Source organism: Jaculus jaculus, chromosome 2, assembly GCF_020740685.1.
Source record: "Jaculus jaculus isolate mJacJac1 chromosome 2, mJacJac1.mat.Y.cur, whole genome shotgun sequence".
Lineage (NCBI taxonomy): Eukaryota > Metazoa > Chordata > Mammalia > Rodentia > Dipodidae > Jaculus > Jaculus jaculus.
In genome coordinates, this window is record NC_059103.1 from 92,587,264 (window position 1) to 92,652,748 (window position 65,485).

The 65,485-nt window shown below is 44.1% G+C and overlaps 1 protein-coding gene and 3 long non-coding RNA genes across 4 annotated transcripts; 2 read left to right on the forward strand and 2 right to left on the reverse strand.

The window, feature by feature from the left end:
- Positions 1 to 27,252: 27,252 nt before the first annotated feature.
- On the reverse strand, positions 27,253 to 29,207 carry LOC123458514. The gene is made up of 3 exons (XR_006635701.1): positions 29,125 to 29,207; positions 28,334 to 28,471; positions 27,253 to 27,978 (listed from the first exon to the last, which is right to left on the reverse strand). It is a non-coding gene; the product is annotated as an uncharacterized LOC123458514 (long non-coding RNA).
- Positions 29,208 to 34,919: 5,712 nt separating this feature from the next.
- Pitx2 (paired like homeodomain 2) lies at positions 34,920 to 39,954 on the forward strand. The gene is made up of 3 exons (XM_004658517.2): positions 34,920 to 35,177; positions 36,044 to 36,249; positions 38,686 to 39,954. Exons 1-3 carry the CDS (start codon positions 34,970 to 34,972, stop codon positions 39,247 to 39,249), a joined length of 978 nt encoding a protein of 325 aa, XP_004658574.1. The 5' UTR covers positions 34,920 to 34,969; the 3' UTR covers positions 39,250 to 39,954.
- A 237-nt stretch (positions 39,955 to 40,191) lies between these two features.
- Positions 40,192 to 45,622, reverse strand: LOC123458482. Its single transcript, XR_006635676.1, has 4 exons — positions 45,583 to 45,622; positions 44,615 to 44,774; positions 43,268 to 43,393; positions 40,192 to 41,609 (listed from the first exon to the last, which is right to left on the reverse strand). It is a non-coding gene; the product is annotated as an uncharacterized LOC123458482 (long non-coding RNA).
- LOC123458483 lies at positions 41,442 to 47,332 on the forward strand. The gene is made up of 3 exons (XR_006635677.1): positions 41,442 to 41,560; positions 44,026 to 44,302; positions 44,779 to 47,332. It is a non-coding gene; the product is annotated as an uncharacterized LOC123458483 (long non-coding RNA).
- Positions 47,333 to 65,485: the final 18,153 nt, after the last annotated feature.

Genomic DNA, 65,485 nt, shown 5'->3' on the forward strand with positions numbered 1-65,485 from the left:
AGAAAAAGAACAACAGCCTCCTTTCCAAACCACCAGACAGACATGTGATGTTGGATGATTCATTTATCCCTTCAGAGCTTTAGTCTTATCTGTGAACAAGGGGTTTCTCACACAATCTTTTAGCTCTTCTAACTTCAGCATCATGATTATACAGAAAATTCCAAGCATATTTTCAAGCCCAGCATCGGCAGTTAGAAAACAGAAAATAATAATAATAATAATGTTATCATGCCCAGTCTTCCACTCTGCAAACATTGTTGAATGCCAACTTTTCATCAAGAATGGAGGATGCCTCAGCACATCAATAAATAAGTCATTGCACTAACCCAAACAGTTATCCCCAGAATCTTTCACTGATGCTCAAGCATGAGAATTAAACCCTTTATTTGTGTGTGTGTGTGTGTGTGTGTGTGTGTGTGTGTGTGTGTGTGTACAAAGAAGCCTATCAAAAAAAAAAAGAAAAAGGAGGAAGGAAAGAAAATACCCTAGCATAACTAATCTGAAACAGAGCTGACTAGTGGTGGCTCATAGCTGCTAGATACTAGATTTTGTACTCTGCTATGTATATAGCATGGTGGAAAGAAAAGCTTATAAGCTCTGGATTCAATTCTATTTGAGTTCAATCCCAGCTTTATGAGATCTTGGCTGAGGATGTAGCTCAGTGGTAGAGTACTTGCCTAGAATGTGCTGATGCCTGTTATTTGATCTCCAGCAGACCAGGAGAAATAAAGAGAGAGAGAGAAAGAACTCTACCTAGAACATGTTGGTTAACTTTCTAGAACCTGTATATCCATGTGGGAAAACGACAACAATGTATAATCCATGGGGAAATGGTGAAGCTCCAACTCCAGAAGGCTTCGAAGGCATAGAGCTGCAGCTGTGAGGCATGTGTTCTTTCCTTCTGTTTGCCCTGCCCAGCATAAAGTAAACATGATCTGGCTTTAAACACAGTTATAAAATGTTTGAAGTTCACTTTTCACCTGTTTTCCTGTTCTTTTCCGTCTTGATAGAAACCCTTCCAGGCAAAGAACTTGTCATTATGAGTTGATTAAACTGAAACTATTCATCCCCAGATGTTACCTGAGCTAGCCTTCCAATCATGTACTGTCTAATGTAAAATGCATGTCACAGTGTACTTAGATATGATTACAAAGATGCAGAGAGGGTGGAGGTAGGAGCAGAGAGTTCACTTTCAGTTTCCTTGAAATAAAATGGAGTTCCTCAGCTGACTCTGAAGGAGAACCTAATTCAGACACTTCAGAAATGCAGCAGAGAGATGAATGTTGAATCCACTGCCCTGTTTCTAATGAAAGCTAGAACCTCACTTAAATGTTCTCCTAGATTTGGTTTAAGTGCAACTATGATAGGAAATATATGTCCTCAAGAAGGACACACCTGCTCCATTGTTGCATTCACCTTCTCCATAGTTTTATCATAGGAATCACTTATTCAGCCTCTAAAATATAAACATGACTGAGCATGGTGGTTCACGCCTTTAAACCCAGCACTCAGGAGGCAGAAGTAGGAGGATTGCCTTGAGTTTGAGGCCACCCTAAGACTATATAGTGAATTACAGGTAAGCATGGGCTAGAGTGAGACCCTACCTCAAAATATATATGTATGTGTATGTGTGTGTGTGTGTGTATATGGAATAGTTTCTGAAGAGAATTTCTGTTTCAATACTTAATGGGTCTTTTTGTTTGTTTGTTTTTCAAGGTAGGGTCTCACTCTAGCTCAGGCTGACCTGGAATTTACTATGTAGCCTCAGGGTGGCCTCAAACTCGTGGCAATCCTCCTACCTCTGGATAGCAGAGAGCTTCAGGTTTGCTGAGATAAACTTCCAGACCAGGCCCATTTATGGAAGAGGTGATTTATTGAAGCTTATAGATCCAGTGGAAGTTCTATAGTAGCAGAAACTAGCCTGCTTTCACAAGACCAAACACAGAGAGAGAGAGAAGCAGAAGCCTAAAGCCAAAAACCACAGCACAGCACACTTCAGGAACTCCAGCTAGGCACACTTTGCATATCTTTTGACTGAAATCTCAAACCTACCACCACACCTTAAGATCTGTACAGTGACACTGCCTCCAGCCAGGTAGCTGCGATGCAAACTGCAAACTAATAAAACAGTGAATATATTGGGGTGCCATCTATTCAAACTACCACACTGTGCCTCTCAAGTGCTGGAATTAAAGGTGTGTGCCACCACACCAAGCTTCTTAATGGGTTGTTTTTATTTCTTATACATGTCATCCCAATAGCTATTATCCATAAAAACAACCTTGTGGCTCCCAACTATAATTCTGAAGGTGCCCAAACATCCACATGCTAGCACTATATTCTTAAGTTGTTAACAGAGGCATTAAAGTTTGTAGGAAAGTTTGATTCTAGAATCTGACAGATCTGAATTTGCATCTGAACTTGTAGCTTCATTTTTCTGTGATGCCTTGGAAAAAGTTACTGTGCCTCTCTAGGTTTTCAAGTTTTCTTATTTATAACCCAGGGCACTAGTAGTACCTATGTAGTATATTGCTTAAATGACCATGGTCATCATCCCAATCATCTCTGTATGAAACTGCTGCAGTCTGGAAAATGGGAGTGAATTTCTTTTGCCTCTGTTTCAAAAACAGTGGTTTATTTTGATATAAGCATGAGTTTTTAGAGATATTATCAAGAGGAAATGCATCTCCTTGATTTTTTTGTACAATAAAGAGGTACGATTATTAAACATAAATGCTTATTTTATATACCCACATATATACCAAAAAAAAAAAAAAAGTAGACAGGACTGGAGAGATGGCTTAGCTGTTAACATGCTATCTAGCAAAGCCAAAGGACCCAGGTTCAATTCTCTAGTACCATGCAGAAGGTGGCACATGTTTCTGGAATTCATTTTCAGTATGGCTAGAGAAACTAGTGTGCCCATTTTCTCTCTCCTGTCTCTCTCTTTCTCTTTCCTTCTCTCTCTCTCTCCATATGTGTGTTTGTATGTATGTGTGTGCATATATATATATACATATACATATATATCTTTGTCTCTCTTTCTCAAATAAATAAATAAATACTTTCTTTTTTAAAAAAAAAAAGAGAAAACTTGGGAATGTAACTCAGTTAGCTAACATGCACAAAACCCTGGGTTCAATTCTCAGCATTTCATTAACTATGTGTAGTGGTGCACACCTACAATTCCAACACTTGGGAGATAGAAGCAGGAAGATTAGAAGTTCAAGGTTACTCTAAGTTGTATAATGAGTTCAAGGCTAGACTGAGCTACATGAGATTCTGTCTCAATAAAAAGGGTTAGCAAAATTATATAATTTAGAAATAATACTTTTAAGTTTGGCTAAACAGCATCTAGAGGTATAAGTTGACTTTTATTTTGGCATTGCATTATTTTGAAAAACTTTAAAACATAGACAATTGGAAGGTTTGACTAGTTCCCATGAGTCCTCAGAGTTACTAAATTAATGTAATTTTCTCTAGCTCTTCTTTATTTTAAAAATGATGCTGAAGTAGCATAAACAGTTCATGTAGGCAGCACATACAGCTTTAGCAAGATTGTTATATTGTGTTTGAAAGAAAATAGACCTGCCTTTCTCTTCAAATATTCTGTGTATTTAGGCTTCCGCTACTGTATCCTCACATTCCTGCAGAGGTGCTACTGCCTTGTTTTATAAGACAAGCTGTTTGACAACCTTCCACCACATTGCTCACAAGTATTTGCTTATGTGTGACTGTGCTCAACAATTCAAATTCCTAGGCAGGAACTCACACTAGTATAGGCTGACCTTGAACTCCCTCTGTAGCATAGGCTGGCCTTAAACATACAGTGATCCTTCTACCTCAACCTCCCAACTCCTGGGATCCTAGCTTCTTTTAATATAATTAAAGTATAAAATCTATTACCAAAATATCCTGAGCAGGTTCCAGAATACCTAATGTTCTCATTGAGCCTCATACTCATAATAATTTTTTAAAATATTTTATTTGTATTTGACAGAGAAAGAGGGATGGAGAGAGAGAGAGAATGAATAGGCCCTCCACAGCCTCCACTCACTGCAAATGAACTCCAGATGCCTCATTGTACATCTGGCAAACATGGGTCCTGGGGAATCAAACCTGGGTCCTTTGGCTTTGCAGATAAATGCCTTAACCATTAAGCCTTCCCTCCAGCCCAAGAAATAAGATTTTTTTCAAATATATTTTATTTATTTATTTGAAAGAAAGCAGGAGAGAGAGAATGGGTGCACCAGGGCCTCTAGCCATTGCAAATAAATACCAGACATATGCGCCACTTTGTGCATCTGGCTTACCGGGTACTGGGAAAATCGAACATGAGTCCTGAGGCTTCCCAGGCAATCATCTTAACCACTAAGCCATCACTCCAGCCCAAGAAATAAATCTGTTTGTTTGTTTGTTTTTTGAGGTAGAGTCTCACGCTAGCCCAGGCTGACCTGGAATTCACTGTGTAGTCTCAGGGTGGCCTTGAATTTATGGCAATCCTCCTACTTCTGTCTCCTGAGTGCTGGAATTAAAGGCAAGTACCACCACACCCAGCCCAAGAAATAAAAATTTTAATAAATGCTGTTTGTTGTGTTTTTTGATATGGAGTCACCAGCTCTTTGGACATGGAATATAAGTATGAATGAAAGAAGGTTTTTAAAAAGAAGAGAAGAGGGGCGTGTGAGTGCAGTGGTTAAAGATGCTTCCTTGCAAAACCTACAAGCCTAGGGTTCTATTCCCTCGTACCCTCATGAAGCCAGATGCACAAAATGGTGCATGCATTGACAAGGTTTGTTTGTGGGTTTTTTTGTTTTTTTGTTTTTTTTTTTTTGCCACAATAAGAGATCCTGGATGCCCACCTACCCTCTCTCTCCCATTAAAAATATTTAAAACGAAGAAGAGATTTTTACCTTCCCAGGTTAAAACAATCTAGCAATGATTGTAATTGATATACTATATGTTTTCTAAAACTATTTCTACCTCAAGACCATGTACTTGGTGTTTTGGGGTTTTTTTTGTTGGTTTTTTTTTTCTTTTTCTTTTTTTTTTTTTTTTTTTTGTAAATAGGCCTAAAGCAGGAGGTTTTCATTAACTTTCCCCAACATTACTCCCAAGAAGCACCAGCTCCTTTAATTATGTGTAACCATACCATGGTGTTCTTGGGGTTGAGAAATAAGAAGTTCCTTCATAACCGTTACTAAGAATCTTACCATGTGGACATTGCTCTTATTTAAATCAAGAGTCAATCCTTTATTAAATATATTCTAACTAGCTATTACAATTATAGGAAAACCACCTCTATGAATGAAGGGATTAGGGATAGGAGATGTAGGAAGTGTCTAAGTTAGATGCCCATTCCTCTACAACTCACCACCAATTCAGAGAATGTTCTGTAACTAGAAAGTGTTGTTTGCACACTACAGCTTTATTTCATACTGCATCCTATACATTTGGGTTTTATCCCATATTTTAAACAACGACTATATAAACTCACCAGGAAATGAGACATCTTTGATTGTTTTTTTAAAGTGGGAATGTTTAGAGCATTTATATGAATTTTCTTAATGAGTCAAAGGATTTTCCCATTTTGATTATTATTTATACTGTTCCTTGCTTTTGTTGTTAAAATTCTAAGCATATAGGACTTATAGGAAATGTTGATTATATAATGTATGTATGTTTGTATATGTAAATATTTACACACACATTTGTACAGGGTGGCCTATTTAAAATCATAATGCTTTACATAAACCTCCTATTGTGAGTATTTAAACATAGAATCTATCCTTGGTATAGAGAATATAGGGCATTTGCAGAGACACTATACTCATAATAATGTGACAAAAATGGTCTTTTTGTTGAAAAACATCTAAAAGTTAAATGAAACAAAATGCCACCATGAAATCTAATCATTTTACTTCCAAGTATAATCAAGAAATCAGATTACCATTTCTGAAATATCTCATGACAGCTCTGTGCTTGTACATATGTGTGTGTAAGTTTTTGTTTGTTTGTTTGTTTATTTTTGCTTTGCAGTACTGGGGATCAAATTCATGGTACATGTAGCAATCAAAGGCTTTACTACAGAACTACATTGCTAGCCTCATTTGTGTGTTTTTAGTTATATGAACTCAAATATTTGAAAACTCAAATAAAAATAATTGCCTTAAATATTGCTCAAAATTACAAGGAAAACAAGTCAGTCATTTCAAAAACACTCAGATTTAAAAAAAAAAAAAAAAAACATGTGGAGAGATGGCTTACCGGTTAAGTGCTTGCCTGTGAAGCCTAAGGACCCCGGTTCGAGGCTCGGTTCCCCAGGTCCCACGTTAGCCAGATGCACAAGGGGGCGCATGCGTCTGGAGTTCGTTTGCAGAGGCTGGAAGCCCTGGCGCACCCATTCTCTCTCTCTCCCTCTATCTGTCTTTCTCTCTGTGTCTGTCGCTCTCAAATAAATAAATAAACAAATAAATTTTTTAAAAAAAACATGTTTTTTATCAATAGTAATGTTTATGAACTAAAACCTAATACTAAGAAAGAACTTGTGGCTGTTGTGTCAGAGTGCCCTTTGTCATCAGTTGATAGAATCCTCTTTCCTTTAAAAGTTTAGGTTTATATCGAGTTCACAGTTTTCAGATATTTGCTTATAAGCTGGTAAAGGAAATCAGATATGATAAATAATTAAATTAATGAACTTTGTCCAGATCAGTAATCAGTAATTCATCATCTTTTACTGTTAAATTCTTATTGCTTATAACACACACGCACAAATGTTGATTTTTATTTTCTCCTCACCCTTCAATACCACTCTTTTTTATACACTGCATTAGTTGCAGTTACTTCATGTTACTTGGACAAAACATTCTACCAAACGCAGTTGATGGGAGGAAAGGGCTTATTTTTGGCTTACCGTTTCAAAGGGAAGTTCCATGGAGGCAGTGCTTAGAATGGCATGAGCAGAGGCTGGACATCATCTCTGTCACAGCAGGTAAAACCAGCAGCAGGACAGTGAGCCAAGTTCTGGCAAGAGACAGCTGACTATAGCATACCTAAGCCTGCCCTCAACCACACACCTCCTCCAGCAAGGCTCCACCTCCCAAATTACCATCATCTGGGATCAAGCATTGTAAACACATGAATTTCTTCTCTTTTCTCACTAGTGGCTGTGCCACACTTATCTTCACTATCTGTAGGCTATACCCAGGCAAGCACAGGCCAATGCTTACTATTCACAAGCAGGTCCACTGTGCAACAGCAATATTCCTACACAGGGCACCTGGGAGGATATTAAAGACTGCATGATATCTACCTCAGTCCACAGCTGAAGCCCCTAAAATCCTGCTATCCTGGAAGACTTAAACCCTCATTGGCTTTCTGACTGCCAGACATGGCATTTCCATAGCATACCTCTTTTGAGCAAATCTCACAAATATGTCTACCTTACAGAAGTGTGGTTGTGTGATCTGCTAGTGTGATAGAAAGTACTGTAAAAGCCTTCTGGAAGTTGGTCCTCATCCTTGCCTTTTCTAAATTTCAGACTATCTCCCAGGCCTGGTCTAAGTTGCTAAATTAGTTACAGTTTTCCAATCCAATAATCTTAGGAAGGGGCTAAAAATAATGTACTTTCCTACTTATTCCAACCCTATAAAAGATATGCTTTAAAAAAAAAAAAAAGGTAAGCTAGAAACACTTCAATTGAATCACTACATTCTCCACAGCACATAAGAATTTTGTAACAAAATTGTTAGTGAGATCCAAAATTAGAATAACCTGTAATTCAGAGTGAACTTTAAGTGTTATAGTGCAGAGCTATTTCAACTCAAGCTGGAGGACCAAAGACTTGGACAACATCTTCTGAAGTCAAACTGTAAGTCAACCTTTCCTCTCACTGTGCTGCTCTTCCCTTCCCTGAATCCTGACTGCCACTATACCCACCTATCTTCTCTTTCTTTCCCTATGACCATTTGCATATCTCTAAAATAATCCATCCAGAACTGGAAAGATGGCTTGGCAGTTAAGTAGCTTGCCTATTAAGCCTGACTGCCTAGGTTTGATTCCCCAGTACTTATGTAAAGCCACATACACAAAGTGGCATATGCATCTAGAGTTTGTTTGCAGTTGTTGGAGGCCCTGGCATGCCCATTCTCCCTGCCTATCTGTCTTCTCTCTGTGTCTCTATCTGAAAATAAATAAATATTGTTTTCAATAATCCATCTGTCTTTCTTTTTTAGCCAATTAAAGACCTACAGTTATTATTTATGCCATGAAGAAGTGTTTAACAAATATCCATAAATGAACGTACCAGATTAATTGAATACTCTTGTTGACCCACAATCCTAGAATTCTCATGGACTTGGAAAGGGGAGGTTATGAAAAAAGGCAATATGATATGCATACTTTCTGAAGTATAAGAAAACAATGAACTAAAATTTTAAGATGAAAAGTATCATTTTCATTTAATTGGCTTCTGTAGATCTTGCTTGACTTCTATCATTGAGAAAACAGTAGAATGACCTCTATGCTTGGGGAAAAGAGGGATAAAGCTATCAATGGTGACAAAAAGAATAATGATTTGTGAGGGTACACTTTTAACTCACATCTTCTACTCTTCTGGTAGAGTGGAAATAACATAAAATGTTCCTGGAGAATGTATCCTTAAGACAAAAAAAAAAAAAAAAATAGGAGATACAGCATAAGAAATCAAGTATCAGAAAGAAAAAACTGAATGCAAGTGGCACATTGTTGCAGTCCGGTTCGCATTGCTGTTAGAACTCACCCAACCAAGAGCAACTTCTGGGAAAAAGAGATTTATTTTAGCTTACAGGCTCAAGGGGAAGCTCCACGATGGCAGGGGAAAACGATGGCATGAGCAGAGGGTGGACATCACCCCCTGGCCAACGTAAGGTGGAACACAGCAACAGGAGGGTGTGCCAAACACTGGCATGGGGAAACTAGCTATAAAGCCCATAAGCCCACCCCCAACAATACACTCCCTCCAGGAGGCATTAATTCCCAAATATCCATCATCTGGGAACCTAGCATTCAGAACACCTAAGTTTATGGGACACCTGAATCAAACCACCACACACATCAATTTGGATTTGGGTTGCAGTGGCCAAAGGGGCCCTGGTGTTCTCTCTCTCCCTCTCTCTCTCTCTCTCTCTCTCTCTCTCTCTCTCTCTCTCTCTCTCTCTCTCTCTCTTTCTTTGTTTGCAAATAAATGAATCTTTTTTAATCTTATTTTAAAATTACAGCATATACTCATTCACTGTAGTGGCCATTCTGTACAGTTAAGTCTAGAGACCTTACTCTTCCTATCTCACTGAGATTATGCACTCTTTAACCAGTATCTCCCTAATTCCCCTCAGCCCTATCATCCCTACCAAGGTGTAGCAGACAGCTTCAGGTTCACTGGGATAAACTTCAAAACCAGTCACAGTTATGGAGGAAGGGCTATTTATTGATGCTTACAGATCCAGGGGAAGTTCCATAATGGCAGAAGAAGTCGGTCCCCTCTTAAAGCACCAAGCAGAGAGAGAAAAAGACAGAGACAGAGAAACCACAAGCCAAAAGCCATACCACACAGCACACTTCAGGAACTCCAAGAGGAACTCAGGAACTTTGCCTGTCTTTAGAATGGAATTTCAAACCCATCACTACACCTTAGGAGAGGCCCCTATGATCCACCCAGTGACACTGCCTCCAGCCAGGTGGCTGCAGATGCAAACTACAAACAAATGAAACACTGAATATATTGGGGGACATCTATTCAAACTACCATACAGGTTAACCCTCATTCTACTCTTTCTCTAGTATCAACTCTTTCCAGATTATCCATATGAGTGGGATGATATTTTTAAAAGTACTATTTTTTTTTTGTCTTTGTTTTGTGTCATTTGTTTGGGTACTTCTGCTTTGATTTGTTAGTCCAGGATATCCTTAAATTCATAGCAACTGCACTGGAAAGATGGCTTAGCAGCTAAGACACTTCCCTGCAAAGCCAAATGACCCAGGTTTGATTCCTCAGGACCCACATAAACCAAATACACAAGGTGCTTCATGCATCTGGAGTTGATTTGCAGTAGCTGAAGGCCCTGGCACATCCTCCCAACCCCTGCTCATAACTAAATTAATTAGTTTAATTTTTTTTTTAATTTACAGCAATCCTTTTCACTCACATTCTCAAGAGCTGAGATTACATGCACAAGCTACCATGTCTGATGAGAATACTATTGTTTTTGTTCACAAATTATATTCGGGTAAAAAAAAAAAAAAACTCTATCAGGAATCTTTGAAATATATGACTTTCAAAGAAAGATAATTCGTACTCAGAAAAAGACAGGACTTGGGAAAACATTTGTTTCAAAATCACTACAACCTTTTTCTCTCAAGAAATTTAAATATTTATCACTGAACCAGCAGTTTCATGAAGTAAGAAAAAGAAAGCAAGTTAAATGCACCTGCTGAAATGACCCATCTAAACATCAAGAGAGTTGTTACAACCCCATAGTGGTCCCAGAAAAATGATCAACCTCTTCCCAGGGGAAGGAAAAAGGATGAAAATCCCTAAGTGGGAGTGGTTGTCTCCTAGCAGAAGGTGTGGTATGTGTACAGTTTCCAGATAAGAACAAAAGCACGGCAGTTCAACAGTAGCGGCAGTGTTCCTTACATGTGACATTTGAAAACTATGACAACCATCTCGATCTGCTCAAGTAGCACTCATGGTAAGGATGAAATTTTATCAACATTGGCTAACTTATGGTGCATTAGGAAACTACCAAGGAGATAAATTGATGGATTAAAAGATAAGCTACTCACAGGCAGACAAACAGAAGGACAGATAGAGTTACAACCAAACGTGTGCTTTACTCGGGCAAGAAGAAGTGATGTGTCAGCTAGGAAAGCTCTGAATCTAAAATTTTTTTCACTTTGTACTTAATTTAGTTCTCCCAGTGTCACACTGCATAAGCAGGGATAGCTTTCTAAAAATCTCCATGACACAGTTTTCCATCTGTTAAATGCTAAATGAGGCTAATAGTATTTTCATGTAGCTGGGGTGGGGGAATGCTTACGTTTGGAGGACCCTGAAAAGCATGCCTTCTATTAATTAAGCCATTTTATATAATATTGTTTTCTTCAGTAATTGGAGGTTGGTCACCAGACAGATAAACAGTGCAAATGTGAAATTCTGAAGAAACAAGACATATTAGCAAAGAAACTTAGGAAGCTCTTTGCTGAAAATGGAGCTGACACTCTTTGTATAAATAGTTTAAATGTAGGTTGAGGTAGAGGGGCCTTTCTATGTCCTTTCTAGATCTTCCTGTCTATGGATACTAAATTCTCTTTCCCATCTGAAAATACTATGAAAGCCCCAGGGTAGAGACAGAAAATAACATTCTAGCCCTCAAATCTTGCATTTAAAAATAATATAGCATTTTGGAGGAGACAGTCTTTTATTCCTGTGATATCACATGTTAGTATCTTTCTTGAAATGATTTTCCTTTCCTTTCTCTTGATATAATCCCACTTTTCCATGTCATGGTATACTATACATGGGATAAAGGAATAAAAATTTTTGCCAGAGAGCAGGATATTGGATTTGTCCTTCTACTCTCCTTCTCCTCGGCTCCCTAAAACTGAGAAGCCATTCACATACTTATATTTAATCTATCCTTTCTGGAAAATAAAAAGACAGAAGGATCTAGTTCAGACTCATTTTCAGTAATGGGACACACTTGAATTGGGGATTACCTTTGAGATTACTCACCTATCTTCTGTAATGAGATGAACTTTGTAGAAGACTACTTGATGTCCCTGATTAACACTCTACTAAGAAAAACTAGGGTATGCTTAACCAGCTCCCCACAGACTGTGCCCTTATGACCACTAGACTACCATCTTTCTTCTGTATTTGTCTCCTGCCACCCTGCAACCCAAGATTTCTTCTTTAGCACACAAAACCATTTCACTTAGCATTTCAAATGGCCTTCTACATTAATAGAGATGCAAAGCAGACAGAGGTAGGTAAACATTTCATTTCTCCTTTGAGCTTGGCATGGTTTAATACAATAGCCAGAGTCCTAACAGGTTTTTCTAGATTTCACTCCCCCACTCAACTTACATGTTCCTGCAAATATAAATGTTCTTATTACTCAGTTCTTCTTTCTGTCTTTCTTTGGATCTAAGATAAAAGTACTCAAACCTGATCCAGTGACTTTATTCTCCTTTGGAACCTTTGAGGCAGAGTCCTTATAAACTAGATTCCTGAAATGTGATATTAATTTCATGTCCACCTGACAATCTGAGCATTAATTTTCCTATGACTCAGAATTATTCCTGAACTCTGTGGGAATTAACTGTCCAGGACAAATATTGGAGATTGGCTTTCTCTGCCCTCTTTCATCTGATTATTTTTTCTTTTCTCCTCTTTAGCACTTATATTTCTTACTTTATCCATCCCCCAGGTGATGTGTGTGTGTGTGTGTGTGTGTGTGTGTGTGTGTGTGTGTGTGTGAGAGAGAGAGAGAGAGAGAGAGAGAGAGAGGAGGGGAGGTAGAGAGACAGGAGAGAGAGAAAAAGTGAGAGAGGTTGCACATGTGTGTCTTTGGGTTGTTTTTGCTTTCCTTGTCTGCCTTTTCCTTTGCCTTTTGGATATATTCTAATTAAAATTCTCTATTTATTGCCTTCATGGGAGCTTCCATGTCTGGCTACTATCAGTTCAGTGTGCTAGTTAACTTTTAGGATGCCAAAGTTAGACAAACTGAGATTAAATATCCACTGTGCCACTTACCAACTCTGTGACATGAATAATTTCTTACCCACTCTGTGCTCTGGCAGTTAAACTTGTGCAAGTGGCATAATCTCCCCAGACCTCACTGTCCTCATTTGTAAAATAATGCCCTGATATAAGGAAGAAATGTGAGAAACAATGAAGAGCTGCTTAACACACATTTAAACATACTAAGCACTCCCTATAGTGGTTAGTATCACTAGTACTAACTCACCTTTCCAGGACCATTTTTGTCCATATGAAGTTTTCGAACTCACTTTGCTCTCTTTTCTGAGTACTGCCTTAAAACTTTTCCTCAAGAGTCTATTTCAATTCACCCCAGATAGGGAAGGCAACCTCCAGCCAAATAAATGATTCCATTAAATTCGAGCTTATGGGCCAATGAGTTTATTGAGGTAACTCAGGCAGCTGCCTCACTAAAAACCCCTCCCACTCCCTCATGGGTAACCACTCACAATCTGCAGGGCTGAGCTCCCTGTGCCGCTTACAATCAGCCACACCATGGAGGAGCCTTGTATCTCTTCTTAACCCCAGCAATTTGTTTACTGCTTACAGAACTCCAGGGAGGGACCTTGTGAGTCTTACCAATTTCTTATGGGTTTTATGACTCTTTACTCTTCCTTTAAGGAAGGAATGTTTCTAACTTAGGAAACAGATGGACAACAAATACTCAGACTGCATCCTTCTCCTTCAGCCAGAGGTTTTCTCTCATGGTCCACATGAAGTTCAGCATAGAAACCTGGGACAGGGGGAAACAATGCCACACTGTACAGTCACAGTCATGCAAAAATGTCTTAATATAAGTTCCCTTGAGCCCTTCCATGTCCCTATCTATCTTGTATGACCCAGCTTACTAAAAGCATCTTTTACCTAAATAACTCAAACATTGAGATAGTGCTATGTATTAGAACTATGGCTGCAAAACAAAATTGAATCAGTCCTTCTGTGACCACAAGGTGATGAACACTAGAGGTCCATTGGTATATACCAATGGCTTCAGCATCTCACAATGGGGAAATCAGTGATGCTAATAAAAGAATCTCAGAACGGGGCACCTAACCATTACATCCGTCACCTTGCTTAGCCAGGCTTACTCTAGCTGAGGTGTCTGCTAACTTTCAATGCCCCCTTAACTCATGTATCACTCTTACACCAGCCTACCAAAACCAAAAGCCTATCACCAAGGCTGTCTTTCAGAGAGAAGTTGTTCCATTTGCTACAGACTCTTGCTGGGCATTCCAAGAAAGAGCACAGCACACGTTTGTTTGTAAAATGATGTGAAGCAAGTCAGAAACATTCCAAGAACCAAATATTACACAAGAAAGAACTCATGTTTAGAGTCTCTTGCTTGTGGGGATAGTGATAAGACCCTCTCTAGAGGAAGTGACACCCATTCTCCAAAAATGTAGTAAGAATACAAAATTATTTTGCATATATTTATATGCAAAGTATTATTGCTTACAATAGTTAAATGGAAATTATGAAAGAGGTAAAAGTAACCAAGGACTCTATATGAAAACAAAGACGTTTTCTTATTTGAAATTCAGTATTATGATGACAAAAATATCACCATAGTAATGGGATGCCCACATAATGAATGTGGACCCAAACAATGATGTCAGAGCTTGTGAGGACTTTTAAGCTTAAAAGTACTCCAAAATACCAACCGAGAACAACATCCCCTTCCTAAACTGATAGGAATGGTGAAGTCATCAGATTTACCTGTTCAGATGGTTGTTTTGGCATTATTTTGTGAACTTGGTATCTCAAGCTGAAAGAAATCTATATATCCATTTCTGAGGGGAACTTGGATCAGCAGATATTAATAAAACACATACAGCAGTCTGGGTCTTATTCATCCCAACAATTGTAAATGAATACAACAATGTTACAGACTTTGAGGGTGTCTTCATTGATGGGCTCAAGGAATTTGTCCTCCCTGATACCAATCGTGTTGATATTCTTCCCATCTAATCCTGCATCTGGAACTCAGTGATTGCAAACAAAATCCTGTTATCTAACGTGCATTCTAATGAAATGATCCTGAAATTATCCTGCATCTTACTGTGGCTTCTCCTGCTGTCCTTCAGTTCAGGTTCCAGAGATCCTCCTGCTGCTTAGACTGCCTCTCCTTGTAGACAGATAGAGCTCAGTAAAGAACCCTGAAGTAAGGACTGATTCTTGATGCCACCTAAATACTCATGTGCTGCATTCGCCCCCATTGCCAGTGTGTCAAAGAATGCGTTTGCAAGGACACACTTCCACTCCTGTCCAAACTGCTTTGCAAAGAAAGAGCAGGAGAGTGGTAAATGCGTTGAAATTAGGCAAGCACTTCAGACTTCCAGAGACAACTGAAAAGCTAACATCTGTTAGATTCCCCCGGGTTTGAGGGCAGCCTATGTAAGTCTTCCTATCTCTGAGTGTGTGCACACAGTGGAGGGGCGTAGTCTTCCATCCCTCAAATCTGAAAAGATTGAGAGATTTCAGAGGACCCAGATGTGCCAAAGGTCAGAGAGATCAATATACAGGCCCTACCGCGGAAAGGAGGGGGTCGAATAGAAAACTGCGGCAGAAGCAAGGCACTGAGAGGTAAGGGAGTTTCTGAATAATTAAAAAGTTAGGAATGAGCAAACTCGGTTGCCATGGGGGTGAGGAGGGAGGTTGGTGTGGGGGATAAATTTTTTTTTTTAAAAAGCAGTTGATGTGGTAATTAACAATTTGGTGGGAGCCTAGGCAGGTCACCTCCTTTCTCAGATCAGAGCCCCATCAGAAATTCTTTCAAGTGTCCTTCTGCGTCGCCAAAGATGACAACAGCAAATCAATAAGTGCTTGAAATGAAAGGGGATGCTGGCTAGCCCCCAGGCTACAGATTTCCCGCCGCCAGCCTTTTCTGAACTCCTGTAGCGTGCCTTTGCACCGCCCCCTTAAGAAGAGTTACCTTTTATTCCTATTCTCACAACGAAGGTAAGTGCTCAGTTAGCATATCTATTAAATGTCGACGCCGGCTCCGGTTCTCAGATCGCGCGAAAAGCCTGCTGCCACCGCTCTTTCGGCCCGTGGTGGGACGCGGCGAGAGGGGAAAGTTGGCCTAGAAGCCTGAGACGCCCGGCACCTCCCCGCAGGCCCCAGCTTCTCCCTAGGTCGTGTCTGTGGGTTAGAACTGGAAGGTCCCAGTCACAGCAAAGGGCCTGCGCTATTGCGGTCACCGACGCTCTCCCTCTTCTTGCTTATTTACAAACAAGCCCCAAATAATTAACAACAGAGGAGAAAGACCTAGGCTGCCAAATTAAAGCACCGGTTCCCCAGAAACTGAATTCTAGATATTGGTCTGTTACCCTTCCAATATTCATCCTTCTCCTAATATGTCATGATTTAACAATCTTTCCAGAGCCCAGCATCCCCTGGACGTTTTAATTAGGTGATTCATTAGTGAGTCAATACAGACTTTTTTATATTCTTTTAGCTCAAGTGGTTAAGCGCTAATTTCAAGATGATTATAAAACACCAGAATAAGCAATGCATAGTATTTTTAATTTATATGCAAATTAATCAGTTTGTTTTAAATGTCTTTAAAAAAACAATTATTGTATCGTAGCATCGAAATTGCAGATCAAACTTCTTGTATAGGTAACTTGGAAACATGATATGGATTGGGGAGAAAATTTAGGAGAGCCAAAAAATCAATAATGTTTGAAGCAGTTAAACATCGCTAGCCATTGGTATTTACATACTGGCTTGTTGTCAGATAAAGAGCTGGGGAAATTGCCTGCCAGGGTTGAGATCATAAGCCAGGGTGAAGACAGTAAGTGGTAGCATGCAGCCCCCCACTGCGGACTTTAAAATAATACAGTACCTTTCACAAATCCTGACTCTTGGGTGAGAGAGTTGGCTGAGGTCACCCCATATTTGTCCTTGGTTTGCTCTCTTTGATCTCAAAAAGTTCCTGTTTTTCTTTTCATTCTGAGCTTCCAATTTTCATCTCCTAACAATTCTAATCCTTGTTTCAAAATATTGTTCAGAAGAAAGAAAATTCAGACTCTTCCTAGAAATTCTCTGATTTGTTCAACTAACACCCCTCCTCCTCTACTTCATTTTTCTGGCTATCTTTGATTCTCTGTATCTTCTCCACTCCACCCTCATAAAATCATCTAATCAAAAAGTCACAAGAAGTAGCTGAGGGGATTGGTCAAATGCACTGCTTTCAGCGAAAACTCTATCTTTACATATAGCTCAAATTTTTGGAAAAGCAAAAGGGATATAAACCCGAGGGGATGTGTTTTTAAGATATCCTAGAAGGGTGGGTTTTACCAGGGATTACCAGGAGATGGTACTGGAGTTGTTTATGTAAAAGTGTAACATCCTTGAAATTCACAGATACATAGGTCAGTGTCTCCAGCCCAGATGATCTGGCGCTTCAGGAGCTCATACCTTTGATGCTTCAATCTTGTTTACATCTGCAGAGCAGAGAATTGCTTGCTTGGCTAGAATACTCCCAGCACCTCCTTCTAATGCGGAGCAGTTATCAGAATCTAAATACAATCGCTGTGGCCCTCTCTTCCATTGCTGCTTTGAGGAGAGAAAAACCTGAAATCCACGTCTTAAATCAGCTCTGTGGCTTGAAGCCCCCCAACACCCAGCCTCCCTGCTGCATGCCTAATGTATTCCCTGGTGATTCCAGGCATTAATTAGTTGTTTAATAGGAGTATGACTAAAAATGTAAAAGAAGGATTAGGAGCGTGAAACGTATGTCCAGCTCCTTCCACACACTCGAGGAGGGAATGAGAATCATTCTGTATCTTCTGTTTCTCCAGGAGCCATTTGCATTTCCCACCAGCTGCTCACTTCAGCTGCACTGGTGCTGGGCAAGGCGAAGACCCAAAAGCTCTGAGGTGGCAAGGATTGGGGTTATCCAAGCCTAGCCCTGGGGAGACTCCAGAGAACTTAGAGGAGCCCTAGCTTCCCAGAGTCCCTTTCCCCAGCCCTGCCTGCAAACCTCTCAATCCTGAAAGTGGAGAGGGTTTCACGTGAAACTCTCTCCAGTGAAACTCCTTTCTCTTTTTTCTTCGCCTTTGATTTTTTTTTCAAAATTTGTTCCATTTTCTGTGAGATTTCCCAACCTTGCCACTAGCTAGTGATGAGGCCATTCTGCTTTGAGTTTCTCTTAATTTCCATAAAATGAAAAGGGGAAAGAGAAAGAAAAATTGAGGGAAGACATTTGCCCATTATTTAGGAGAGAGAGAGTCAGCAAAAGTCATCACTGATGAGCAGATGAAAATGCTATTCTCGACGATTTTCCGGTATGGTGCCACCAGAGGTCAGTTGGGAGACTTGTTGAAGAAATTTGATTTTTAGTGATTAGGAAAGATCTCCAAAAGAATGAATTAAAAATTCTCAGAAACAAAGAAGAAATAAAGATTTAAAACAGCGTGTGGCTGTGTTCTTCCTTGGTTTCCCTTCCCCGCAATAACACGGAACTGAGCGTCCTCTGGGTAAAAAGGAGAAGTTCTGAGTTTTCATGGATGTTACAGAGAGGCTAGACAAGGCTTAAACTGCAGATCTCTCATCAGTTTCTTCATGGCTGAAGAGGCTAACTCTTTCCACAAAATGAGTCCATCTGTCCACTGTTAGCTGTTTCAAACTGAAGGGATTTAGCACTCAAAACAAATGGAGCAACTTTGTTTGTCTGTTTTTAGTGCTAACTCAAATGAATTCAAAACACTGAGTAATTCATGAAAACACAGAACATGCTCCAGACATCTCCCAAATGGAGGGAGAGCACAGTACCTATCAGTTGTCGGTCCTTGGTTAGTTTTAAATGCCTTTTTTTTTTGTAATGCATACATCTCTTGCACTATTTCCCAAGGAGTCATTGTATTTTCCTAAAAATATGTGAATTTGGTATATTGACTCGAGAAGACTAACACACTTTCAGAGAGAACTTTGTTCCCTAGTGGGGACCAAAGAGAAAGGCTTTTAGTGGCAGGCCTGGTTGGTTTTGTTCCCAAGCAGGAATTAATATTGGTGGGAACGTCCTACCCCACAAGGTAGGGCTGTTTTCTGACGGTTTCCAAAGACCAGACATTAACGGACTGCCCTTGAAATTGAGAGAAACCCGTCCCGTATGCCTGGCAGAAACCGCACCTGGTCCTCCAGGGGAACCGCGTTTATAGCCTTTCCACCCGAACGCAAGAGAGCGCCAAAATATCTTGTTTGCTACCAAAACACACGCCCTTGCCCCAGTCAGGAAATCGGAAAATTAGGATTTAGAAATAGGACACACTTTTCGGGTAGAAATGGCCCCTCAGCCCTCACATAGTCTTGGGTTTCCAGAAGCAAATGCGGATGGATGTAAGGGAAATTTCCTCCTCCTTCCCCACCCCCATCCCCGTGCAATTTAATACCACCCTCGTCAGGAACCTTAACCTCGTCATTTTAAAAAATGAGATATCCGTGACCCGGGGTGAACTTGTTGAGTGTAGGTACAGCAGAGGAAATTCTAGACTGTGGGAGTCCCAGCCTTGTGCCGGCGATCCACCACGAACACTGGTCAGCGCGTGGCCGTGCCTACCTGCGCTCTGACACTGGGAGCGCTGGGGTCCACCCGCCTCGACCTCAGACCCGGCGCCCAAGCCTTCCTCTGCCGAACTCGTCTAACTCGCCGGCTCCCACCTCGCGCCCTCCCGCCTTCTCCGGCTCGCTCACCCAGGGTTCCTAGTTTCTCCCATCCCTCCTCTCCTGCCCCCACCGCCCACCTCTACAGCGGCCCGCCAGAGCTCTCACTTGGCCCCCTGCAGTTCCCTGGAGTGGTGAACTCTCTCCTCGACCCCGCAGGTCCGAAAGGAGGTCACGCACGTACACGCGCACCCGCACCCACACCCACACTCCGCACGCTTCGCCCCTAGCAAACCCACGCACACTGCCCTTTGTTTCATTTTACCGACCACTTTCCTCGCCCCTGCCTCCTACGCCCCCTGTGCTTTGACTCCCGGGGAGTCGACATCGGTCGCCCTAACCTCTGTCCATCCCGATCCGGTGGACCAGGGCTCCCCATTTGTCGCACTGTCCTCTTCCCCGTCCCTCCTTCCCATCCTCCCTTCTGGGTTTTCTTTAGTGGGCTGCAGCGCGTGCTCCCGCCACCCCACTGGCTCTGGTGGAAGCTTCCCTCTGGGCTGCCACCCCTCGGGGCTCCGGACCGGGCGGTCCCGGGGAGAGGGATCCCCCAACCCAGCTGTGTCCCCCGGCTGCCGCCGCCCCGGGCCTGGACCCTGTCGCCCCTGCGCCGCCCCCCGCCCCTCTCTCTCTCTCTCTCGGGCCGGAGCCCCCAGCTCGCTCCTGGCTGGGCCGCCGTGGCGCAGCCCGCCCGCCCGCGCGCCACTGTGCACTGGAGTTTGGTGGAATCTCTGCTGACGTCACGTCACTCCCCACACGGAGTCGGAGCCGGGGGAAGAGAGAGAGAGAGAGTGAGAGAGAGAGAGAGAGAAAGAGAGAGAGAGAGAGAAGAGCTAGGGAGGGGAGAGAGAGTGTGAGGAGACCAAGAGAGAAAGCCTGCCGGAGACGAGCTGAAAGAAACTGCCAGTGACCGCTACGTTTCTTCGGAGAGCACCCCACCCCCATCCCGGCCCGCCCACTGCACCCCTGGACTCGGTGACCACTGGGAACCCTCGGGGACTCCCCCCACCCCCGAAGCCCGCGCAGGCCCGGCTTGCGGGCTCCTCGCCGCCACTCCAGGCTCCGTTCGCTCGCTGGAAATCGCCCCGGGACGCGGAGAGACGCACCGGCAGCAGCGCTCCCCGGTAGCCCGGTAAGTGCAGGCCGCCTCGCCTCTCCCGCCGAGATGTGAGATAATGCGAGTCTGGAAATTTGTTCCACTTTAGAGATTCTTCGCCGTGGGTGATTTGTGGCTCCCGGGCTGTGTGTTTTCCAGCACCACCACCCCCCACTCTGAAGTAGCGCAGTTGGCAAACAGACCTTGCAAAGCCCTGTTCTTTTCGTCCCCGGCCACAGACACTGTAACAATCTACTGGGGTGCTGAAGTGGAGTGGGAAGCCAGACCGTAGCTGGCATTTAAAACGAGGTATCGTCCCTGAAATCTTGATGCCAACACGACAGAGATAAATCCTCAGGCCGAGGATTAGCATTCTCAAGATAAAGCGCCGGGTACAAAGTTTCAGCTACTGGGAGATTAGCCCCTTCCCATTATTACCCATTGGGAAAAAAAAAAAGAGAGGGGAGAGAGGAAGACAGACCGAGTCCATCTTAACTGGCAGTTAGTAGCCTCTCAGGCCCATGCGAATTACCTGGGAACCAGCCCGAGATGCCAAGATCGCACAATTACTTTGGATTATAAATCCTTTAAATTGATTATAGTCAGTTTCAATCTCACCCTCCAGGAGATGAATTCTAAATGATAAGGGGGAAAGGAGTGTGTGTACTTCCAACTGGCAACTAAGAAAAAAAAAAATGGGATGCTAAGCCCAAGACATAAGGGAGGTTTCCTTCAAATCTAATCACCTTTCCTAAATAGTTTAGAAATCAGACTATTATAAGGCACTGGGATGGAAGTATCCTATTTTATTAAGGTACACTAAATGGAGACAAACTTTTACCATCATGATTTACAATAATAATAATCCATACATTCTGAAATATTATGCGAAAATGAATCCGCTTTTAAAAAAGATTTCTGTGCATTTCTTTCAGACCATTAATCACAATTAAAAATGCTTCTTATCATATGAACTTTCGGTTCAAGGAAACCCAATCTAAAATTTAAAGACCAGTGATTTCAAAGAAACAAAACGTGCAGCCAAAATGAATTAAGGGATTTTGTTTATGTCACCTAAAATAAGCATAAGATTCCAACAATCAAACGCTACTGAAGAACTTAGTAGCTGTTTCATTTACAGACTATTTTGCTTCACCTCAGCAAACCTGCACCTAAGGCATGCCCCGTGCTTTGTCACATAATTGATCATGCATTTCTTCAAATGCTCCTGAAACACAGACAGTACTTACTTTGAGAGGAGGCTTGTATGTGGTAAAATACAAAACTAGGTTAAAGCAGTATCTTAATTTCCTTAAATGATTACCCACTGCAAAATTAATTTACTGGCTAATCACTCCAATTTAGCTCATTTAAAACATATGCTCCCATGCTTGCTTTATTTTAAACTTTCCATTAATGAGTCTGCTATAGGGTAGAGAAAGTAAATGGAAAGGAGAGAAATGTGAAAGGATCTAGAATTATCAGAACTAGATTTTCTTCTACAATTTTATTCTTGTGTTGGTTATCAGAAATTATTTTTAAGCAAACTGCTTCGTTTCTTAGGGCTTGCCTGTCTGGCTTGCCAGGGCGGAGCTGTGAAAACTAATTGCTATGGAGTCTTTTTGGACATGGCCACAATCTAGTTTACATGTTGGCCCAAACCAAACTGTCTGGCATATATATTCCAACGAGCATATGACCTTAGAACATGACAAGAACTTCTCAGCAGGAAAAGTCCCACATTTGTGAAATCAGCCACTGAGGCCAGTCCCATAATCTGGCAGCAAAATTTGTCACACAAGACTTGTCTTGACAGGACAAGTTTAAGAGTCAGTAGGCAGGAATTAGAAGTCTCTTTGTAAAATGGTCTTCCCCAGTTATTTAAATTGGATCTGTTTTATTAGGCCTGGCTATTATATGAAACACAAAATTCAGGTCTTCGGGCTCATTTTTTGCCTCGGAATGGATCTTGAAGTCACAAGGACATGTAGGAGTAAGCTGAGGAACACGCCTTGACCTTCCTTTCAGTCCTTCCAGTAGAGCCCTACCAGTTCTTGGAGATTCGCTTCTCGTTGCTTTGTTTGGTGTTCAGCACTGCAGCAGGGGATGGGGGAGAATGTGTAGTAATTGACTGACTATAAGCTACTGACCAGATCTTTCTCTTTTGTATATTTCATCCCTTAAAAAAAAAATAAAAACTATTTGTAGTTACCATCTGTAATGTTCTGGCTACCGGCTAATAATGCAGCCAGTTTCAGACATATAAGAAAAAAAGATTATCGAAATGATGATGACATGCAAATTTCCCCTGAAATTATCATAAGTAAACATTTGAAGTCTGGACTAATAAAATCCCATCTGTGTTACTTCATATCGAGTTAGTAGAAAGCTGTGATAATGAATTTTGTAATATCTCACGAACAGACATCTCAATCAGGGACTAATCCTGTGATTTTACTGCAGAATCACTAAATCTGGAGCCGCCAAACTGCTACTTCTGGGCCCACACAGGCTCAGAAGGATAGGCAAAGTCCCCTCCCGGGTGCTCCTTAGCTAGTGGGGGAACTGAGTGCCAATCTCCACTCTGGGATCCCCTCGCCACTGCGCTGCGCGGCCCCTCCTCTAGGCTGAGCCCTTGGCCAGAGGCCCTTGGGGCCAGACTTGCTCCCCTGGGAGGCTGAGGAGCTTGGAAATGAGACTCAGTCCAGAACAAGGCCCACTGCTCAGGGCCCAGCCCCAGACTCTCCGCCTGTCCCGCAGCCCCCGCTCCCATCCTCAGCCCGGGGCTCCAGGCGAAGTGAACCCTGGGTCGCTTGCCTTCTCTGGTTAGCCAGAAGAGAGGCAGGAGCTAGACTGAAGATACTTGGCACCTTCTTTCTTGTCTTGTCTTGTCTTGTCTTTAAGGCAGCCTTAGCTTTTGTGCCCACTCGATGACCCCCGCCCGCCACCCTCCTCTCTTGGTTTGCCTGTGGCAAAGAAGGGGGGCCGCTTTAAATGCTTTGGCTGTGTGCGCTGTGGTTGCAAATTTGAAAAAGATTTGGCTTGCCTGTGAGTGGAAAGGAGAGAACTGGAGGAACAGTTTCCCAGGTTTCTTTCTCAGGGCTTGGCGGGCAGTAAACCCTCCAAAAATGCTTGCTCTGGTCTCCCGTGTCTTGCTCAGTCCACCCTGCTTCTCCACTCTGAGATCTTAAATCATACTTTAGGGTAAATAAATGGCCGGATGAATATCTCCACGGCAAAGTGTGGCTAAATATGGAAAAGCGGCTCCTGGTGGAGGAGAGGCTTGAAGTCAGCTTCCTCCAGGAGTGCCCTTGGCCAAGAGTTCCTTCCTTTCTGAATTACAGAAAACCAAGAGAAACTTACTGTCTGAAACAAGGGCAAGTTTCTAATGTTTGCTGAGCTCCAGCTAATGGACATCACACTGAACGGTGTCCTTTCCCAAAAAGTCCACTCCACCCACCCCCAAATTTTGTGCATGATTTAAGGTTGCTCCCTAACCCAGACGCGCTTGAACGTAGTTACTTGGCTTCTCCAGAACCCCAGGTTTTATTGGCCTCTAGGCCTTTCCCCTGCAGTTCTATGCCAAAATTCCCTCCAGGTTAACAGTCAGAGGTCCTGGAGGCGAGGTTACGGGGTGCTACTAGGCAGCTAGAGGGTAGAGTCCGAGAAGCAGGCCTGAATCCCAGCACCTAGTAGGCGCAGAACAGAGTTGATCTTGACCTTCCCACAGGCAGCCGCCTCTGAGACCTTGTTCTGAGCAGCCGCTGCTTCTCACAGCCCTGTTTCTCTTCTGTTTTGCAGATTACGGGGAATGGAGACCAATTGCCGCAAACTAGTGTCTGCGTGTGTGCAACTAGGTAAGAACCTGATTCTCCAGCTAGGGTCCCCAGACCTGAGAGTGCGCCTAGCGAGGGCCGGCAGAAGGCACGGCTGCACAGCCAGGCCCCAGCCAGCATCGTAGGTTTGTCCGAGGGACGGCCTAGGCAAGAAGGAAATTAGAAGTAGGACACCCACGTCCTCGGCCTCTGGGGGAGGTTGGGGCAGCCGTGCACCCGGAGGAGGCTGTGCGCCTCCTGCGGAAGGCCCTGGCACACCGCTTCCGGCTGGGGCCGCGGGCAGCCGGGAATCCGAGGGGAGACGACGGCCAGAAGGTCCGGGGAATGGGCCCGCCGGCCGCTCGTCCCTCTACCTCTTTACTCTCGGCCCTGCTTTCTGCCTGGCTGCCCAGCCCTGCCCTGCCCTCGCCCGGGGCTCCTTCCCGCGGCTGTTCTTTGCGTGCCCCCGTGACGCTCGCGCGGCCCACGCTTGCCGTCTGCAGCCGTTGAATGTCTCTAGTCCAAAGACTCCGAAATCAAAAAGGTCTAGTTCACGGGACTTTCCCGAGAGCCGAAAAGAGGCAGTCAGCAGCAAAGCTACGGCGGCCGCATCCCGGAGCCAGTGGTAAGGCCGGGAGTGCAGCGCAGGCCGCGCGCCGAGCACCCGCCTTCGGGGCCCTGAGGCCACCAAACCCGGCGCCTCCGCTGCGGAGCTTAAGACACTTGGCCTCTGGGTAGAACGCCAAGTAGACGTCCCGGGGACTTTAATTCCTTTCCCCAAATTATACTGCACTCCTGAGACCCAACACCTCTCTGAGTCCTCTCTCCCTGTGGTCTGATCCCTTACGCACGCCTCAGCCCAGCTCGGCCTCTTCAGCTGGCTTGGAAAGCGGTCCAACAGCGACCTCTTTCGCTCGCCCTGTCCCAGTGCACGCCGGCACCTCCGAGGCCCACCCGGTCCTCGAGGCTCACAGCCTCGTCCACCCGCACACCCCCGCCCCCTCCCGCCCAGTCGGCGAGGCGCGCTCAAAAAACCTGGCGTGGCGAAGGCTCACCTTGGCGGGTTGGGGTTCTAGCAATGGCTTTGAAGAGTCCAAGGCAGCTATTGTGCGCAATGACCCAGAGTAGGTCTGAGTGTGGTGCCCTGTTGGCTAGACCCTGCCTGTGCTCCTGGCTGCCCGGCCTTGGGGTTGGGTGATGTGGTTGCTTGATTGTCTGGTTTCAGTGTAGACGAGGCTGTAGACTTGTGCACAAGGTTTTTTAAAAGAGTTTCCCTTTTTGCTAATTTGAAACTTGTCTTTTAGGTGTGTATGTGAAGTATAATGAGTAGTTTTATTTGGAATAGATGAAAAACTCCCAATTTACCGACTCTATTTTCTGGGGTTTCCAGGCTCCTTAATAAATAAGCACCTAGCCTTAGGGGTTGTTGACCTTTGATAATGTGAGGAGATAAAGCCCCCCACAGCCTTTGCCCCCTAACTCCCTCCTTCCGGATTAAAGTGTAAGGATACAATTGTAATGCGTGCCAGAGGGGGCAATTTTCCACTCCCCTGCCAACTAAACAAACCGTATTAACTAAGAAGAAAACAAAGGCCTTCTCCATGTATCTGAGAGAAAAGGCATCATTTGGTGAAATCAAACGTCTAAAAGGAACTGGAAACTCACGTCCAACACCGCATAGTATCTCTAGTCGCCCTGCTGGGCCAGTTAAAGGCTCACTTGTCCGGGATTAACCCCATGGGGTTAAATGGGGGCAATGCAGAGATAATGTCGGTTGATTTCTGTCATTAAGATTGCGTTAAATTCTTCTTCTGTTTGATAATCGGTCGTAAAAATAAATTATTAGACCGGGTAATGTTTGGGATATGGTTAAAAATCAAGAGTAGCCACGACTCTCAGGAAGAAGGCTTTGTGCTCGCTGGACCCGGCTCTGGCCAGATCCCGGGAGCTCCAGGTCTGGCTTCGCAGGGGGCGGGCTGGAGGCGGCCAGCGGAGCGCACGGGATCTGTCTCCTCCCGCAATCCCACCTGGGATTTCGCTCACCCGAGGAATGTTTTCTGAGGCCAGGTGACCTTCAAGCGAGCTGAGAGATGCAGGGTCCCTTCCAGAAGTCCTGGGCGGGATAGGGTCCTTGTAGGACAGGAAGCACCTGAAAGCTCAGAGAGTCCTGTCACTGGTGCCCCTGCCATTAGATTTAAATAATTGGGGGGGGGGAGAACAGAGAAGAGAAGAGAAGAGAAGAGAAGAGAAGAGAAGAGAAGAGAAGAGAAGAGAAGAGAAGAGAAGAGAAGAGAAGAGAAGAGAAGAGAAGAGAAGAGAAGAGGGAATTGTTTTATCATTACTTTCTGACCCAGATTATTTTAGAGCACATTTGAAAAGTCTCTCCCCCGCACTGCCAGTTCCTTTTTCCTGTCTTTTGGACTGAAGAGAAAAATTGCTGCCTATCCATGTTTAATAGCACTAATTAAGAAGAGACATGTGATGGGAAGAGGTAGCCAAAACTCTTGATTTTATTAGTCTTTAAGGGACTTGTTCTATGAAAAATATGTCACAGGAGAAAGTAGCACCGCTGAAGAAAGGTCGCCAGAGTGAATGCCCTTTAACGATTATGAGATCATTTGTGAGATACGAAATTTATTAAAGAAGCAAGCCATACTTGCTTTTAAAGCAAAAGAATTTTTATTTCCGGTATTAAAAAAGTTTTCTTTGATTTTTATAGAGAAAAAAATGGATACAGTGCCATGAAATTCCCCTCCCTCCCCAACCAGGTCTTCCTAGGTTAAACACTCTTCAATTAAGCTAAATGCGTAACCCCGATTTGCGATTTGTTTTTAAAAGCCAAGATGTTCTGTTGGCACTTCACACAAATGAAAGCCCGACCCTCCTTGACCACTAAAACTGCTCTGAGCTGCGAGGGCTAGCCTTTCAGAGCCTGCCCTGCACCCCTGCCAAGCCAGACCTTACATTCCCACTGGGAGAACTGTCCAAGCCTGGTTCGAACCCCAACACTAGAGCCGCCAAAAACCTGGAAAGTCAGGGGTTCGAGAGAGGAGGGAAATGGTTGGATGTCAAAGGAGTTAGCAAGTTTAAAAGTTGTCCTTTCAGAAAGGCGGAAGTCTCATTAAGAACATCTTAAAAGGTGAGTTTGGAGGAACTCTTACAATGGTCTTAACCTTCCGGAAGAGCACCGAGTAATATTCCCCTGTCAGTGATGCAAAAAGTTTTGGGGTATCTGCTCTGGAGAGGGGCAGCAATCCAGCAACCGGTGCTGCCCGCTTGGCCCCAAAACCTAGCCAGTTTTCCTTGTGGGGGCGAGGACAGGTAGTTCCTTGGCCTCCCCCATGATTTTTTTTTTTTAATAGCTCTAACGGTGGTCGTACTGGTCCACTGGCGTCACAACCTTCTCCGCCTGGGAAGGGGACGCCCAGGCCTCTTGGAGACTGTCACCCTCTGCCCCAGGCGGCAGCTCTGTCCTAGTCTCCTTCGGAGGACGAGGGTAAACTCCGGCCCTCTGGGTGGCCGCAGGCAGGCTCCTTCCTCATCTCCCGCTCACGCAATCTGTAAATGTTTGCCCAGCACGTGCCCGGTGGGCTCCTAAGGTGTCCCTGAAAGCAAATAATCCGATTTTCCTTCACCAAGATGAAGCCACTTCAAGGCCAGCGAGGACTGCAACAGGATCCGCTCACACCTTCTCCAGCAAAAGGCACAGTGGCGGTGCAGGGGCAGTGACCCGCAGAAGAAAGCCTGCACAGGACAGGGAGGGAGGGGGGGGGAGGGGGGAGGTAGCTCTTGGTGACTAGGAGGCCAGAGACAGGTGCCAGCTGAAGAAGGTTAGAGGCTTAGAAAAGCAAGGCGACAGGAGCGTTGGCTGGGTGGAGAGTTTTCCATGGTCTCTTCCCCACTCCCACACCGCCTCCACCACCATTAAACCTGCTGTCCCTCCGCCCTGCGTGTAGTTACTTTTTTCCCCACCAGCGCTAGTGGTACCAGGTGTCCAGGTGGTCAATCCCCGCGGAGCCAGCAGAGCAGGTCGCCTTCCTTCTGACTCACTCGTTCGCTTTCAAGTTTCTTTAGGCGGGTTGGCTGTGGCTTCACCGCCTTTAATATATGCAGCAGTTGTTAGAGTGACTCGAGGGAGAAGGAAATGTATAACGAAAGCTTATTCGTGAGCAGGAATATACTAATGGAACAATCTGATGTTCTCTTAATCCTATGTGAAAAGCTTTGTGTCTTCCTAATATTGACTGAATGGGTAATTAACGGCTCTTCATCTAGGCGAATACCCGGTAATCCGAGATAGGCAAAAGATAACAAGCCCTAGGTAGGAGACAAAAGGCCCCACTGCAGACAGACGCATGCCCCTCCCCAGGACCTCCAATTGGGAAGCGTTCCTCTACGGGAGTGGAAGGAGGGAGAATGGACCTACCCTTTCTAGACAGGACAGCCACACACCTGATCCCCTAGTTCAATTCTGCAGCCCTCCATCGTCCCCACTTCATTTTCTCTTAATTTCTTCAGGATGTTCCTATTGAAACGCTTTCCAGAGGATGTCTATTCCCCACCCCCTACCCTCTTTTATCACGGAAGTAATTAATAACCCAAGAGCAATACACAGGGTCCAGGAAAAACTCCGCTATAGACCAGGCCTCTTTCCAGTCCTGGGCGTTTATTTACAGCCTAGTGCACAGAATTGGTGATGACTAAGGTAACTGAAAAGGGAGCGGAGAACATACTGGCGAGAGCACACGTACCGGTGTGTTAAAGAACCAGGGCAAGTGATAGAGTCAACTTCTTTGTGAGGATCTTCGATGAAGAGGGCCCAGGATTCTCCCAGTCTGTTTTCAACAGGCTGACATTTTAATTTAAACCTTTAGAAGTAATATATTACTTGGGTTACTACAATGAGGTGGGTTCCTGTCTCTCTCTCTCTCTCCCTCTTTCTCTCTTTTTTGTCAGCTGACAGCTTTTAAAATATTATTTCGCTAGGGAAATAAAAGCTTCATCTCAGATTATAGGTGGGTATTTTTGGATTTATGTGATTTATGGTCACCATGACAACTAATGCTGAACGTTAGCTACCAGCATGTCTGGGAGAAAGAAAACAGAAAGAAGAGTGAAAGAAGTAGAAAAGGGAGGTGGACGTGAGGGAGAGAGGGAGGAAAAGAAAAAAAAAAGTGTTCTAATCCAATTGTTAAAAAAAAAAACCAAACAAACATGACTTCACTTGCACTTCCTTCTCTCCAAACCTGGATATCTACATTTCATCTCATATTCATTCATTCTCTGCCCTCATTCTTCTTTGCTTTTTCCCCCCATCTCTCCACTCCTAGTCACTCCATTTCTTCCCTTTCCCTGTCTTTCTCCCTACAAGTCTAAGACACATTTAAACTACATCATTCTCATGATATCACTTCATTCCTTAAGTAATTGCTTTCCAGAAATGAAATGAGTGCCTAGTAACCCCACTATACTGAGTGTAAAAGTGTGAGGTGGCCCTGGCAGCTGTTGGTTTCATGATATCAGCTCCCCCCACCCACCCCCAATCCCTTTCTCTTTTCTCCTGGGTAGTGAGGGATACTTTCCACCAGCACCCTAACCATGTCCTGGATTGTCACCCCAAACCTCTAGAGGTTGAACACTTAGAATTTGTGAGACAAACATGGGTGTCTTTTGTAGGGAGTCCTCATGCTCAGATTATCTATGATCCTCTGATTCAGAAAAGAATCTGCCCCTTTAACAAACTAGGACTTTACCCCCCTCACCCCCCACCCCTGTTCAATTTAGTGAAGCTTTTAAATTGAGGGTCAGTTTCACAGCTTGGCAGCTTGGGCGGGGTTACTTTCCAAGCTGGCTGGTAAAAAGCCAGGTGTGGGGGATGACCAGAGGAAAGGCCCCTTCTTCAGCAGGGTGCAAGGTCTTGATCTGACCTCTGTGCCTTACACCACCCTCCACACACACACACTCACTGCCCATCACGTGGGCAGGAGGTGAGTCTGAGCGGGCTTCGACCTTGAGCTGGCTTGGGCCAGGCTCCTCTTCCTGGCCACCAGTTCAGGGCGACTTCCAATTGAGCCATCTTCCTGGGGAACTCAAAGGACAGATTCTTCCCCAAATCTGGGGACTGGCTGTTTGAGTCTCAGCCCAAACTCCAAGGCAACTACCAAAAGTAGCCACCGAGCCCCACCACTTACCATTATGACCAGAGGAATCTGCTCGACTAACACTAAAGAGTGTGAAATTAAATAAGACTTTAAGACCAGTAATCGGTGGCAAATACCAGCTCAAAACACGCCTGACCCCGTGTCACATACTTCCCTCCTGGAGGGTCTTTCTTTGAAAGAGCAAGCAAGTCCTAGCTGAAGTGAGCACCCCCCCCCCACCATGTCTCTCACATTCAAAAGCTCAAGCCAGCCCTGGTCTACCCTTTCTTATCCTAAGGAAGATGTGTAGCAGAAACAAGGCTGAATTATTAATTTGTTTGATTGAAAACTTAAGTGATGGAGGCAGAGGTCTTAGTAATATCTAGAGAGAATTAGGAAGAGTAGGTAGGTGTCACAGCAGCCGTGACCTCAAACAACATGTAAGATTTGACTTCCAACCCGTTCCTCATCTATGCCACCTATGCTTGTCATCTACAAGTCAGGTAAATCACCAAACTTGATCACTATGATGAGTTTTCACTGAAAAGCATTATTATTATTTTTTTTTGTCTCTATGACACCTCCAGCTTCCGCCAGATAAAGACTCTTTTTTTTGGGGGGGGGGTGTTTTACTGCCACCCTCAGAGAACCCTGTTAATCAGTCCTTGGAAGAATGTAAAATGTGGATTCAGGTGTGTGTGTGTGTGTGTGTGTGTGTGTGTGTGTGTGTATGCAGATGAATACATGTACAAACATACATGATATGTGACACTGTTTTTACTTTACTCAATACTGCCCATGTCATTATCCTTATTCTACTCACCTTGATGGTGGGGGTGGGGGAGTGGAGACCATACAATTTAAACTTCCTTGTCTTTTGAAGCTTCTTGACTGCTTGCTGATCCCCATCTTTTCCAACATCTCCAACACTCTGGCACTACAAGAAGCTGTCACTTTCCCCTGGGGTTTTCATCCACCTTAAAAGCTGATTAAGGTCCCTCCTATGTGTATATTTGCCATTATGAAGGCTCTACCAAAAAAGCAAAGTCATCCGAGCTGAAACCAAAAGGCTGGGAGAGATGAGCTTATAAATCTACATAGCCCTGGTTAGCTTCTCAACTTTCCAAAACATACATACATACAAATATATATATATATATATATATATTGTAGTTTGGGGAAACACCCCAAGCCTCCAAAAAATATATTTTTGCAGCTCGTTGAAATCTTAAAATAAGGAAGAGAATGTACTTGCTATAGTGAAGATAATGTTATTCTTTGGTGTGTTGTATGGAATATATTTGTTAAATGAATACATTAAGGGGCATGGTATTGTGAGGCCCACGGTTATGCCAAGGTTTAAAAGAAGAAACTAGAATATGATTAGTAAACACATTGGGCAGAAAAGAGCTGGATTCATATTGACTTAGTTATAGGTCATCGGTTGGCAGTGCAATAGAAGAAAATATTTACTTTTCACATATACTTTATAATCTTGAAGGAATTAGAGGAAATTCAATAAGAAAATGGCTAGAAACATTTAAAACCCTTATTTAAAGGACTTAAGCAAATTAGAGTCTTATCAGATTAAAGCCCACTACAAGTGTAAGAGTATTGTCTTCGGTGAAATGCTGTGGGGTCTGAGGAGGAGATTCGCTGCCAAATCTCAGGGATAAAATGCGTCATTTAAGCACCAGATAATGAGTAGAATGTAAATTAATTTAACCTTCTTTACCAACAGGCTGCTGGTGTAATATGTATAATTTAGTGATAAGATTGCAGGACCTAATATAGCTGGATGTATGAGCCTTAGCTAATTCAGACCTGTCACATAGGGATGTGCTCTGTTCTGAGCAGGTGTGTGTGTGTGTGTGTGTGTGTGTGTGTGTGTGTGTGGAATAGGACAAAATGGAATAAATGGCTAAAACCAAAAGTGCTGATTTAAAGCTTACAATGAAGAAAGTTCCCCTAGTAGTTGAATTCTTAAGAGTAGGATGATACTAGTAGAGAAAGACTGGAAAAAAAGAATCTCATTTGGTTATTTGGAGGCTTAGGGGACAGGGCAAAGGGGCAACAGTATATTTGTAGTTTGCTTCATCTGCTCAGAGCCAGTCCAAGTTTCCCAATCTTATGAACAAGGATGAAGAGGGACTTTGTTGAAGATACCTCATACTGGCATTGCAAATCATTGACTGTAAGGTCAAACAAATACACATCCAGAGATGATAGCCCTAACTCCACAATAAAACAATAGCCAATGCAGAAACTCAGGCAAGATTACTTTGTGGTCTTCAGCCTAGGCTGGGGACAAAAGAACTGTGTGTGTGTGTGTGTGTGTGTGTGTGTATTTGTGTGTGTGTGCTCAAACCCAAGGTCTCCTGAATGTGAAAGTGAAGCAAGTCTCAACCAGTGGGCTCACAAAGGACTTTGATAACTTATTTTGAATGTGTTTAAAATCATTTGTCTTAATTTCTTTGGAACCCAGATTTCTTTTGAAATAATTTTTGCACTATTCATGTCCCCAAAGGTGATTTATTTTGTTTTATATAATGAAAAAGGCTTTGCTTTTTTTCTGTCTGAGTGCTCTTTGGAACTTTTCCCTTAGCCTGAACCCTACTGTCTCTGCTTGCTTGTATTTTAATGATCCAAGACAGCCTTGAGCTCCCTAGGAAACAAAAATGACTGTTAAAAAAAATCCTTGAAATTGGTTATTTGGCAACGTTCTTAATTGTATAGAAATTCATTTAGGCATATTTTATATATAATTAGCTCGAGGTTGTTGATTCTACAGGCTAAAGCCTGGATTTGAATCTGATTGGTAATAAAGTAAACAAGAGAGTCGAATTTAAAGCGTAGCTCTCTACGGTTAGGACCAGCTTAATACAGTGTACAAGGAATTTGAAAGATCTAGGATGTGTCTTAATCAACGTTAAGTAGAATGGATAAGCCTACAGCATTTCGAAAACGCTGGGTTAGGGTTTCTACTCTATTGTGTGTTTTCTGTCTGGGGACTAATAAGCATTACAGAGGACGTGATTTGAGGCGATTTTTTTTTATTCTGTATAAATCCAGAACGAACCACCGAACAGTTGTTCCACTAAAGTCAAGGTAATTTTCTTTTGACGGGTCCATTTTCTTCTCGATTTCTAATTTATTAGCCTGCCTGCCCAAGGCTCTGGCTTCCTTGCAATTAAAGTAAAGCTTCTAAAGATTAGGGCGACATTCACCTGACAGGCGAATTGGGAAAAAAAATAAGATTAGACAGGTAATTTCCTGATGCGTTTTAGCGTTTGCTAGTATACCCCCTGACTATATTGGCCAGGGTGGGGGAACTCTCCACTGGAAATGGATGTGGTGAGAAAGACACACAAAAGGAAGAGGAGGGGTGGTCGTCGGATCCTTGTACCTTTTAGCCCTCGACCTTTCCTCTCATTTTTCCTAACCCTACGTCCCCAGGCCTCATACCTCCACCTTCCCGCCCTAGCCAAAAGCCAGGTTGCCTGTGGCCCAGGCCGGAGCAGAATTCCCAGGAGCGCGCCAGGGTAGACCCGGTGGGCACAGCTCCGAATCAGTTCTGCCTCGCACAGCTGATAGGTGCAGAGAAGACCATCCCTCCGCCGCCTGTCGGGGGCTTGTGATTGGTGCTGAGCCACGTCACTCCGGCCCCGAGAAGGGTCTGGGAGGAGGCGGAGGCGGAGAGAGTCGGGGAGGGCCGCTGCAGAGTGACGTCTGGCCACCAGGAAGCCCGCCTCTGGTTTTTTAAGATGTTAGGCCAAGAGGGAAGCGCAGAGGCGCAGATCTGGTCCGTCGCTCGCTGGGGTGCTTGGAGCTGAGCTGCGGCGGGCCCGGCCTCAGCCCGACCGCCCGAGGGGGGTGTGCGTGCACGCCTCGGAGGCTGTGCCCGAGGCCCGCGTCGCCGCCGCCGCCCCGGTGCGCCTGCAGCCGCCTCCTCCGCCGCCGCCGCGCGGGATCTAATATCAGCTACCTGTCCCTGTCACTCTTGACACTTCGCTGTCAGGGCTGCGGCGCGGGGGGCGGGAGGAGCGCGCTTGGCGTTAGCTTTCCTCATTGGAGGGGTACTTGGGGGAGGGAGGGAGGGAGGGCAGAAAGGGGTCTTTGCCCACTCCTGTTTTCGCTTTGGATCGTGGAAGCCTGCTCCCTAAAGACGCTCCCAGCGGTGCCCTCCTGCCCACATCCCTGTCTTCATTGGCCCGCTGACCTTTTTTTTTTTTTTTTTTTTTTTTTTGGCTGCCGGACTCTCCTTTGAGTCTTCCGAAGGAGACCGGGGTGGCTTGGCTCGAGGACTCGGTGGGGATTGCGTCCCCTGGCACTACCCGCCGCGGCTACCACGGGGACACTCCGCGCCTAGCGCGCTACCCCAAACCCGCGGCGGCGGCCCCCGGGGCTCGGCAGGGCGCTAAGCCCGGAACTCGTGGGGCGGCGCACTCCCTCGCCCATGAGCTGCATGAAAGGCCCGCTGCACTTGGAGCACCGAGCAGCGGGGACCAAGCTGTCGGCCGCCTCCACGTCCTCTTCCTGTCACCATCCCCAGCCCTTAGCCATGGCTTCGGTCCTGGCTCCGGGTCAGCCCCGCTCCCTGGACTCCTCCAAACACAGGTTAGAGGTGCACACTATCTCGGATACTTCCAGCCCCGAGGCCGCAGGTAAGGCTTCACGCCGCCCCGCGGACACTCTTCAACGAAGACCCTGGCGCCACCTGGTCCCCGGGACCCCCTGGGAAGTCAGCCCCTCCTGGGGGAGGTGTGGTGGGAGTGGTCGCTCTGCTGGCTCGCCGCAGAACTTCCGGGGGCCTGGATTCTGATGACCCTGTCCCTTACATTCTACCTCTACCGAGCTGGCTCCTGCGGGGCGAGCACTTCTGCACACCCCGCCATGCCTACCCTGGCCTCCTTTCAGTTTCTTGGGTCACGGAAGTTCCAGCATCTCGAGTCAAGGACGCTCAGAGGCCATCCCACCTCTGTCCGGCTCCCTTCTTTCTCTTGGGCTCTGAAGGAGTTCCTCTCGTTAGAAAAGTATTCCTGAAACTACTTAGAAAAGCTCTTCTCAAGCGGCATTTTTTTTCCCCATAAAAGAGCCGATGAACTCGCGTCTCTAAGTGAATCTCAAAGTTTCCTGTTGCTAGCCTTCCTAAACCGCATCGAAATCTCAGATTTCTGCGGAGGCGAGGGGGTGGGGGCTCTGTACAATTCCTACGTGTGTCGGGGAGATTTGGTGTGTCTGCGCAGGGGTGTCTAAATATACTTGGAAGCACGAGCTATAAAAATGAATATGCCGCCTCAGTGAGATAAACATGTAAATAAAACGTGCGGCGGCGGAGACCGGGGGAAGGGGAGGAGATGGGGTGCACACACCCACACTTGCCTCGGCTGGCCCCCGGAGGCAGCGCTCCCCGCGGCGCCCTGGGCCCTTGGCCAGCAGCCTGGACTCCGCCGCCCCTGCCGCGGGGTCTGGAGGGACTGCGTGGGTGGCAGGTGGGAGATCTCACCCAACTTCTGTGTATCATTTCCAGAGAAAGATAAGAGCCAGCAGGGAAAGAATGAGGATGTGGGCGCCGAGGACCCGTCCAAGAAGAAACGGCAGCGGCGACAGCGAACTCACTTTACCAGCCAGCAACTGCAAGAGCTGGAAGCCACTTTTCAGAGGAACCGCTACCCAGACATGTCCACTCGCGAAGAAATCGCCGTGTGGACCAACCTCACGGAAGCCCGAGTCCGGGTAGGAGCCAGCACCTATCCATAGAGAACTAGGGACAGGAGGTGGGGGCGTAGCAGGCCCTAGAGGTCTGGGGGGTCGGCGGCAGGCAGGTAGTGGTGCCTCGCGGGTTGTTGCGCAGCAGGTTTGCGGAGGCCCCGAGCCCTCCGGGCGGCGGGTGTGTCGAGGCTCCGGGTTCCGAGGCCCGCCGAGCTGCCTGCCTGCCGGCCTGGCGCAGGTTCCCCGGGCCGCGCCCGCTCCAGGCCCGATCATTCCGCGCCCTCTCAAGTCCAGCCGCGTGGGCATTCCTCTGCAAAGGGCATTGTGTTCCAGGCTTGCAGTCGCCAGACGAGCGCCAGTAAAATCCCTCCCGGCCAGGAGCCGCGAACAGGCTCCAACCTGTGCGCTTTTAACAAGGAAAACCCTTCAGAAACACGCAAGGGTTGGCCTCACTGGAAAACCCTCGCGCCTGGTCCGGCCAAGCCCTTTTCTGTCTGTGTCTCCCTGGAATTGGGACCACGGTCTTTTCGGCCATTCCAACCTCCCTCGCACCCTACTTCCAGGTTTTGTGACCTCTGGAAGCAACTGCTATTCTCCCAGTTCTCTTAAAAAGAAAAAGTAAAAAGGAAGAAAGACGTTTCAATTTGGTTTATTTATCCTCTCAGTTAAACTCACTCTTTAAAGACTGTACTCACAACCATTCGCCTAATTATAACCATAGTTGTATAAAAAGAGCTTACCTTTAACTTTGCAGCAAATCTGCCCTTTATGGGTTGGCAAAAAAAAAAAAAAAAAAAAAAAAAAAAAAAAAAAAGCTTAAATAAATTACCCAGTAGCAGTATCCTGATTTGTGCTGGTAGGTGGAAAATTCCAAAATGGTTGGGATCTTAGAAGCGGGAAGCAGGACTTAGCAGCAGCCAGAGACGCTGTTGTTTTAGGAAAAGTGCCTTCTCTGTATAGAAAAAAAGATGCCTTCGGAGTAAAAAGAAAGCATTAGATGATAATAATGATGACAAAAATAAAAAGCGAAGTGCGCACCCAAAGCAAAGGAAAGACACTCTGGGTTGGCATTTGGAGGAGGCTGTGCGGGGGGGAGATGCAAGAGCCGGGATGAAGGTGGAAATGGTTTTAGTTTAACTGCCCAGGGCCTGCGCTCGTCCTGGGGCCGCGTGGTTTCCCATCAGGTCAATCTTTCATAAGCCTTCTTGAGCATCCGGGAACGGGCCTTGCACGTACTCTTCCAGACTGGGCAAAGTTTAGAAGGGCTGAGGTAGGAATGGTATGTGATTAAAATAAAATCTCAATTTGTTGTTTTCGGAAAGGCTCAGAAAAGAAAGCTTCCCCATGCCACCCGCTTGTTCTGCAGCCCCGGTCTCTGGGGTCGCACTCCTTCCAGCTGCCTCCTTCCCGAGGCTACTTATTCAGCCAAGTGCGAGTGAGGCCTGCTTTTTATAGCTGCGGGTACAAAGAGGAAAGGGGATAAAAAAGGGAATCAAGAATGAAAGGAAAAGGGAGAAGAGAGAGAGAGAGGGAAAAATAAAGGATTAGGCGGCTGGGCCCCGACGGAGATGTGTAATGTGAAACATCACCAGTGTCAAAGCTTGTAGGCCAGGCCTTGCTCCAATACACAAAAGCCGCCGTCTGGGGCGACCGCAGGGCTGTATGTGGATTGGGAGAAGGGTTGCGGCGGGGCCACTGGACGCGGGTGGGGGCTGGACAGCCCAGGGCAGTAGTGGAAGAGGCCGAAGGACTGCCCTGGGCCTGGCGGGAGCTGCAGGAGCCGGAGCGGGGGCGGCGTGCCCTAGGTGGGCGGAGGGGGAGAGGAAAGCTAAGGGAGGGGGAGACTGACGTGTTCTGTGTTCCCCTGCTTTACCAGCCAAGCCCGTGGGGTTTCGGGGGCAGACCAGGAGGTGGTCTCTCCTTTTTATTTGGTTGTTTTACTAGGGGAGGAAGGGTATCGTGCCCAGGCCTTGTGGAGGGAGCTCCTCTCAGGAGGGTGGGGACTATGTTGGAGGTACTGGAGGGGAAGGAGGATCTGTATGGGAGGGGGATCAGTTGCACCCCTCGTCCCTGACCCTTGTTACTGTGTCTGTGTCTTTGGAATGAGAGCAAATTTGCAAGGTTCCGGAAGGGTTAGAGGTTGGGGAGGGGTGGCAAAGCCGGCTGACCCTCTAGGATTACAGTGTTTTCAGACCCCCAAGGAAGGCCTAGGCTAGTGACGGTACGGCCTGCTGGCCGTCAGGCGTCCCACTGGGGTTCGTGGCGCCGCAGAGAGCTCGGGCTGCTCGGCTGTGCCTGGGCGAGGCCTGGGGGTGGTCACAGCGCCCTGCCGGGTCGCCTGGGTTTGCAGTGTGGAGTGCTGGGACGTGGGTCAGAAAGGGTGTGGTGCTTTCTGTGATCAAGTTTTTGACCGATTCTCACCGCGGCCTGTTATGTTTGCCCCCTCCCCCCCATTTCCAGGTCTGGTTCAAGAATCGCCGGGCCAAGTGGAGGAAGCGAGAGCGCAACCAGCAGGCCGAGCTGTGCAAGAACGGCTTCGGGCCACAGTTCAACGGGCTCATGCAGCCCTACGACGACATGTACCCGGGCTACTCGTACAACAACTGGGCCGCCAAAGGCCTCACGTCGGCCTCCCTCTCCACCAAGAGCTTCCCCTTCTTCAACTCCATGAACGTCAACCCCCTGTCGTCGCAGAGCATGTTCTCCCCGCCCAACTCCATCTCCTCCATGAGCATGTCGTCCAGCATGGTGCCCTCGGCGGTGACGGGCGTCCCGGGCTCCAGCCTCAACAGCCTGAACAACTTGAACAACCTGAGCAGCCCGTCGCTGAATTCCGCGGTGCCCACGCCCGCCTGTCCCTACGCGCCGCCGACTCCCCCGTACGTTTACCGGGACACGTGTAACTCGAGCCTGGCCAGCCTGAGACTGAAAGCGAAGCAGCACTCGAGCTTCGGCTACGCCAGCGTGCAGAACCCAGCGTCCAACCTGAGCGCCTGCCAGTACGCCGTGGACCGGCCGGTGTGAGCCCGCCTGCCCGCGCCGCCGGATCCCCTCCCCGGGACTGGGTGTCGCAGGGCCACCCCGCCCTAGAGAGACTGCCAAGTGTTCTAGAAGGTCGTACGCGGAAAAGAAGGGAAGGGGGGAAGAGAAGACGTGGGAGAAAAAGGGCAACCACTGAATTCGAGAGAGATCCTTTGATGTCAAAGGATGCCCCCCCTCCCCAGTGTCTTGACATCTTCCGCTGAAAGTATTTCCAACTGTTCCAAGGACACGTACACCCAACAAATGTTTGACTGGATATGACATTTTAACATTACTATAAGCTTGTTATTTTTTAAGTTTAGCATTGTTAACATTAAAATGACGGAAAGGATGTATATATATCGAAATGTCAAATTAATTTTATAAAAGCAGTTGTTAGTAATATCACAACAGTGTTTTTAAAGGTTAGGCTTTAAAATAAAGCATGTTATACAGAAGCGATTAGGATTTTTCGCTTGCGAGCAAGGGAATGTATATACGAAATGCCACACTGTATGTTTCTAACATATTATTATTATAAAGAAATGTGTGAATATCAGTTTTAGAATAGTTTCTCTGGTGGATGCAATGATGTTTCTGAAACTGCTATGTACAACCTACCCTGTGTATAACATTTCGTACAATATTATTGTTTTACTTTTCAGCAAATATGAAAAAATGTGTTTTATTTCATGGGAGTAAAATATACTGCATACAAATTTGGTCTGGATTCTTTCTTCCCTCCTCTGTCACCTGGCCAGGGCTTCTCAGTCACTGCCTCCTAAACAAACCAGTTTCCTAGGCCTGCTTCCTTACACAGAAAGGCAGCAGTCCTTATTTCAATTTGGTAGAAATAAATTATAGCCACTCATCAGAAACTAAAATGAAGGAAAGAACACTCACAAGGCAGGAAAAGAAAGAAAAAAAAGGCTACAAAGTCTGGTCTTGTTTCTCAGATTTTTTCTTTGGCTCAAACCCAAAGGATTCCATCATTACTAGCAAATAACACGAGAGAAAGAAGCAAGGTGAAAGAAATGTTGAGGTATGCCAACCAGCTTGGAATGACTCTGAAGTTTACTCCATTAGAGGGAAAACCGCACCTCCAGTGGAGGTTCTGGCGGAAAGTGTGTGTGTGTACACGCACAGCTGATGTCCATTCCTCCTTGGAGAAGTACATCTACCGTAAACTTACAAAGAAACATCCCCAGTTGAAAATGTTTAGACCTTTGCATATATCTTTAAAGTTTAAGTAGAGAGACCCCTCATGTTCTATTGCATTATTATTCCCAAGTCCTTTGGAGACATTAAACGAAACAAAGACCATTTCTAATAAATATAGCCCTTCAGTTTCTCAAAGAGCCCAGGGGGTGAGAGGTTAGAGTGCAGTTTCCTGAGTCTTGTAGAGCAATATGTAGTTGAGGCAAAGGTCATGCTCCCCGTGTTTTGTTTTAAATAATATTGACCCATTAATTCTAAACCTGCTTGTTCCTGAAATTATACAGGATTATAGTTTGCAAACTGCAGGACAACGAAGCAAATCAAGATGAATTACAACTTGGGCCTCCCTCCCATCCCTCTGAAATCCCAACAGGGAATGAAGTCAGTTTGAGTGTTAAAAGAACCCTCGTGCTTTTGCGCTCCTCTTTAAGATGTGAAATTTGATTTCCTAACCAAGGAAACGACTTGCTCCAAAAGACGTCACCCTGGTGCTAAAAGGAATGAGCGGCAGAGGGCTTTTGTCATTCTTATCCCCCCCCCCACACACACACACACGGTGTGCAAGGACAAACACCACGCTAGAACCTGGAGCAAAAAACGGCTTCTGATTTTTCTGGACCTGAGGAAAAAAACCTGTGTTTTTACGCTTAGCTTGCTTTTATCCTACTGAAACTTTACCTGGAAGCTTTTGGGGCTCAGACACTGAGTCTTTGTTCTGCGAGGAGCGGCTGCTGCCTCTTAAGGAGTTCGCAGATAATATCCCCGGTTTAAGATCAAGTGTGCAGCGCACATTAACTCTATTTCTTTCTTTTTAAAGCTCTGCCTCCGACCTGTGGCGGTATCACGCGGCAGCGGGGGCAGTTAGAAGGCCTTTGGACGAGGGTCACCTCTGTCCCGGTGGTTCACTTGAGAGCAGTGGAGAGGAAAGCGGTCCCCACGGGCGGACTTTGGCTTCTGGAGCTCCGGGAGGGCCCACCGTCAGGGCCTCCGCATGGTAGGGGGCGGGGAAGGGAGGAAAGAGGGGAGGCCTGGAAATAGGGATCCCGTCTGGAAGCCCTGAGATCGCCTTCTCCTGCAGGTCCGACCCAGGGTGAAGGTGAGTCTACTTTGTTTTCTGAAATAGAATTCTTCCAGAAGAAAGCAATCTGCGGAAAACAAAAAACTGGAAGTCAAGGTTTGGGGATACTTGTCACTTCCTAGACTAGAAAGGCTCAGGCTAGGGGCGGAGACTTGGGGCAGAAGAGAGGCCCTCACTCAGGCACTTCGGCTTCTGTCCCTGACTTCCACCCTAGCTTCGTCCCCAGCTCCCTGCCCTCCCGCCAGCCAGACTGCACCTCCTTTTCTCCCAGAGCACTGGAAGCTCAGTCCCCCAGCCTGGGGAACTGGTCCCCTCGCCCCTCGCCCTCCCACCCGCACCTCCTCCAGCCAACGCTACATCCACCACCTCGGTTCCACTCAATCGATTTTTGCTGCATGTCAACACTTATTACCGGTGAGTGTGAGGGTTTGTTTTTTTTTTTCCTCCTTCTCTAGGTCTCTTAATGATTTCTGACCTAGTTGTATATTAAAATGCTTAAAGGAACCTTTAAAGTAATCTATAGCATGAAGACAGACCTCCCCCATCTTGGGTTCAAACATGGCGAACCGGAGCCAGGTTGGCAAACCAGGCCTCCCTGGCCTCTGCGCCCAGCCGAGCACCTCCCCGAAGGGCTAGAGCCCTGCTGGGCGGGTGGCCCGGTTTGTGTAGACCCTGAGCGGGATGGGGGCAGTCATTACCCCCCCCCCATCTACCTGCTACTCACCCTCACCTAATTCCATCTTGGTGGCTAGGGTTTATTCTTATTAAATTACTTTATTTAAAAAAAAAATCTTAAAATGTTCTCAAGGTCCCAAAACCCATTCTCTTAAAAAGGAGACCCACAGAAAGGTGAATAGAGTCCACATTAGCCTTTATTTCTTTCCAGTTCCTGGACCCAAGATTTAATATCTCCAACTTAGTTATGAATTCAATTTTTAAAACCATGGTGGGAAGCCCAGATCCTTAGAAAGGACCCTTCTCCTCTCCTCCCAGACTTGAATTCCTCCACTCCCCGTCTCCCCCCTCCCCCTGCTTAGGAGGTGCAGAAACCTGGGAGTCCTTTGAGGAGTGTAGCTGCAACAGCAACAAAAATTAATGGAGAAAAAACGGCATCTTAAAAGTCCCAATATTCCTCGCAAGCCCCATAAATTAACCCTGTGGAGAGTGGTGAGCCCTTTTAAGGCAAGTCTATAAAACTCCCGCGTGCGTTTTCAAAAGAGGACAACCTCCCCCAGCCCCTGTCACCACCATGGCCAAACAAAGGTCTGACCGGCAATCCACATCCTAATCCACGAGTCTCCTCTGCTGTCGCCAGGCTCCCAGGCTCCAGCCACCCACAGTAGATCTGGGCTAGGCTTGGAGTCCGGACTGGTGATTTACCTTTTTTTAGTGAGGAGGAGAAAGGGAGGGGGTGTAACCAGATCAGAGTCTTTATGAATATAGACTCCCATTGATTGATTTATAAAGCCCCCCAGCGAACCGCAGTTAATGTAAGCAAGCGCACTGACAAGCAAGAAACGTGACCAACTAAACCAGTCATGTCTGGAAAGAAACTAGAGAAATTACAGACAGATTTTCAGAAGGAATTCTCTTAAAATACAATTCCTCCCCCAGCCACCTAAACAATTATATTTTATCTAAATCTGAGAACATGATAACTCAAGATGAAGTTTTAAAAATAATGACCTGGGTAGACACACCACTGTAAACAAGTAACTGAAATACCTTTTCAGGTTGTAGCAGATGCAGATGGAGAAATTTACTCCAATGTTAAAAGCGTGTCACCCTTGCCCCCTCCAAAATGCTCCCATTTCTTTCCCCAGGGAAACCTTTTCATTGCTGACTTTCTATCTGAAAAGACAGAAAATAGAATTTATTGTATTTGAATTTATTGTGTATGCATCACTTCGTTTCTGGGCTGAGTATTTTCTGCATTTTATGTAAATGTTGATTTTAGATTTTGTTTGAAGATTAGGAAAGTCCTGCAAGAAATAAAGTGTCTCACTGAAGTGCTTAATTCTACTAATTTACCTTTAAAATCATTGCTACTCTTGTGACAACGTACTGAGAACAGTTAGGGGCAGTTGTGGAAAAGGAGGCACTTGAAGCTTAAGCTACTTAGCAGAAGGCTGGCCAATCGGGCTATCTAAATTTCTTTTAATTAGAAACAAAACACTTTTTAGACATCCAATGATTGTAGAGGAAAAGTGTTTCCTTTTGGGTGGTAGTGCTGCAGCTTTGTATTTTGTTTTTAATTCCTTCTAAGAGGCCAAATGAAGTTCAGACGAATTGGTTACTTCAGGACCAATGTGTGCCTGCACTGTGTGACTTTGATGGATCTCCCCGCATCTAGTTCTCCTAGGTTAATCTTGGGCAAGAATGTTAACGTGTTGTCCTAGTTCTTTCTGTCTTTCTCTCCGTCCTATCTACATCGGACTCAGCCAAGCATTTGCTTTTCTTGTTTTCTTTTCTCCCTGTTGCAGCAACTTAGCAAGTACCAAGACGAAGTTTGGGGTGGTTTCCTCAGAGACACCAAAGCTTACTCGTCCCAGAGGGGCAAAGCTTCTCTAGTCCGCCAGCAGTGTGCCACCCAGCGCCCACTCCTGGGCAAGAATTATTTTCCTGGTCTCCCTTGCATCTTAAGACCTAGAACTGTCAGTGCAGTGCCCGAGAAAGGACTGTGACTTTGGGACTCACCCTGGGCAGCCGAGCTCTCTCCGCCCTACCTGCCAACAGCCCCATGCAACTGTGCTTCTCTGGGTATGTACTGCCGTGGGGTTGCTGCACCCAATAAAACTCCGAGGACATCTTTCTTTGCCCTTCAGGATAAATTGGCAGGGCCTTGGGGGGGGGGAGTCACTTCATGCAGATGGCGGTATTTGGGCATTTGGTTGACTTCCTGCCTCTGGCAGCTTCACCCCGCTGTGCGGCTGTGTGCGGGAGCAGGGGCAGGGGAAGCCTGTGGCCCGAGGTGAGATCCTGCTGGCTATCCCCAGTGCTATCCCCATACTTTGGCTGCTAGAGTTCGAGGCTACAAAGTACAGATCAGTTTGTTTGAAAATAAAACAGTACCAAACAAAAGAAAGTGAATTAAAACCCTTTGGTTGGATGCTGGGCCTTGGGGGCCAGTGTTCATTCACAGGGCTTTAGAGACCACAGTGCGTTCAAGCCCCGCTGGAAATAAGGAAATCGAGGAAGCAGTTCTTATTCGACGAGAGTGTCTTATCTATTTCTAGGACAAAAGAAAAGAAGAGGGGAAAGAAAATAAATAAATAAATAAGCAACCACCCTTCCTGGGAATGCTGGGCTGCAGCTCCCCGCTCCAGTCTCCCATCCGGACCCTTCTTTCCCTGCACAGCTGGCTGGCTTGCCAACCACCAAATCCCAGGTCTGCCCAGCTGGCCATGTCCTTTTGGGACTCTGGGCTCCGTGGGACCCACACTGCTCACTCTTAGGAAGAGCCAGGTGCAGCCGCCCCACCTGAGCCTCCGTCAGGCCAGCTTCAGGGCCTCCACTGCAGCCGAACAGCAGGACCCTGCGGCTTCCCACCAACCAGAGCGGCCGCTCTACCTTCTAGTTCATTTGGGGGCCGGCGATAAGGGGAAAAGACAGTGGCAAGTTGCCTCCCTTTACCCGGATCGTGCTTTCCCAGGCAACGGAAGAAGCTGGGACCCCCAGAGCCAACTACGCCCCTCTGAGCAAACTCTCTAGGGTCTCTCTAGACAATAAAAATGCGATTTAATCAGCACCTGGAGCCACGCGCCCACTTCCCACCCGCACCCTCGGCGTGTAGCTCCAGGCTAGGAAATCAAGCCTTGGCAGGGGCACTTCCGAGGGCCTGGCTGTCCCAGTTGGGGACACGCACTGGCCCTGGCGGCTGTGGGCCCGGATGTCTCCGCTTGCGCACTTCCCGGAGAGGGCGGTGGGGGCCAGGCCAGGGCACACAGCCTTGGAGCTGCCTCTCCAGACCGCGCTGGCCGGGCAGCGATGCCCCGGGTTCTCTGCGCTGAGACGCCGCCGCCAGATACATCCCTTCTCACCCTCTCCAGCCTCTGCGTCCTTGCTCCTGAGCGGCCATATACCTTGTGAGGGTCACTCCCTGCCTGCCTCCTTCAAGCTGCCTCTGGAGCCCAGAGGTTGAACATTAACTGGCCAGAGCTATAGAGTGAGGTAAAACGTTACATATAAAAATGAATCATCTATCTGATTCAGGGAAAGGCGACCTATAGCCAGCTCTGCGTCTAGAGCAGCTCTGACATGTCCCTGGACCAATGCACCCATTCTTTCTACTGCCACTGTTCCGGGACTATCCTGCCTCAGGCGGCTAAGGACTTTCGCCAGGAGGAGGGGGTAGTGGTGGAGGGCTGCAGATAATTGAGCCAACCTTTCTTCTTTAGGAGATTGAACACAAGCATAGGTCTTTTCTCTGGCTTGAGCAAGGTCCGGGACAATTTATCCTGTCTTATAAAGACTCAGGAGGAAGTTGTGCTAGAGGGAACTGCTGTCATCGCGCTGCCCCAAGGTCCACTTGGCGTTCTGGGAGACAGGGCTAGGTGGATAGGGTCCGGCAGCAAGAGCTCAAGGCCTAGGCCTGGAGAGAGAGAGAGAGAGAGAGAGAGAGAGACGGGGAGGGAGGGAGGCAAGCGGTGGGTGGCGCAAGGCCTGTGCGGCTGGCTTGGGGGCTAGGACCTCGCAAGCCTGCCTTGGACAGGAAATCCCTCCCACCCTTCATTGCCCAGGCCTGGGCTCTGCTCTTTCTGACTCTGATCTGCTTCTTTTGACAAAAAAAGTAAAAAATGTTCTGCACTGACTTATGCACCAGGTCTAAGTGTTCAATCAGATTCCCAGAATTTATGAAGAGACAATAGCTGAAGAGTGCACCTCCTCAATTCTTATGCCCTTACCTGGAAACACTAGTAATTCGGGTTCTCAACAAACTCCTGAGAAGGTGGTGACTCCTTTTCTTTCTCTATTGCTCTCCCTCTCCCCCTCGCCCTCTCAGAAAGAGCTAATGTGGGCAACAGAAAGATGTAGGGCTTCATAGTGCTCCGGGCATTACCAACAAGCTGCAGACAATTCCAGTGGATTCTGAGAAAATTGGTTCACGTCTCCTGTAAAATAGTTTAACCTAAATTCAGTGCCTGATGTATAATATTCTTTCAGTACAGACGCTCCCGCCCTGCATAACCCATCCCCCAACCTGGCCAACCTGGATTCTATCTCTATTAGTTTCTTACTGAGATCATTTACCTAAATCACTGTACATAGATAGGGGTGTGAGAGAGTGGCTGTGGTGGTGTGCTGGTCTGGCTTGAACTCCGCTTCACAATCCCCTCTTGGCTTCTTCAAAGGCAACTACTTCGTCATTGAGTTCACAACTTGTAAAGTAAGCCTAAGAAGTTCCCAGAAGGTGGAGGCTGGCAGCAAAGACATCCAGAGAAGGACAGTTTTCAGAGACTCAGCAGGTTATCAAGCCCATGTTGAGTACTATGTACACCTATTAATTGGATGTCACTATTCAGTGAGTTCTTAGAGAATATGCCTTGAGTTTAAGATGTGGTTACACACTTAATCTCGTCACTTCATGTCCTGTCACTGTTCTATCCTCACTGCACACAATGTTCTATGTCATTCCAGTAGAGCAATTATGCCCCAACTTTGTCATCACCTAAGTTTGTGTTACCCCACTCCCCCAAGAAAAATAGAATTGACTCAAATGTTCCACCAGTTTGCTCCAGAAGAGACAATGAACACGTCAAAGCAAATAAATAAAAAGAGGTATGAATCACAGCTCAATTGTCCTTCAGTGACTTAGAGACACGGGAACATACACAAGGGAAGGACCTTTAAAGGTGTGGGTGGCTGGGCAAGGGAGTATTATGAAGGGTATGACAGCACTCAAACTGCCTTCTTCCCCACCAAACTACCATGTTATCTGACACCCTCAATCTATTTGTGTCCTGGGTAACAGACAGTTTGACTGATAGGTCACAGACTAGAGGGCTTGGGTGACTGAAAACAAGTTTGACAAGAAAGGAATCTGGGTGGGATGCCACCATGGAGGTGGAGAGAGGATGTGGCCACAGCTTCTAGGAGCAGGCTGGCAACCCCAAGCTTTGCTAGACCCTGGGTTTAGACAAAATGCTACCTCAGGGGAGTGTTTCCAACCCAAAGTCATGGAAAGAGAAATTTTAGTCTCTGGGTCCCTTGTCTTTTTTTTTTTTTTGCGCAATTTTTATTAACATTTTCCATGATTATAAAAAATACCCCATGGTAATACCCTCCCCCCCACACTTTCTTCTTTGAAATTCCATTCTCCATCATATCCTCTCCCCATCTCAATCATTGTGCTTACATATATTCTGTGTCCCTTTTCTTAACCTTCCATTTGTTTACCACTTCCTTCACTTCTGCATTTTACTTTGCTTTTCTCTTTTTGAAATTAAGCTTCAAATTGGTTTTAGATGTGTTTTTCAGATGTACAAAGACAAGAGTGCATCTGAAACTACTTGTTTTCACCGAGTGGCTTATGTGAGCAAGAAATGCTTCAGAACCAACATGCAAAGCATGCACATATGTAGACCTTGTCTTCTAAGAGCTTTAGAGGGACGGCCCATGCTCTCCTGTGCACCTCCCCTGCATGCTGGATGGTCTGGGAGGGTCATGAGCATACTCCTTTACTAGACAGGGTAACCTTTAGTGTAAGGGCCTCCAAAGTGGGACATCGCCCTGCAGTCTACCTTCTACCTTGGAAACTCTCCCCTGAAACTACCACCTGTGGACTTGCCCAGAGTCTACATTATGTGTTCTAGGAAAACACACACCAGACCTTGGTAGGTCTGCTGTTCTGATCAAATGGTTGATTCCCTCTGTGCAGGTTTCCATTTGGTATTTGGTTTTTAGGGAAATATGCATCATTTTGTTGGCTCAGCATTACTTTATGGTGATTCTTCCCCCTTGAGCCTGTAAACCAGAATAAACCTCTCTTTTCCCACCACAAGCTGTTCTTGGTTGGGTAATTACCAGCAATGTGAACGGGAGTGCAACTGAAGGGTTGAAGGACATTTTTTAGCTTCATGTTAGAACCTAGCACAATACCTGTTAAAATAGTAGATGTTCAATAAATGCTCATCAATCAAATGATATAATTAAAACCTTTGTTCCCAAAATAAAACTTCAAAGACATGAAAATCTATTGGATTGGCATGAATTAGATCTTAGATTAATTCTAATTAATTTTTAATCCTTTTCTCAACAAATGAGATATGCAAAAGGATCCTATAGAAGAAATTTCACCTTAATCTTTTCAATCATACTCACCACATCAGCATTTTTAAGAGAATGAGTCATGATAAAGTTTTATCTACTTATGAAGAGTTTTTTTTTTTTTAATCTAGCTTGTGGGAGTGGGGAAATGGCTCCAAGGTTAAAAGCACTTGCTTATAAAACCTGCCAGCAAGGTTCAAATTCTCAGTGGTAAGGGACCCTATCTTAAAAAAGGTGGAACATAGACAATGCCTCTGATCTCCACAAGTATGCCCATATACATACATATGTACACACATATATACACACATGTAAATCAATATGTATTAAAAGCCTATCTTGGGTAATATGTATGGTCAGGGAAGTAGAGAAAGGAATTACATTTGGGCATGGGAGCTCACATAAATAATCCCAGCACTCAGAAGGCTGAGGCAGGAGGATTGCCACAAGGTCAAGGCTAATCTGGGGAACAGAATGATACATTAACATGAAAACATCTAAGAAAATGAGAGGTAGAAAGAGAGAGGCAGGGAAGAAGGAAGAGAGGAGAAAGGAGAGAAGAGAGAATAAAAAGAAATGAATGCATTCAAGAGTGGGGGACATAGATAACATTGTAGTTTCCAGTTTACAACTGTCTAGGATAATTTTTGCAGGTAAGAAAGTATAATATTTATATCTTACTATTATTTTGCTCTTTAAGTAATTTTGTTATTTACTTTTTAATATTTTGATTTACTTACTTGCAAACAGAAAGAGAGACAGATACAGAGAGAATGGACCAACAGAGCCTCCAGCTGCTGCAAAGAAACTCAGACACATGCACCACTTTGTGCATCTGGCTTTATGTTGGTGTTGGGAAATTGAACTCGAATCATTATGCTTTGCAGGCAAGCACCATAACCACTGAATCACCTCTCCAGCACAATTTTTTAATTTAAATGTTATAAACATATATGGTGATTCACAAGAGTATCAAAATATACTATGAACAAAATTGGTTTTCTTCCCCACCCCCTTCAGTCCTAGAGAATTAAACTTGGGTCATTTCAGATGCTAGGCAAGTGCTATCTCACTAGGCTATACCCCAATTCTTGATTTTTTTTTCATTTTTATGATTTGATACAGGAAACTCTAAACAGTTAAAATAATAACAAAAAAAGAACTGCATGGATATTTTTATCCAGTTAGACTTTTATTAAAGTCACAGAGTAATCATATTGTTCATATTTTTGATTCACTTATTTGTACCAAGATATTACTTGGAACACTTACAATATGCATTCCCCCTTTCCAGCTAGTACTACAAACACCAAACTAAACATGTCACAGAAAGAATGGGAACCTTTAAAGAGACATCTGTGAACTTTTTTTTTTCATTTTTTTATTAGTTTTCTATTCAGCAAATACAGGCAGTTTGGTACCATTATTAGGCTCATCCGTGACTTACCCCCTCCCCATTGGCCCCTCCTTGTTGAGTGAGGTATATGGGTCACACATTGTGGAGTTAGCCCACAGTTATTGGTATGATAAATGTCTTTGCATATCCTGACCCAACATTTGGCTCTGACATCCTTTATAAACTTTTAATAACTCTTGACATAAACTAGAAAAATATGCTTCATTCTACTGTGCTAAATAAATGAACAAGATACATTCATAAACAAATGGCCTAAAGTAAATGGCCTAGAGTGGCAGACAATTATAACAAAGTACCTGACGATCACCTAGGAATTTTAGCCCCTGATGGACACATGGTCATGATGTTTCTTAGCAGACACTAAGAGAGGGTCAGGTGGCTGGGGATTCATTTCCAAAACCAAGAGGGAGAATCACTGGGTATACAGAAATCCGAAATTAGCTTGGCATAGTGGCATACACCTTTAATCCCAGTACTTGGGAAGCAGAGGTAGGAGGATCACCAAAAGTTCAAGGCCACCCTGAGGATACAGAGTAAATTCCAGGCCAGCCTGAGCTAGAATGAGACCCCTATCTTGAAAAAGAAAAAGAAAAGAAAAATGTAAATATCATTGCTTGACCCAATTGCTAAAATCATTTAAAACATTATAAGATAATAAATATTGAGCTCAATATTTTTACAGCATCCAATACAGCTTGTGTTACATATAACTTCTGTAAATACAAAACTATAAATGATTCAGAAAATTATTTACTGAGTACTTCCTATGAGCTAATTCTTACAAAAATCTTACAAAGCTGATGCTGTCATTTTCTTATTTGAGGGATGAAAAAGCCCTACAATGAGATGAAAATTGCTGCAGGTTGTTCAGCTAAAAATGGTAGATGCAAGCTTAGTGTAGAATTTGTGATAATGAATCTTTGTTGTTGTTGTTGTTTTTTGGGTCTTGCTCAGGCAGACCTGAAATTCACTATGTAGTCTCAAGGTGGCCTTGAACTCATAGCAATCCTCCCAAGTGCTGGGATTGAAGGCATGTGTCACCACGCCCACCTGTGATGATGAATCTCAATTGTCAACACTTGTGAACATGTCTGTGCAGGTGTGTATAGAGAGGGTTAACAAAGTGGAGGGAAGACATTCTCTGAGTATAGGTAGCACCAGCCAATATGCTGGGGACTCAGATGAAAGAACAAGAACAGAAAAGGGAAGCTCATAAATGCAGTTATCCCTCTTAGGGCCAGATATGAATTCCCTCCCACTGACCAGGGCCTGTCATCAAATAAGATAGCAGTTGGTTGTCCCCATAGACTGTGTGCTATTACTGCACTAGTGAGTACATCTTATCTGGCCAATTGATTGTAAAGCTTGCAGGATCCACTGATTGTGCAAACTGTTAGTGACCTTTATCTTCTAGTGGCTTGCATAGTGGTTTCTAGCACTATGAGAACTAGCCAGCAGGGAGCTGGCTTTTAGCATGATCTCTCAATGCCCTGTGACTGCAGCCTGTAGGTATCTTCAGCAATAGGGTCATCCCATCCAGTTCTGATGAGTAACCAAATGCTTTGGAAGTAGCCTGCATTGTTTTGTGAGCCTCATGTTCCTCCCTGATCAAAAGCTCACAGTAGGAGTGTGACCCATCTCTGGTACTGGGATTCACCTGCAACAGACCATGGCTTTAGGGTAAAGCTTTCTCCATCCCAGTAGGGCATTTCTTCCCCAGACAGTCTCTTTTTTCATTCTCTCTCCCTCTCTCTCTCTCTCTCTCTCTCTCTCTCTCTCTCTCTCTCTCTCTCTCTCTCTCTCTCGGTTTTCAAGCTAGGGTCTCACTCTAGCCAGGCTGACCTGGAATTCATTATGTTGTCTTAGGGTGGTCTCAAACTCATGGCAATCCTCCTACCTCTGCCTCCCAAATGCTGGGATTAAAGGCGTGCACCACGACTCCAGCTTCCTTCTCTTTTAAAATATTTGGTCTGTAATTACCTAACAAAGCAGATCTCTGTGATACTTATTTATCCAGCCTTTAGTTTTGTGTATCCCTCCTCCATTCTGCCATACTTTCCCCCTGTTCCCCTTTAGATCTTTTCACCCTTTATTTTTCCCCACTACTTGCCCAGCCCAATCTGGTTTCTACTTCTAATCTCTCAAAGCCCCATTCTATCTTCTAGCACTAATGTTTACTACAACACAAAACCAATCTAACTGTCCCAAGCTAGGATATACATATAAGAGAGAACATGAGTCATTTATCTTTCTGGGCCCAAGTTACCTCATTTAATATAAATTGTTCTAGATATATCCATTTTCTTACAAATTTCATTTTCTTTATCACTGAACAGAACTCTGCTGTGTGTATGTGTAGTGGTTTGATTCAGGTGTTCCCCCATAAACTTAGGTGCTCTGAATGCTAGGTCCCCAGCTAATGGCAATTTGGGAATTAAACCTTCCTGGAGGCAGTGTATTGTCCTTGTGGGTATTATAGCCAGCTTCCTCTTGTCAGTGTTTGGCACACTCTTCTGTTGCTGTTATTCATCTGATGTTGGCTAGGAGGTGAGGTCCACCTTCTGCTCATGCCAACATTTTCCCCTGCCATCATGGAACTTCCCCTAAAGTCTGCAAGCCAAAATAAACCTCTTTTTCCCCAAGCTGCTTTTGGTTGGATTTTCTCTGCCAACAAGACTAACCTGACTGCAACAGTAAAATTGGTACAAGAAGTGGGGTAATTGTTGCTAGAAACCTGACTATTATGTAGCTTTTGGTATGTTGGAACTGATTTGTGGGAAGAATGTGGAAGAATTGGAATCTTAGCCTAAGAGATGCCTTGCAATGCTTTAAGTACAGCTTGATGGACTATTTTGGTTAGAGTTGAAAGACCTGAATGCAATAAGAACTATGGACTGTGAGGTTTGGCTTTTGAAGATAAGAAAGAGCTTTGCCTGGACTGGGATAGAAGCAGCTTGTGTGAGAGGCCTGCTGTTATGCCCATGTCCTGAGAATTTGTGCAGGGTTGCATTGCACAGAAATGAACTTGTATGAGTGGAGAGATATGGCACACACACACACACACACACACACACACACACACACACACACAAAATGAAATGTTTGGGCTGAAACTGCTGCCCATTCAGCTGCTATTGAGTGATTGCAGCCATTGAGATTGGGCCAGCTGACCTGCATTTGAACAACAAGAAGAATGCAGAGTTTTTTTTAATGGCCTGAATGCTAAAGGAGTGTCCTATTCTTCAAAGTCTGCTTTATTCCCCCCTGGATTAACAAAATTGGAGCCTACCTGGTGTTATGGAGTATAAGAAATGCAGGAAAGAGAGGGTCATTGAGTTTCCAACATAGTTTTGCTTTTGGGAAATGGCCATGGGCAGTGGGAAGGAGGCTTGTTGGATTACCTGCATGGAGGCCCAATGGGGCCATGAGGATGACCCATGGTTGCAGCAGAGACCCAGTGGAGATGTCAGCACTATGGGATGCTGCCAAGAAGAGCTGCAGGGATCAGATGAAGTTTTCTGGAGGGGCAGAATTAGAACTCCAGAGACTTGCCAGTGATTACAATTATTGGACTTGGAGACTTGTCGTTGACTAGAATTCTTAAACTTGTAGCTACAGGGTTTGATGTTTTCCCTGTTTAAATCTTGTATTGGTTGAATATTTCTTTGTTATGCCCAATGCCACCTTATGCAGTGTGAATGTTTATCCTATGCCAATATGGATTTTTAAAATGGGTTTCTGACCCAAATGAGATGGAATCTCAAAGTAGTTTTAATTTATATTTCCCTGATGGTTAAAGATATTGAATATTCAAAAAAATGTTTATGGGTCATTTGTATTTCTTCCTTTGAGAACTCTCTGTTCAGTTCCTTGTCCCTTTTGTTGGATAGGATTGATTGATTTTTTTTTTTTTTTTTTTTTGAGGTAAAGTCTCACTCTAGCCCAGGCTGACCTGGAACTCACTTTGTAATGAACTCACAGGGATACTCCTACCACTGCTTCCTAAGTGCTGATATTAAAGGCATAAGCAACCATGCCCAGGACCTGATTGTTTTTTTTGTTTGTTTGTTTTCTTTTGTGGATTTTGGAGGTAGGGTCTCACTCAAGCTCAGGCTGACCTGCAATTCACTATGTAGTCTCAGGGTGGCCTCAAACTGAAGGCAATTCTACTACCTCTGCCTCTCCCTGACCGATTTATCATTTTATTGCTAAGTTTTTGGTGATCTTCATATATTCTAGATGCTAAATCTTTGTCAGAGGTTCAACACCTCATTTTCTCCCACTCCATAGCTTGTGTGTTGATTTGGTTGATGGTTTGCTTAGTTGTACAACAGTTTTTCAGTTTCATGAGAGCCCTTTGGTTGTCTTATTGGTTACTGGAGTCTTTCTCAGAAAGTCTTGCAGTATGTCTATATATTGAAGTGTTCTTCCTAATTTTTCCTCTAGGTGTTTCTGGATTTTTGGTCTTTTTTTAGGTTTTGAGGTCTTTGATTCATTTGAGTCAATTTTTAGATAAGGTGAGAGAGAAGAGACTAGATTTATTTTTCTACATTTAGTTCTCAAGTTTCTCCAGCATCATTTGTTGAAGATACTATCTTTACTTCTGGGTGTTTTTTGCCTCTTTGTTGAAAAGCAGGTGGCTGGAGTTACTTGAACCAAGACCTGGATCTTCTATTTTATTCCACTGACCTATGTGGCTGTTTTTGTGCCAGTGTCAAGCTGTTTTGTTTTTTTTTTTTTAAATAATTTTTTGTTTATTTCCATTTATTTATTTGAGAGCAACAGACAGAGAGAAAGAGGCACATGGAGAGAAAGAATGGGTGCTCCAGGGCCTCCAGCCACTGCAAAAGAACTCCAGACACGTGCACCCACTTGTGCATCTGGCTAACGTGGGTCCTGGGGAATCAAGCCTCAAACTGCGGTCCTTAGGCTTCACAGGCAAGTGCTTAACCACTAAGCAATCTCTCCAGCCCTCAAGCTGTTTTTATTAATATGGTTTTGTAGAATAATTTAAAATTAGGTATGATGGTACCACCAGCCATATTCTTTTTGCTGAGGACATTTTGGCTATCAGAGGCCTTTTGTGTTTTCATATGAATTTTAAGATGATTTTTTCTATTTCTGAAGGAATGGTGCTGGAATTTTTACTGAGACTGCAATAAGCCTATAGATTGTTTTTGGCAGGATGGCTATTTTTGCAATTTTAACTTGTCTAATCCATTAGCATGGGAGGTCATTCCATCTTCTTGTGTCTCCCTTAGTTTCTTTGTTCAGTGTTTTCTAATGCTTTCACTGCAAAAATCTTTCCTTTCATTGGTTAAGGATATTCCAAAATACTTGATTTTTTTTTTTTTTTTTGTGGCTGTTGTAGAAAAGGACTATTTACCTGACTTTTTTTCTTGGAATGTTTGCTACTGATATATAAGACAAGTACTCAGACTGGGGAGCAGTTAAGGAGCTTGCTTGCAAAGCCTAATACCCCAGGTTCAATTCCCCAGGATCCCTACAGATTCAGATGCACAAACTGGTGCAAGGATCTAGAATTTATTTGCAATGGCAAGAGACCCTAGAGCACTCATTACCCCCCTTTCCCTTCTCTGTCTTTCTCCGCTTGCAAATAAATAATAAAAAAAGAAAAGGACACTTATTCCTGTATATTAATTTTATATCCTGTCACTTTGCTAAATGAGCATATTGGATTTAGAAGGGTTTTTTTGGGTGGAGGTTATAGGTTCTCTTAAGCATAGAATCTCAGCAAATAAGGCTAATTTGGCTTTTTCCTTTCCAATTTATATTCCATTTATTTCTTTCTGTTGTCTTATTGCTCTAAAACTTCAAATACTGTACTAAATAGCAGTCGAGATAGTGGAGGCCTTTGTCTAGTTGCAGAACTTAATGGGAAGGCTACATGTATGATATTGGCTTGTGGTTTGTCATATATAGCTTATTAATATATGATCCCTTCAATCACAGTGTTTCTAGTGTTTTTGTCATAAGAGATGTTGTACTTTGTGAAAGCTTTTTTGTACCAGTTGAGATGATCATGTGGTTTCTGTCCTTACATTTGTCTATATGACGTTCTACATTTATTGACTCACATGTATTGCACCATCCTTGTATCCTTGAGATGAAAACTATTTGATCAAGGTGATTAATATTTATACTGTGCTGTTGAATTCAATTTGCAAAATTTAAGGTATTTTGGCATCTAGGTCATCAGGGATACTGGTCTATAATTTTGGTATGTGTATGTCTCTATCTGGTTTTACTACTAGCGTGATGCTGACTTCATAGGAGTTAGGGGTCAACCTTCCTTTTCATACACCCCAGAGGGAAACTTCCACTGTCCTTTGGCTAAACAGAGACATTATACCCGTCAAATAGCCTGCAAGTGTGTATGTTTAAGGTTCCTCCTCCCACTTTTTGTTTAAGCCCTTTAATTTACCCTGGTCTTGCTTTCTGATAATGAACCTTCTTTGAATAGATGGTGGCAAATATCAAGAAGACCCAAAACTCACCAAAATAACAAGAAACAGAGAACTTCCATGTATTAACACTGCCCAGGTCATCTCAATTATACCCATCAGGAATCAGGGCATATTTGAGAGATGGTTGCAGAAAGACTGAGTACTACTTTCACTGTGGAGCTGGTGGTAGACCTGAGAAGACTCAAAACTAATCAAAGTAGAAAGAGGCTATCAAGAGTTCAGCACTGAAGATTTCTGCCATGCCCTCTGTGGTGGTTCAGATCAGGTGTCTCCCCTAAAATTATGTGTTCTGAGTGCTTGATCTGCAGCTGATGTAATTTGGGAGGTGAATCCTTGCTGGAAGAAGTGTGTTGTTGGAAGCAGACTTTTTGGTGTTAAAGCAGCTCTCTCTTGCCAGAACTTGGTTCACTCTCCTGTAGCTATTTTCACCGACTGGGACAGAGGTGATGTCCTGCTTCTGCTCATACCATGTTTTCCTCTGCCATCATGGAGCTTCCCCTCAAGATTCCAAGCCAAACTGGTCCTTGGAGCTTTATCCATTAATTTCTTTTTAAGAGCCTTTTTATTAACAATTTTCATACATGTACATAATATAATATAATCATAATTACCTCCTATTACTTTCTTTTATGCCCTCCCCATTCCGCTTTCAATTAACTCATTCTTTACAACTATTTACTTCTTTATTTTGATGGCTTTTTTGTTGTTTTGCCCTCATCTATTGCACATGATGAAATACTGATGGACCCAATATTGTGCTGGTGTTGGGTAGGCAATGACAGCTACTCTGAGGTAATGACTACTTCATACTTGGAAGATGGCTTTCCAAATCACTCTAACTCAGCACTGAACACTCAGTAGTCACTTATTCTCAGTGCTCTAGTCCGTTTTGAATGTCCTCACTAGTCACTGTCAAAATTAAAAAAAGAAGCTTCTCTGATCAAAGGTGAGAGCAACTCTAATGCATGGTATATTTACAGGGCAATATGATGGGCAGGGCATATTCAGTTAGCCAAACAACTGTGGTCACTTTGCTATTAGGGTCTATGACCTTCCCTGCCACAGGCTTTTGACTAGGTTCTCAGTATCAGACAGGCATTCCTTCCAGTGGATCAGGCTTCAAATCTAATCAGAGAGCAGTTGGTTACATCTGTAACAGTGATGTCCCTGTTGTGTCAGTAGCACATCTTACCTGGCTGGTCAGTAGTGAAGCTCACAGGATCCACTGTTGGTTAGTACTCTTGATGACTTTCTCCCTCACAGGCTACATAATATTTGTAGTTTACACTGGGTTTCTGCCACTTGAGACCACAAGACCTCCTGTTTCAATAGACTCATGGTCCTTTCTTCATGACCATAACTTTCTCCCCTAGAGAGCAGAAGAAAGTGCTTTTGAGCTCACAATTTGACAACACCTCTTGGGTTCTCAATTACATTTAGAAAAAATATCTTTTACTGCTCTCAGCTCACGCTGTCTGAATACTACTAAGGGGATAAAAGAGAGTTGTGTACACACACAGCACACACACATGCTTGTTAAGATTTTTGGCTATCACATTAATACTGACTAAAGGTCTATTATATTTCCAAAACTTTCACAAACACCTGCTCTTCATTAGTTCAAGGCACTAGATTTTCAGACTGTTCTTACAGATAACATCTTCAAGATGAAATATGCTAAATATTATTTACAAAACTAGAAAACCTTGAGTAAAGATCAAATGTACCTTTCCACCTTCTCCAGGTCTCACTTAAGGATCTTTTTTGCTGTTTTAGTAAAAGATTATCCTAAGAAACCCGAAATAGGATTTCAAATGAAAATGCTGCCATAAAGTTTGGGGGAAAGTTTATCAAAAAATGAACCAAATTGTAATCAACTATAACTAAATAGCGTGACGCCTTGAAATTCTAGCTTTATTATTGTAATTTTGTGTTCCCCCCACAAGAAAACAGAATGAAATAAGCCATTCCAAACCTGTATAAACAGACTTAAGTTTAGAACAGCAGTGTGAAATGTATTAATTCCAGCTTTGGTTATTACTTTGAAAGCTGAAAGTTGCGCAAATAGAGTTTGTCCAGTAATTTCTCATGTGTCTCTCCCCTCTGACTGCCTTCCTGTAAGAAAATGGTTACAGCAACTTAGAGCAGTCCTCTGAAGAAACACATGCTGATGGGAAAGAACACCAACTTTTCACTTTCACTGTGCATGGTCCACTACAATCCCTAGTGGCTGTGTCTGAAATCTGCCTAAGCTTCTCATAAGCTGGAGTATTTAAACATTTTTATTTATTTAAGATGTGAACTGTTAGAATGAAGAGGTAACTGGATTTTTCCCATTAGAAAAATTCAAGTATTTCCAAGCATATTTTGTAGTTAAAACTGTACTGTGAGTCTATATAAAAATTAAAAATCAAATTTTATTTTTATATTATTAATTATTTTATTTATTTATATATTTGAGAGGGTGAGAGAGAGAGAGAGGAGAGAATGGGCATGCCAGGGCCTCTAGCTACTGCAAACAAGCTCCAGACACAATGCACCACCTTGTACATCTGGCTTATGTGGGTCCTGGGGAATTGGACCTGGGTCCTTTGACTTTACAGGTAAATGCCTTAATCACTAAACCATCTCTCTAGCCCAGATTTTTTTTATTTTTTATTTTTTGTCTTTGAGATGAAGTCTTGTGTACTCCAGGTTGGTCTTGAACTTAGTATGGAGCTGAAGCTATCCTTGAGCTTGTGATTCTCCTGCCTACACTTTCCAAGTGCTGCCATTTCAGGCATGTATAGCCATGCTCTGCTCAAAAATTTATAAACATGAAGATGTTTGCTTCTTTGGGAAAGGTATCTTGACTCCTTATTTTGCTCTGTCATTTTTATTTTTCCATATGTTGCCAATTTTATTTATTTTACTATTTACTTTAATTTATTTTGAAATGGAGTCTCACATAGCTCAGGCTGCCCTTGAACTAGTTATGTAGTCAAGAGTGATATTGCCCTACTGATCCTCTTGCCTTCACCTCCTAAGTACTAAGACAGCTCTGCACCCCCATATCTGGTTTTATATGGTTCCGGGATCAATTGCAGGGCTTCATGCATGCTCCCAACTGAGCCATAGATTTAGTCTCCATTTTTTTTCTTAATTGTTACATATATATGTCTATTTAAAACACAATTCAGAACTCATAATTTTTAAAAAATAATTAATTTAGTTAATAAAAAGTTATCAAAAACTATTGTAAGACTTTATTAGGCACAATAGAGGACAGGAACATATTAATTGCTTTTTATGTTTATTTGTTTTTATTTATTTTGAAATAGGGTGCTATTATGCAGCCCAGGTCTGACACTCTCAATCCTCCTGCCTCTTCCCCATGATTGCTGGGTTAGTGGCATACACCACCACTCTCAGCAGAATAACCCATTATAAGATAGGCATATTACTCCCATTTTGTTGAGGAGGAATCTGAGGTGCCAAAGGATGAGTTAACTTTCCCAAGATAACTCAACTACGAACTGGTAAACTTGAATTGAACCTTTGGGTTGCATGATCTCAAAAAAGCTTTTTCTTTTAACCTCACAGTACTGTGCCATTACTCCCCACAACTTCAAACCACTGTATAATGTTTATCTAGCTCATTTTGTGATGTTTCTAACTCATGAACTACCTCTAAGTAAAGCAGAGATGATAAGTGATAGATATGCAATGGTATAATCCATGCTCCTGAGAAGCTAAGAATACATAAGGGAAATCATATAAGTGAGTGACTAAAACCCCAGTTCCAGTTCAGGGAATATTTTAGGAATGGTAGAAGTTTTTCTATGAAATGAACTTTAAGAAAAAACAGAAAAAGTAGCTCCTAAGGAAGGAACTGCTTGCAAGTCCTTCTGATTTTGGCATTAAAATCTGGGTAGAGTTTTAACAAAAGTTGGACAGTGAACACTTCAGGCAAAGAAAAAGCATATTATTGACTTAATGGTATGTGGGATGAGTTTGGTGAACCAAGAATAATATGGTGTGGGGAAGGAGCAGGAGATAAGTCTGAAAAGATAAATTGTGGCTAAAATGTGGCAGATATTGAAATCTAGGCCAAGTTTACAGTTCATCAAGTAGTCAATCAGGAGATGGGATTGAAGTTTCTAAACAGTATAAAGTATGTGTAGATTTTGTATGTTACTGAGGTGAGGATTTGTGACCAAATGACCTACAACACGAAACAAACTAAGGGATTTAAAGAGAGGTTGTGATAGACAGAAAAGAGAAAATAGGGCTGGAGAGATTACTCAGTGGTTAAAGACACTTGTTTGCAAAGCCTGACAGCTGAGTTCAGTTACTCAGTACCCACATAAAGCCAGACACACAAAGTAGCACATGCCATCTGAAGTTAGTTTGTCGTGGTAAGGGGCAATAGAGTGATTATCCTCTCTCTTTGCCTGAAAATAAATAATAAATAAGTATGTTTATAAAAAATAAAAGAGGGCTGGAGATATGGCTCAGTGGTTAAAGGTGCTTGTTTGCAAAGATCAGTAGACTGAATTTTTTAAGTTCATTTCTTAGCATGCTTATCAGTGATGCAAAGCTCAAGGTCATTGTTGATATGTCAGAAACAAAACCCCAAGATATTTGTATATAAAGCTGAAAATACAATCCAATGTTAATGATAGAGCCATGGAGATGCAGCTCAATGGTTGAGTGTTTGCCTTGAATACACAAGGCCCTGGTTTCAATTCCAAGCATTACAAAAAGTAAAAATAGTTTAATGATAGATAAGAGTAAATTTTAGGAACAAAAATCAATGAATTCCAAAAGAGATGAAGCTACATTAATAGAAACATCTTAAAATTAAATTATGAGAGAGCTTAATGGGCAGAGTCACTAGCATCCAAGATAGCACCAATGATTCCAGGCTCCTATAAACTAACATTCTCTTGTAACCCTCTCTCATATTAAGTAAGATTGATGGCCTGGAGCTAAAGCTCAGTACTAGGCCCTGAGTTCAATTCCTAACATGTTTGAAAAAGAAAAAAGGTAATATTGAAGAAATGATGATATGCCACTTCCAAGAATAGGTTAGGAGTGATGGCTCAGCAGTTAATGTCTTACCAAGCCTGATGGCCTGTGTTTGTTTCCCAAGGCTAGGATATAAAAGATAAGCAACTTCTGCCTTGCTTTCCTTTGGAACATTCTCTCAGAATGGAGCAGAATGCAACTACAGTGTCATAAGAACATTCAGATAGCCCTGTGAAGAAGGCCATATGGTGACTGAAATAAAACTTCCTGCCAGCAGCCAGTATGAACTTCCCAGTCCTATGGGGAAACACCCGATAAACAATCCTCATAGCATAGTCACCTTTAGATGGCCACAACTTCAGCCACTATCCTGAATCCAACCTCCTGGAAGACCCTACACCTAACTACTTAGATAAGCTGCTCCAAAATTCCTGACCTGCAGAAATCAAGATAGCAAATTACTTCTTAATGCTCTAAGCCAACAATGTTGGTAGTTTGCTGTACATTAATAGATAATTAACATATCTTGAACTGGGTTGCTGCCATTTTAACAAATCCTAAAAGGATGGGAAAGTAGCAGAAACTGGGTACTGAAGACAATGCTAATTAAAAATTTTTTAAATATTTTGAATGGATTTGTTAGTGAACCTAACAAGTGAAATAACACTAATGGAAGCTAAAGGAAAGTGGGATGGTTTTAACGCAGTGGCAGCGAGTTGAGTAACCAGTGTTAGCTGTCGTAATGTGGGACTGGAAGCCATATAAAATGCCATGGTTAGTTCAGCCTGGTGCTATGGTACATACCTGTAATCCCAGCACACCGGAGGCTTAAGCAAAAGGATTGAGAATTTGCAGCCAGCCTGAACTGTAGACTGAGACCCTGTCTTTAAAAAATCAGGGCTGGAGAGATGGCATAGTGAGTAAGGCACTTGTCTGCAAAGCCTAAGAACTCATGGCTGAACCTCTAGGTCCCTTGTAAGCCAGATGGACAGTTCCACAAGCACACAATGTCGCACATGAGCACACAGGGGAGCATGCGTGTGTAGTTCGTTTTCAGTGGCTGAGGACCCTGCATGTCCATTATCTTTCTCTGTGTCTCCCTCTTTCTGTCTCAAATAAAAAAAGCAAAATTAAAACAACAAAGCAAAAATAAAGCAGGGCTGGGGTATATCTCCATGGTAGACCATTTACCTGGCATGCCTAAGACCCAACGTCTATGCCCAGAAGCATAAACGAAGTTAAAACATGTGTAGTTTAGGTAAGGAATTTCCAGTCAGAGTCTTGAAGGTGTTTCCTGTTTCTTACCATTTATAGTAGCATGTGAGAGGAAGAATATAAACTTAAGGGAGAATTGCTAAAATGAAAGAAGCCAAGAATTATTGGGTCTGAAAATTGTCAGTTTCTTCAAATGGAAATCAATGTGAAAATAAAGAAATAGCTTCTAGACAAAGATCAAATACAGATCCTAACGGACCATTATGTTCTAAAAGCAAAGCTGAGGATAGGGTTGTAAAATTTGCTGAGACTTTAGAAAGAGCTAAGGCTGTGTCTCATAGGACCATTCAGTCAGACATTAGGTCCAGTAAGTTCAGTGATACTGTTTCTAAGTAATTTCAGCAGGAGCCATAAGTGGAGAGGAACTTATGTCAAAAGACTTTGCAGGGCTAGAGGGATTGCTCAGTGGTTAAGGCACTTGCTTGCAAAGCCTAATGACTTGGGTTTGATTCCCCAGTACCCATGTAAAGCCAGATGCACAAAGTGGCACAAGCATCTGGAGTTTGCAGTGGCTAGAAATGGCTAACCATTATCTCCCTGTGTCTGTCTCTCTACTTGCAAATAAAAAAATAAAATATTTTAAAAAGATTTCAGGCTGGAGAGATGACTTAGCAGTTAAGGTGCCTGCTTGTAAAGCCTTAGGACCCATGTTTGACTCTCCAAGTCCCAAGGTTGTACAGGTAGTGCATGCTTCTGGGATTTGATTACAGTGGCCAGAGGTCCTGGTGTGCCAATTCTCATTCTCTCTCATAAAAATGACCAGTCTGTTGGGCTTGCCTCAAAAAAAAAAAAAAAAAAAAAAAAGAGATTTTTGTAAGGATGTGTGGGATGTGTGTGTGTGTGTGTGTGTTTAACAATGGAATAAACTCCAGTAAAAATCACAGAGGACCCACAATATTTCTAAGAGCACTTAACCATTAAGACCATGAGCAGGTTTTATGGGAAAACCAGATATAAAAAAAAAAAAAAAAAAAAAAAAGGAAGAAGCTAAGGACATCCACATTACTACAGGCTGGAACATGGCTAAGACACATTTCATGGAAAAAGAAGTTACCTCAGGATGTGGAATGAGAGGTTGGGGAGATAGTTCAGATAGAAAAGTGCTTACCCTGCAAACATAGGGACCTAAGTTACATCCCCAGAACCCATACAAAAAACCTAGGCGTGACATCGTGCAGTGGGGTAGAAAGACTGGTCATTCCCTGGGACTTCCCGGCCTGCCAGTTTAGCTCACTTGGCAAGTTCCAAGCCAGTGAAAGATTCTGTCTCAGAAAAAAAAAAAAAAAAAAAAAGTGAAACCCGGGTGCGGTGGTGCACACTTTTAATACTAGCATTTGGAAGGCAGAGGTAGGAGGATTGCAGTGAGTTTGAGGCCACCCTGATACTACATAGTGAACTCCAGGGCAGCCTGGACTAGAGTGAGACCCTACCTCCAAACAAAAAAAAACAAAAATGGGCTGGAGAAATGGCTTAGCGGTTAAGCACTCACCTATGAAGCCTATGGACCCCGGTTCGAGGCTCGGTTCCCCAGGTCCCACGTTAGCCAGATGCATAAGGGGGCGCACGCGTCTGGAGTTCGTTTGCAGTGGCTGGAAGCCCTGGCGTGCCCATTCTCTCTCTCTCCCTCTATCTGTCTTTCTCTCTGTGTCTGTTGCTCTCAAATAAATAAATAAATAATGAACAAAAAATATTTAAAAAAAAACCAAAAAACAAAAATAAGTGAACCCCAAAGCTGTCCTTTGGCTTTCACAAGCATGTGCACATACTACACCTGTATATCCATATTAACATGCACACACACACAGAAAGCACACACGCTAGAATGTGGAACAAGAAGTCCAACAATCAGAGCCAAGAATCATAGTCAGTCATTTCCAGAAAGCAGGAGGAATGAGCATGAGTAAAGACGCCCACTATTTGCCTAGCCGGATTCCAGAATGCCTATGAACCAGTGGAGGCATTCACTACACTTTGAATAGGAATGCAGTGCTCATCGCCCTTCTTCTGACTGCTACGCTGTGTGTGTGTGTGTGTGTGGAGGGGGAGCATATCTTATCTCCTTCATTCCCCTGTAGTCAATGAGCCAATCTGAAAAGGTTTTGGCTGCATTTAGACCTAGTGGCTATGAAAGATTCTAGACTCTTAAGATGACACTGGGAGTGAGATGAGATGTTTGGATGTCTTGGTAAGATGTAGGTATACGTTGCACATGTGTGAGTGATAGGTCATGGAGGATAGAGGATGGAATGTAATGGGAGCCTCCAAGATGGCCTCCAAATAATTCCCACATGCTAGCATTCATGTTCCAGTGTCTGCCTCTTCTACGCTGAATAAAGTTGACTTGTACATTCATAGCATAGAATGACAATATGTGGCTTCCGATGTTAGCACAAAAAACATGTGTGTCATCGTTCTTGCTCTCTCGTGAATCACTCCCCTGGAGAAGGCTAGATGTTATATGATGTTATGAGGACACATGCACCATCC

Bases quoted from the DNA above. Each gene is read 5' to 3' on its own strand.
- Pitx2 (XM_004658517.2), top strand. From the start codon at position 34,970: ATGAGCTGCATGAAAGGCCCGCTGCACTTGGAGCACCGAGCAGCGGGG. The intron at 35,178-36,043 runs GTAAGGCTTCAC...TATCATTTCCAG, and splicing joins TTCCAGCCCCGAGGCCGCAG to AGAAAGATAAGAGCCAGCAG. The intron at 36,250-38,685 runs GTAGGAGCCAGC...CCCCATTTCCAG, and splicing joins TCACGGAAGCCCGAGTCCGG to GTCTGGTTCAAGAATCGCCG.